We start from the raw sequence: 72,089 nt of genomic DNA on the forward strand, positions 1-72,089 counted from the left end.
TTACTCCTGCCACGGTGTGCCGCCAAAAAATAATATTTAAATGTGAATGTTTTTTTATTTACAACAATTTATTTTAAAACTTTAACCGATGGAATACTGAGGTCTGTTAAAGTTGTAATAGTTTTTATACACTCATTTAAATTTCAAAACGATTTTTACTAAAACTATTAGGCTATAGCACATATTAGAATGTACAAATATAACAATGTATTGCTATTTGAAGTAGGGATTAAATATTAAAAATTATATCTTATAACAATAAATAATATTTATAAATAGGTACTTCTCAATCGCGATAAAAGAAGTACGTTAAAAATGACTTAGTTTCCTGGTGCCTGAAGGCCGAGAAAAATATAATTTATATTGTAATTTTAAACATTATTTATGTACTAAAGAAAACATAGTAAATATTATTAAAAAAATTATACTTTGAATTATAGCAAAAAATGAATGCTTTAATAACAAAAGAAAAAATGAAAAGTGGTATCCAGAAGTATAGAGACTACTTATGCAAACGAAATAAAAAAATATATTTAATAATAATAAAAAAAATTACTAATACTATTAAATTGATAAATTTAGTGTATTAATAATTTAAATTAGTGGTTCTCAAACATTTTTTTTCGCGTACCATTTGAGTATATTATCAATCAGTCACATACCATTAATGATTAAAAATAAAGCCATATAAACTTTACATAGTTAAATATATTTATTTTAAACAAAAAGGCTGTGAAATACTGAAATAAAATTATTATTTATTTATTTACAAAAATTTATTAGTGTTTTTAAATTAATATATGAGTTAAATATTGAATTTTTAATTTCCGTTCTACCACCATACGGCCTTTCATGTACCACCATGTAGTTTTTCGCGTACCACAGTTAGAGAACCGCTGATTTAAATGCATATTGAATGCAAAAAATTGATTTAAGTAATGGAAAACTATTTACTTAACCGAGAATACTTAATTATTGTAAGTTTAAAAAAGGAACGAATTAAATATAAAAAAATAAAATAGTAACTAAAAAATATAAAATTAATTGATTTAATTATAATCACAGTTGTTATTCAAAAGAAAAACAACGTACCAGTGGGAGTAAGTAGGTATGTATTTGTTTATCGTAAGTTCGTTTCACTCTAGATCGGCTTCTAGATTTCGGGTGTTTACTATAATATAGAAATAAATACAATGTTTTAATAATTAATTACATTTTGAGAACTAAAAAAAATAAATAATTTTTTTATTTTATTACTATTAACATACACAATGGGCAGGAATTATAAAAAATATAATTTGTAAGAATGACAATATTTAACAAACGTGAATTGAACAAAATAAATAATATTGGACATAGACTATACCTCATAGATTATGTACATTATCAGGTTATGGAGTATGGATTATGTCTCATCGTTGCTCCTGTCGCCGTATGCCGCCAAAAAAATATTATTTAAATATGAATGTTTTTTATTTACAATAATTAATTTTTATTATGAAAAACATTAATCGATGAAATACTAAGATCTGTTTAAGTTGAAAAAGTTTTTATATACCCTCATTTAAGTTTCAGAACGATTTATACTAAAATTATTATTCTATAGCGCATGTTAGAATATAATTATCTACAAATACAACAATGTATTTTTATTTGAAATATGGATTAAATGTTGAAAATATATCATATTTTACAACGTAAAAATCATATTTTTAAATATTCTTCAGTCGCGATAAAATAAGCATGCCAAAACAAGTTTCCTTGTGCCTGGAGGACGGGGAGCGTATTACCAAACCAGCTAGAGCTCCAGTGCCGTATACAAATACGCTGTTTTAATTGGTTTATTTGAAAAAACCACGCAAATATATTTTTCTTTTATCAATTAGGTACAATTGATATCGTTAATATAATAATAACTCGTATAAATAAATAAACAGATACTAATTTCTTAAAAAAAAAATTTTAGTAAAAACGTTAGAAATAACGTTAGAGAGTAGGGAGTTTTGTAACTTAAAGAAATACGATTTTGTCCAGGTTGATATGTTACACACTCGTTATCATAATGTCATTTAAAATTAATACCTATAACAATATCACAAAAATGTACCTATACATTATAACCAAATTCTTAATGTAATTAATTAATATCTAATTTATAATTTGATGCTATATACCTAAGTTGATTTATTAATTTGTTATAAGTCAGATATATTAAAACCAATCAAGTAATATATTATTTAAATGCAAATTAAATAAGTTGTGAGATATATTTAAAAACAATACTTTTATACTGTGTAGGGTAATTTTTCACAAGAATATTATCAATCACTATAATTAAAAAAAAAAAAAAGTACTAACCAATTTACTGGTTGCTTATCTTCGATTGATATTTTATTAAAAAAAAAAAAAATACTAGGAAGAATGATGATTATTTAAAGTATTCTTCACCACTAAATGCTTTAATCAAAATTGTATGGACTCATAATCCTACCGTTGACTCATGTAATGCTTTAACATTTTTAAGAACAATAAGTGAAGTAAGAATGTTTTATAATTTATAAATGTCTTTTACTCAAAACAGAAATTGTTTTATTTATATCTTATTTTATTTTGTTTAAGAAAGTTGGCTAAACCCTATTTGATAAAAGAAAAATATATTTTCGCGGTTTTTTCAAATAAACCAATGAAAACAGCGTATTTGTATACGACGATGGGGCTCTAACCCAGAGGTTCCCAACCAGGGTGCCACGGCACCCTAAGGTACCGCGATATAAAATTTAGGATGCGGCAAAAATATTTGAAATATATATTTATTTTTAAGCGCCTTCATGAAAAATATAGTACTGTGAGTAATAAAACAGACTATACTCTATGTCTATAGTATAAAAACTATTGTGTATAGTTAATTATGTATATAAAATATAATTTAATGAATTAATTATTAAAACATATAATTTTTACATAGTAATACTGAGATGTTCAATTTATTTTAATTTTCATACTGGTTCGATTGCTATCGATTTGATGTGAACTGTTTTAGAGTTATTTACAGTCAAATACTTGTTACTTTGTCTTATCTTTATTATTTATTAATGCTAAATAAAACCGAAGTTACAAAATATAAATTTAAATATATGATATATTAGTATTGTGTATTCAGTATAAACTATAGAGTATAAAGCATTGGCTATAGGGTGCCTCCAAATTTTTAAAAAATACTAAAGGGTGTCGTGAGTCAAAAGAAGTTGGGAACCTCCGCTCTAGCCGGTTTGGTAATACGCGGCCGGGGAATATATAAATTATGTCATAATTTTAAACATTATTTATGTACTGAAAAAACATAAATAAATGTATTAACAACATTATATTTAAATTTTTAATAAAAACGAATACTTTAATAACAAATGAAAAAATGAAAAGGGATCTAGAGATTACTCATGCAGGTGAAACACAAAAATATATTTAATAATAAAAAATAAATATCATACCAATTCAAATAAATTGAAATTTAATTTATAAATTTAGAATATTAATAATTTAACTAAATAAAGAAAGGAGAAAAATGTATTTAAGTAATGGAAAAATATTATTTACATAACAAAGAATACTTAATTATTTTAAGTAAAATAAGGTTATTTAATGGATTAAATATGAAAAAATTAAGTCGAAGCTTAAAAACATAAATTTGATCAATTTTGTTATAATTAAAGTTGTTATTCAAAATAAAAACGACGTACCGTTATTCCTGGGAGTAAGTAGATAAGTAATTGTCACTAGTAAGTTTATTTCACTTTTAATCGGCTCCTAAATTTCGGCTGTTTACTCTAATAAAAAGAAAAAGAAATAATAATTAATTTTTTTATTTTATTAGTATTAATATATATAATGGGCAAGAGTTATAAAAAACATAATTTGTAAGAATGACAATTATTAACAAACGTGAATAGAATAAGACAAGTAATATTAGACATAGATTATCTGTCTCATCATTGCTCCCATCACAGTAGAGCGCCAAAAAATATTATTTAAATTTAAATGTTTTTTATTTATAAAAATTTATTTTAACACATTAACCGATGGAATACTATGATCTGTTAGGTTGTAATAGTTTATATACCCTCTCATTTAAGTTTAAAACGATTTTTCCTAAAACTATTAGGCTATAGCTCATATTAGGATATAACAATGCATTGTTATTTGAAATATGAATTAAATATTAAAAATTGTGTCTTATAACAATAAATGATATTTATAAATACTTGTCAATCGCCATAAAAGAAGTACGTTTAAAAGGGCTTAGTTTTTTAATTTATTTGTTATTAATATTAATACTCATATACTCTTGGCAGTAATCATAAAAAATGTAATTTGTACGAATGTAATGATTTAACAAACCGAAATAGAATATGACAAATAACATTGTACATAGATTAACTGTCTCATCATTGTTTCCATTACGGTTTGTTAATCCGTGTGCCGCGGAATATTATTTAAATGTAGAAGTTTTTTTTTTAGGTACAACAATTTATTTTAATTATAAAAAGACATTAACCAACTTAATACTAAGGTCTGTTGTAGGTTTAATAGTTTCTATTTACCCTTACTTGAATATCGTTTCGATTTATTTATTTTTAAATATTTCTAACTATTTTTCTTTAGCGTGTGCGAGAATAGAAGGATCAATATAGTGATTTATTTGTTATTCATAACATGGATGAAATATTTCTCAATCAAATTTTTTTGAAAATTCTGATGCTTCACGTTAATATATCCAAGCAAGTTGTTAGACTTTGTGTTACCAATGTCTTCATTTGAAGAGGTTTTCTTTTCTTTTTTTATTCTTTCCTCGACCCTGCTGTATATTAAGTTACCCAGAACGCCACTGCGCGTCTTTTTAATGTCGTGTCCTTATCGGTCCAATTAAAATTTTTGACGTATTTCTAATATGGATATAATTTATTATCAATAAGCTCATTGTTTTATTATTTTAATCATGAAGACTAGGTATATATATATATATATATAGATAAATATCTAGTTTTCATGATTTTATTATTAATCAATTATCAATCAAGTACTTTAATAATAAAGGATAAATTTCATCATCTAAATACTTTTTTCATTTGATTTATTATATTTTATAACATGAATACATATTATGTACAGTATTGTCAGTACTTATACGTACCTACCTGTAGTGATACAGTACCCTTTTTGTGAAATTACATAAATCAACAAAAACATGACAAGTAGTTAGACTAATTTTAAATATGTCCTTCAATTTTGAATATTAAAAACAAAATGAAACAGAGAACATAAACGCAAATAAATAATTTTGACATGTCTTTCAAGCATCATTTGATGATTCAACAGCAAATAAAATATCTATCCATGAACGATATGAACATAACGACCATGATGAAAAAATTTAACTGAATAAGGATGTTTTAAATTTTAATATACAGTCTGATGATTTGGATGACATTAATTTGAGTTCAAAGCAACCTAAATTTCAAATAAATAAAAAATACTTAAATAATAAATTAATTGTAATTAGAATAAAACAAGAAATAACTCGATTCTTGATTAATAAATAATATATTAGATAGTTTTAATATATTGTGTTACATTATATTTTAATCAATATTTTTATACTTTTATATTAATATTAATATTTTTTTCGTGTTCAAATTATAAATTTTAAAGAATTGTATTACTAAAATATAGTAGTATGGATGATTTTTATAACTTTGTTAATTATGTAGAAATGGTAGATGAATATTTCGATGAATTTGATGTTGAACAAATGCCAAGAAAGTATATTCCTATAGAAGACCCGTTTGAAAAATACAATAACTATACATTTTTGAAACGTTATCGTTTTCCAAAACTGATTGTCATGGATCAGTTAGTAGATTTATTAGGTATTCAAATCAATCATCGAGGATTGCCTATAACTCCCATTCAAGTTATTGATAACATTACGATTTTATACAATAGCAAACTTTTAACCTATCTAATTTTAATTTGTAAAAACTATTGTTAACATTTTTCCTCTTCAAAAATATTAGGAGTACGGACGCGTTTATTTTTCTGAATTTCTTGTCATTATATAAAATATTTTTATTAAATTAGAAATCAAAATTAAATATACAAATTTAAAAATATTAATATTATTCGTTATCCTATGCATTTTCGGTAATATGAACATAGTTACACTGATAACAATGGTTATTATCACATACACTTTACATAACTATTGAATACATAAATATCGTTTATGCAAAACCAACTTATGTGGTACATATAAATAGTTACGGGTTACATATAAATATTATGGATCACTTATATAATGGTCACTTAAGCAATTATATGTGACACATAACAACAGGACTATGCACACCAGCATAAGTCTGCAATCGGTGCGGTTCTGATTTCTTTTTTTTTCAAAATCTCTTTCGTTCCTCTGCGAACTGCAGTCAATGTAAATCGACCGGAAAATGTTATCGATGGCCGTGAGGCAAACGAAAATAAGTAAATTAAATACCTATTGGCGAACTTTTTTATCTTTCACTTTCGTTTTATTAAACGCATACATTATCACATAAAATAAAATAAAAAACAAATGGCTTGTAATAACCACTGTACACAATCTGTTTCGTGTGCGGTTACTATGCTTTACGGGAGGGATAATAAACAATCGCAGTCCAAGTTCACTAATGATTGATTGAATTTAAAACAAACGTAAATAATCGGAAATTTCTGCTTTTTTTAACGATATCTTCTTACAAGTCATGTTCACCGATACATCTTTTGGAAGATAATCGTCCTCAAATTTATAATGCGTTTCAACAATGCGGTACTCTGTTGTGGTTCACGGGATGTATTTAATGATAAATGTCTGAGTGAACTTGATTGTCATGCCGTATTCTGGACGCTATAGTTCGCAGGCCGATATAACCGTAAACACCGTTGGGTGCGGTCTAACGGTGTCCAATGAACGAACGGTAACTGTACATTAAACTATACTCCATCCACTTTATGAAACTTTCAATCAAATACATCCCGTACATTTCATGGTCAGGATGTCCATGTTGTGTAAATATGTATACAGACTGTTCGTTGAACATCTGTTGTAAAGCCATCGGATTTGGCTTGCCCATCAACGCATCAAAATATTTCGTACTGAATCCATTTCCGATCGATTCAACCTTTTCAGCGGCCGTCACGTTGGTCTTGCCCGAGTTGTTCATCATCCCCATATTTGTACAAAGTCGATTATGTTTGTGTTTGACAAGAAAGTTTTCGGTAAAGATGTGCGAAATAATAAACGTCTATCTTCAACGAATGCTAATCATCGAATGATCAAAAATGATCAATGATCAAAAACAATTTGTTGAAGACTTGTAAAATTTACGTCATCATAGATATACTGTATAATATGTATATTATGAAAACTGTACCTAAATATAATAAAATAAATTAAAATAATATGTAATAAAGTATATTTTATTTACTTTATTGAGATTGACAATAACAAAATAGAAACTCGAACATAAAATGTATGTTTAAATATACCAATTTAAAAGAAAATAAGTCAAATTGTACATAGCTGAGTTGGTGTGACGTGTATAGTTTTATTGAAGAATAATAGTTTTATTAAATTACAGTTAGAGCCGATATTTGCCTACGCATTTAGCATGTTTTGCACTTGGTAGGTAGAAAAGCTCCGTTGTACTATCGTTTTACGTTTTTACAGAATATTTGAAATACATTTAAAATTTAGTGCTAAAGTATCGGGTGGTCTTGTTAACCATTAATTCGTATTGATAAATTCGTAAAATAAGCAATGGTAATTCATTAACCTTAGACATAACTAGGGGGGGGGGGGGTAAGAGAAAACTTTTAGCACCCCGGTTTTTTTTTTTAGACGGTGAAACACCATCGATTTTCAGCGGTTTCAGCACCCCCGTTCGCGCCTTCCGCGATACGTGGAATCCCGAAGAAAAATTAAACGAAAATTAAGAAGCGGCATCATCAAATCACGCGCCCGTCACAATCATAGATAATAGAAGAAACAATTCCATATTGCACAGGACAAGAATCATTTTTAAATAAGCATATGCACAGAGATAATTTAATAAATTTAACAATCAATAAATATGTTGACATTCGTATTTTTCACGAAATTAGAAAAATAAATGATAACAATATTAAGGAAAAACGTACCCGAGCTAAGTTAACAAAGCTTATTCATTTTAGTCATGAGTAAATAATGTGTATTAAATATTGTCATTATACCGACTTATGGATCCAAATTATGATTTATATATTTATTTAAGATTCGACATAGGTAATATCATTTTAATTATAAATTATAAGTAAATATAAGTATGATTTTGTTATTCAATATTAATATTAAAAATTAACATTAAATATAAAATATGATGAATAACGAAAAGAACTGAATGTAAAAAACACCTATTATAGTTATTGATTATTTAAATTTACCATTTGACATTTTGATAATTGATAAGACCCCTTGTAACCTCAAAATAAATATTTATTCCCGTGTGATAAGTTGTAATGGCCTATCCATTCTTCTATTATCTATGGGTGCAACAACGTGACACACCGTTGTGTCGCACGAAAATGATAACACGAATAACACAATTATAGCCGTTTGCGGCGCAAACAATATTTAACACAACATTATACATCGGTCCTGCGACGCTGCATCATGGTCATGAAAGTGACATCTAAGACGTTTATACGCAAGACCAAGCGTGGTAATATTCTGAAGGTGAGTGTTTCCACTACTGATGTTCTGGCGCGCGGTTCGTTAACGAATTATTTGCCTAGATTGTTCGTGAACACTACTTAAGGGACGACATAGGTTGTGGTTCATTGGCGTGCAAGAAATGTAAACGCAATGGTGAAAAACCTCTTGAAAAGAATCCGTCTGTTGACAATGACGGTGTACCGGACAAACATTACTTGTTGCTGGACACAAATGTAGTGTTGCATCAGGTAATTATGATCATTACTATAGCATCTATTCATACACATATTAATTGTAAATCTAATATTGTTTTAAAAGTTTTATTTGTTTGAATTAATGTTTTTTTTTTTTTGGTTTTTTACCTGCAGACACTGAGTAGATTTTTGTTATGGACATAGATAAATGTAAGCCCTTATACTATTACAATTACATGGAGTACTACATAAGCATGTGGGAACCACAGATATATACTACAGATATATATCTATGGTGGGAACTTGGACTATAATAACAGATACTAATACGAGCCTGGGTATAAGACTATAGTTAAAAGATTTAAATTAAATTAAAGCTCTATGAATCAATCAATAGAAACAATAGTTAACAGGTGTGGGAATATACATCATATACTAAAATATTAGTGAATGAGCATACAATATGAAATAATTTCACATTTGGATATAATATATAATAAATAGTCCAGGGTTAGGTGCACAGTAATAATTAAGACACAAGTCACATTCTGGATTGTCAGAAAAGAACTCCATGTATGAGAATTATATATCATTAGCTAAATACTGTATTGGCAGTGATGAGAAAGAGAACGACAAGAAGTTCACACAAGATCGGGGTATTAAAGGGAGTCTCAAACAGACTCATATTCAGATGTGTTTTAGTATGATTGTAGCACTTTCACTGCAGTTTAAACTCATAAATTAATTAATTGGACTTAAAATTATTTAGATTCACGAATAAATGTTTTGAACATAGAATATAATCTAATAAACAGTAATTAATTTAATGTTGAATTATTTTTTAAACACCTTTCTACTCATCATCAACACAAAATCTATTGATTGTATGGCATGCAACATTATAGAATCATTGTATATATTATAATTTAATTATAAATGTAAGGTAATATTCTGAATAAATATTCAAATTATGTATTTATTTTTTATAGATTGATGCATTAGAAGATGATACCTTGAAGAATGTTATTATTCTGCAAACTGTTCTTGAAGAAGTAAAACATCTTAGTCATAGTGTTTATAAACGTTTAATGGACCTTATAGGGAATCATTCCCGGTGCTATTATGTATTTGTAAACGTTTATCATAAGTAAGTACAACAATTAAAATTTTCAATATTCATATTTATTGAATAAATAACAAAAAATTGGAAGAAATCTACTTCACTGATCACATTCTTTCTCTGTTGAGTTAATAGTACTTTTCACGTTTATTACAAACTTTTTTTTGTTTGCACTAAGTAATTTGAAAATTATATATTTTCAAAAGTTGTACAAAATATAAGGTATTACACATGACTAGTGTGAGATCTCAAGATAACATATTTTTCAGTTCATATAGTTATTGCAATATTACGCTGTAGCTAAAATTTCCAAAATAGTTAAATATTGTAAATGAGATTTAAGACATTTAAAATAATTAAAAACATTTCTCAATTTGTTGTGAAAAACTTTGTTGTGTGGATATTATTATTAACTATTCATATTTTAAAATATAAGTATAATATAAAATGATAAAAATATTTATAGTCCGAGTTCTGAGCAACACATATGCTTGTTATCAGTATAATACACAATTTTAAAATATCTAGTAACTTCAAACTAGTATGATACGCTAACATTTTTTTTTGCAGATTTATTATCAGTATGAAAAGTATTAATAAAATAAAAATTAGTTAATGGTTAACACTCGTAAATTAATATATAAATAAATAGTTTATATATAGAAATAAATAAATAAATAAATGCTTTGGCTGGAGTATTATGATATTTGTAATGTACAATTGTTTGCAAATTAAAAATTTAATAAAATGTATTATTTAGTAAAAAAAAAAAAAAAAAAGTGCGGTAAAGTTAATTTTTACCAAATATTAATTTTTTGATAATTAAACTTATTTAGTTAAACATACTTAGTGTAAACTTTATTATAATAATTATTTATTTAAATTTAATTTTAATAATTATTTATTCTTGTCTCATCTTTAAAAAGTAATAATACTGTATTTTGTTCATTTATTTTTATTTTTAGGGATACATATGTTGAACGTGTTCGTGGCGAAAGTCCAAATGATTATAATGACCGAATGATTAGAGTTTCAGCTCTTTGGTATAATAAACATTTTGATGGAAAGATAAAAGTATTATTAATATCTAGCGATGAAGCTAGTAAAGCTAAAGCAATTAATGAGGGAATACCTACAATGTCATGTGAGTATTGATAGTTTGGAAATAGAAAGTTAAAATATTACAAAATAAATACAATTTTATTTTTAGTGGAACAATATGTAAAAGGATTAAATAATGTAACATTAACTGATAAGTTGTCCAATCGTAATAGTGTAGTAGAAGAAATAAGTAAAGAGCCAATTTTCCCACCGCATTTAACACCAGCACAAATTCATATGGGCATAAAATCTGGAAAATTATTGCAAGGCACATTTTTTGCATCTAATGATAATTTCCTTGAAGGAAATGTTTTTGTGGAAGGTCAAGAAAAAAATGTATATTGATAAAAAGCAAGAAAATATAATTTCCTTTATTAATATTTTTAGTGTTATTTTAGATATTGTTGCAAGGAAGAGAACATCTCAATCGGGCTATTAATGGTGATATTGTTGCCGTTCAGATGCTTCCAGAAAGTGAATGGAGTGCACCTACTAATTTAGTTATTGCAGATTATGGTAAAAAAAAAAAATTTATTTATTAGTACTCATAATAAATGTATTAAAAACTTAATAGATGATTTGGAATTGGAAAATAATTTAAATAATACTGTACAGCCAAAAGATAAACACCCAACAGGTCGAGTGGTCGGAATAATACGAAAAAAGTGGAGACAATATTGTGGAATTATTCAACACAGTGTTGTTGAAAATGTAAGTTAACATTACTACTTGATGTATTGTTTATTTTGGCTAATACAGGGTCCGACAAAAAAACCTCCCGTATTTAGAGCTTACGCTGTGTGAGTTGTGGTGTTGGTACAACTATGAAGGGGGTATCGATCGATAGCGGTGTACGTGCCATTTTTAGTAGGTGCAATGGCGTGGACTGGTTAACATCATGCTTTTGTTGTAGAGGTTTTTTTTTCCGGACCCTGTTTAAATAATTTTAATAAAGATAAATAATTGTTTATTATATTAAGGGCTTCCACCCCTTATATTTGTTTTAAATAAAAATAAATAAAATACTATATGGAAGTTATATTTATACATATATTACTTATTATCAGGCAACTAGACATTTGTTTGTACCGGCAGAGAAAAAAATTCCAAAAATTAGAATAGAAACTAGACAGTATGATAAATTAAAAGATCAGCGTCTTATTATTGCTATTGATACATGGCCAAGAACTTCAAGATATCCATTGGTTTGTATTTTGTATACAATATTTGATTAATTTAAAATTTTTATTTTAATATAGTTTATAAAATAAATTTATTCTATAATTAATGGTATTAGTTACTTATTGCAGACACGTTATTAAATATTTTATTTTTAACATATTTTTTATTATTTTATTATATTATGTTTGTAGGGTCATTTTGTGAGGTCTCTTGGTAAAATTGGTGAAAGAGAAGCCGAAAATGAAGTTATATTATTGGAACATGATGTTCCTCACAGTAAATTTTCAGATCAAGTTTTGGCATGTTTACCAAAAGAAACATGGACTGTAACTGACTCGGTAAGTGCGAATGCTATTTAATTTTTTAGTACTAAAAATTTGTAAAAAATGCATTGTGAATGTAATATTTTTAAAAATTAAATACCATTACTCATTGTTTATTCAAATTTACAGTTTTACTAATAGACAGAACATACAGTATATTGATTATTGTTTATAATGATTGATGAAGTTATTGATCATGTTCTTGATGAAATTGTTAATGATTAGAGTTAGGATTTATATGCATTAAAAACCAACTATATATGCGCTAAAAAATCTTTAGTAGGCATAAATATATGCATTAAACCTTGGGCCTTACGAACAGTAACTCTGTAACTACTACTATGTTCTGTCTTTTACCATAAGATCTATGTTGTAAACTAAAAAAATATATATTTAGACATTATTGTAACAACAACATATAATTGTTAGCTTATTTACATTATTAACAAAAACAAGTTGTAATTTATATCAAATGTCAAATGGATTTAATATTAAATGCACATCTCCACTATTATTTTCTTCATTGTCTTTACTCAGATTGGAATTATTGTTGAAACTAGAAATTTCAATAAAGTCATCATCAGTACTACTTACTGTTAAATCATGACTGATCATGTCTTCATTATTTCTGTATCTAAAAAATGCAAGTATTAATCATCCATTAATATTATAAACTAAATGGGCTTTCAGTCTATTTTAAAATTTTAAAAACCTCATTAAAATAGGTTGTATTCGAGTTTTATTATCTTGAATATTTCTTCTAGATACATTTGAACAAAGTGTCCACGATGTATAATCTTTAGAAGTATTTGTTGGGTGTACTATTTGTTTGTCTAATATTTTAGATTGTTTTCTTTCTGGTGATAGCTTATTTATTTTACTTATAATTTCTCTTTTTATTTTAGATATGTATTTTAAATTTATCTGAAAAATTATATTTTTAACATGTCCTAAGATTTTTTAAAAAAATTAGTTTAATGTACTTTATTTGTTTTTATAAAGTCTTCTAGATCATTGACATGTTTTGACTCGTTGATGTTACACATTTTAAGAATCAACATATTTTGATAAATCTGAGCAATATTTATTGGTTCTAATTCTAGAATATAGTTTTAATTTCATACTTCATACTTATTGTTAAATATGACTTACTTTCTTTATCAATTTCACCTTCCATATCACTAATTATAGCATTAATATATTTTTGTTGTTCGTTCATAAGTTTTTCTTCAAATATTTTTTGATCTTGGCCATGATAATGTTTTAATATTTTTTCAGCCCTCTGTTTGAATTCTATTTCATTCTGCAATCTTAATTGTATTATTTGTTTAAAATTATAATTTATAATTGCTATTAGTATGATTAAGTTACTCTATTTTTGATTGTTTCAATATCGTTCGACAGTTTTCATTGTTTTTTAAATAGGAAACAAACTTCGTGATTTCCTTTATGATATCAATTGAATTAGTATCATTCATGATTTCACTTTCTATTTGGTTCAGTTCTATATTCTCTATATTCCCTATATTCTCCATATAAAACTGTAAAATTAGAAATTTTTTTGTAAAAGTAAGTAATTATTACTCTTAATAATCAAAAATATTATACTTAATTGCCATAGATACTATTTATTTGGTAAACTATAACTGTGGTTGTCAATACAATAAAATGCATGTGTGCTATTATGGTGTTGATCTAGGGTTCTTTGAAAACTAATGTATTTAAAATAGAAAAAGTGTTGCATAACTATATATATTAGATGACTTTCTTTGAATATAATTATTTTTAATTTAAAAACATATAAAAACATTGCATTTTATTAGATAGTTGTTTAAAAAGGTGATTAAAGAAATTTGCAACACCTTGAACTATCATTATTGTTCATAAAGTAATCAAAATCATTTTTTCATTATTTGATGTAATGTTTTTATAGGATTTTTTTGGTAGGGAAGATTTTCGTGACTTAGACATCTGTTCAGTTGACCCTCCAGGATGTACAGATATTGATGATGCATTACATTGTATGGCTTTGAAAAATGGAAATTTCCAAGTTGGTGTGCATATTGCTGATGTCACTCACTTTATTAAACCTGGTACACCCATAGATCTTGAAGCTAGTCAGCGTGCAACTACTGTTTATTTAACCGGAAGACGTATTGATATGGTACCAGGTAATATTTGATATTTGATTATACAACCAATTTGATATATTTAGTATCCAATGACAAATCGGTTTAATATATTTAATATATCTTAACCTTAAAATCCTAGTTTTATAAATGAACAATATATCTTAAGTATAAATATAAACTTATTTATTTATTCTGATTAGGATTATTGAGTTCAAACCTATGCTCTTTACGTGGAGGAGAAGAACGTTTGGCATTTTCTTGTGTATGGGAAATGACTCCAAATGCAGAAATAGTAAATAGTAGTTTTACAAAAAGTGTTATTAAGTCCAAAGCTGCTATGACTTATGAACAAGCACAATTGATAATAGACGATCAAAATCAAAACACTGCAATTGCAATAGGATTGAGACAACTTAATAAATTTGCTAAGATTCTTAAGAAACGTCGTTTGGACGCAGGGTATAACATTTATTCTGTAGTTAAATTAATTATTGTTGTTTTATTTTTTTTTTTTTATTGTATATTATTAAAAATATATTTTTAGAGCATTGGTTTTGGCATCACCAGAAATTCGTTTCCTAATGGATAGTGAAACACGAGATCCATTGGATGTGGAAGTAAAACAATTAAAAGAAACCAATTCAATGGTTGAAGAATTCATGTTATTAGCTAATATAGAAGTTGCTAAAAAGATATATTCAGATTTCCCTGAATTTGCTGTTTTAAGACGTCATCCCAAGCCACCTCCTTCAAACTTTGAATCGCTCATTAAAGCTGCTGCACATTTGGTATAGTAGTATAATATACTTGAGCACACATTTTTGTCACACATACTTAATTAAATTTATTTTAGGGTGTAGAATTAAATGTGGACACTAGCAAAGACTTAGCAAATTCTTTAGACAAAGCTGTTAAACTTGACAACCCATTTTTCAATACCATGCTTCGTATTTTAGCTACTAGATGTATGTTACAAGCAGTTTATTTTGCTAGTGGCACAAAAACTTATGATGAATTTATGCATTATGGTTTGGCAGCACCGATCTATACTCATTTTACATCTCCTATTAGAAGGTATTTCTTAAATAGATTAAAACAATTTTATTCAAATCGAAATTCAATAGATAAATATTAAAATTCATTTTTTATTTACAGGTATGCAGATGTGCTTGTTCATAGACTTTTAGCTGTATCCATTGCTGCAGAGAATACTACTCCTGAATTACTTGACAAACGAAAAATTGATGCGATATGCCAAAATTTAAATGTTCGAACTCGAATGTCTTCGTACGCTGAAAGAGCATCTGTTGCTTTGAATACTCATGTAAATAAATCATATTTAAGTTAAAATATTCAGATTATAATTAAATATAATATTTACTCTATTAGATATTTTTCCGTGGAAAAATCCGTGATGAAGAGGGTTACATATTATATGTTAAAAAGAATGCATTACAAATACTCATACCAAAATATGGTTTAGAAGGTACTCTTTTCTTATCACCACGTAAAGGGCAATTGCAAATGGTTACATTTACATATAACGAAGAGGTAATTAATTTATGACTTAACTTTTGGTTAAAATTTCTAACTAAAAAATAACATGGTTGATGTTTCTAACATAATTAATTTTTATGAATATAGGAACAGACTCAGAGATGTGGACAAGTAGTTTTTCGAACTTTTGATCCAGTGACTGTTCAACTAAGTCTCGACAGCAGTAATGTTCAACATGAGAGGATTGTGTTAAAGCTGGTCAAACCAGAGATACCAAATTTTAGTATACCATCATCGATTGCAAGTACAACTACTGTTCAGCAAACACAGAAAAATCCAAAACCATGTGATTCTTCATCTGAACCATTATGTAAAAAACCAAAAGTTTAAACTAATTACATTTAATCATTGACATCTTACATTGTTGTATGAGGCTGTATGCACAAGTCATTCTGTTTGGCCACTAACAACAATAGAACTGATTTGATTTTTTGGACCAATGAATAAATTATTTTTTATACAAACAATAGAAGATTCAATTATGCTTAAATGTAATGTGTTATTATGTTATTATTTATTTCTTAATATATGTTTATTAGATTTTTCTTACACTTGCTGTCCTAAAAAAAAAAAAAAAAAGAAATCTAAATCTGTGAAGTTGAATTTCTAGATAATATATAAGCAAAAATCAAATCAACTCATGAAAAACATTTAACAAATCTGATCTTACCATTATTTCTTTTAAGTCGATAAGACAATAATTTTTTTTTTTTAATCAATCCGATTTTAGAATTGGAATTATATTTGTATGGCAAATAATTGAATACGGTGCTGCAGTTGCGTTGCCAGGTCCGCTCCGACCTATTTGGCCGTCCTACATTTTTGGGCCAACTCGTTTTTTTAACACATCGCACATCTGGTTAGCGCCACTCTGGGCATCACCACCACAGTGTGTACTCGGCTATTATTTATCACCATCACGCAGAAACGTTAAACATCTAGATCTATATGTCGTACTGTAATGCTCATGGTAGGCGTGAATGTTTAAACCCCGAAAAACACATGTTTTCAAGAATAGAGTTTCAGCCGAGTGCGCGCCTATATGATATATGTTTTATAATAAATACTCCCACGTATTCGGATTTTAATTCGAAATAAACCTGTGCATTGCGACGGATTAGATTTGGTATTTGAGACTACACAACAAATAATGTCTAACGTGTAATATTATTATACAATATACCTACACTGTAATGAATGATAGTTTGTTCTGCGCAGGGCCGTATTTGAGGGGGGGGGGGCAAGTGTCCCTTGTTGCCCGGGGCGGCAAATTGTTTAGCTTATTAGGGGGGCGGAAATTTTATATTGAAATATGGCGTATCTAATAACAAAAAAAAAATGTTTTTATATTTATTTCAATACATTTATTGGAAAAACTATTTTGATAATTATTATTTAATATTAAACTAGCTTCTGTATGCATCGCTCCGGGTGAAATTCGCTTAATATTACTTTAGTAATTAATTATTAATATTAATAAAATTATATTAATAATATTCAAAACACTATTATGTAGATACAATGTATCATGCAATAATACCACGGTTACTACTCGTGATAATTATTACTATTGATAATATACGGTTGGAAAACTGATACGCCTTCGGTGTCAAAGGCGTTCGCTATCTAGGAGACACCCACCTAATTGTTTTCTTAAAAATATTACGGTACCATACTTATAGTACTATACTTACAATCGATACACGGTGTCAAAAACCAATATAATATATGTATAAAACATTATGTTTATAAAAAAATCAAATAGCAGAGAGCAAACTGCAGTGTATTTTAAAATAATCAAGAATAATAATAGTACCCGCAGAAAGTTATGTGTCTCCTCATCAACTGTTAAAGATTAAATATGTGTATTATTTTTATATTTAATAGACGGGCAAAGAATTTAAAAAAAAGTATAAATATGCATATAGATCTTGATATTTCAGTTACAGAATAAAATATATATTTATGTTTACAAAAACATTTTAAGTGTCTTCTCTAGTAACCTAACCTATAGTATAACGAAGGGGCACATTTATTAAAAGTATGTTATATACAACAATTTATAAGTCTCATAAACGCTAGATAACGACATTTTTCAAAATGTGGAATTATGAGAATAAAAACACGTTTAAGTACAATATAGTCGGTTAAAAGAAAGACCTAAAGCATAACGAATTATATCAATAATAATTAATGAATATTTATACAAAGTGAATCTGACCACAAACTATAAGAATGGGGATAGATCTTCCTAGATGTTGTCTAAAAAAAAAAAAAAAAATTGTACGATAAGTGAATACTTTTTAATAGGTGTGTATACATAAATGTTGGCGTTAGTTACGATTTACACTCTAAACGTTCTTAGTGAAAAACATATCCAAGAAAGACCACGTGGAGGTCGCTAATCCCTTTCTCACATTCAGAGAACTTAAAAGTACTCATCGTCAATAATTAAAAAATATACAGAATGAATATATAATAATATAAATAATTTATGAAAGACAAAGTGTGGAAATTTCTTGTAATCAGAACATATATGTGCTTTTAAGCCAAAAGAACATGTGAAGATAATGTATACAAATATGAAACATAACATAATCAAAGCAAATATATTTATTATTATATAACATTCCAGTAATATACTGTTTAAGTAAATAAACTATACTAAGACTATAATATTTTCTTACAATATTATTTGGAGAAAAGTGTATTAATACCCATAAATATGCATTATATTGTAAAATAAGGAAATTATTTTTTCTGATTATATTATTTTGTAACATTAAATTGAAAATTGTATATATAAATCTATATATAAAAATTTTTAGAGGCTAGAGTTTATTTTAAGTAGGTACTTGTACAAGTATTCCGTGTAAATTATATTTCATTACACAAAAAGATTCGCTATTTAAGTTAATACAACTGTTTAAGACATGGATGTAGTGAGTTTTTCAAGATTATATATAATATAGATTAGTAAGTATTTACTTTGTTTAATTTTAATATTTTTTTATAATTTACCTATATTTTATATGTGGGGGTATGATAATGAGACTTATATTAGTCTAAGAATGGGCTTCGCATATTATATAAGATGGTTGGCAACATTTTCTATGGACTAGAACAATGTTTACAACAAAGTGCCTTATATTTAAAGAAAATAACTTTTTTTGTGGGGGGGGGTTATGGAAGGGTGGCTAAAATATGTTTTCCCGTGGCGTAAAATGTCCAAATACGGCCCTGGTTCTGTGGTGTAGCATATCATCATAACTGCGGTAGAGCGAAACGATATAGATCGCCACTAATGCTCTTCAAAGTGAAAAAATAGCAAAAAACTTTTTTATTCCTCAAAATACTTGACTGTTAAAAAAAAAAAAAAAAATGACTTGTATTTTTATCAAGACCATCGTAATCTGATCTTCCAGGAGCTTACAGCAAAATTATTAACATTTAAAAACAATGTATTTGAATGATCGTTAATACACATCTGCATGCATACCTTAAAAATCATTTCTTTGAGTTCTCAAACTCGAAATATCTCCGATTTGAGGACAGCAAGTTGTGCATTTTGGCATGGTGCGTCAGATTAACCACTGCTATCATAATATACAAAGCAATAGTTATAATCAACAATTATTATTCATTATTGTTATATTAGTCTGGCATACATTAATATCCGACACGGTCTCCATCGTTATTTTATCTCTTACATAAAATAAAATTAATCTTGCGAATCATATTTAAAAATATCTGAAATTGTATTATAAATGAGGAATATACAAAAAAATTGCATTAATTTATTCTAAATTTTTTTAGATTTTAATGAATTTTTATTAGTAGATATATTAATTATTTTTAACAAACGAGTTTATAACCTACTTAGCAACAAATCCGAAAATTAGAAAAAAAGTTACAAATCCAACCAATTGCGAGGCCAAGTGATTATAATATTTTCTTGTTTTCTAATTCATACATTTTTTGTACCTGTTACGGAGTATCATGTGACAGTTATGAATTTTGTTTATCAAATGGGATAATAATTTTGTTTTCATACGCTAGTAATTTGGTTAATTTTTCTGGAATTTTAGATATTAATCGATCGTCAGGATCGAAAATTTCGAACAACGCATCTATGGTGTGATTCCTTTGCTCCGTGTCGAATAAAATTATTATCGATCCTTGATGGTAGGTAAATGCGTTTTCCACGAATCGGAACTCGAACTACCCAAGCACTAATAAAAGTGATTAAAATAAAAATCATTCTGTACAATTAATACGTGTACGTGTAACGCGGTAATTCTTTATTTTTATTCTCTGTCTTCGTTTAATCTTATTATTATTTTTTACTTTTTTTTACGCGCTTTTTCCTACGCGTGTCGCAAACGTCCCACGGACGTTGTGTCAACGTTGCGTTCGAACGGGACTTCGACCATCGATGACGGCGATACGTTTTCTGCGGACGGTTACGTTTTGACGGATACTTAAATTTTTTTTATTTTTAATTTTCACCTCCCGTTGTACACATCTTTCCTCACCTCCTGGAAATCGTAATCGCAATGTACCGTTTCGTCGCCCCGTTCGCTGGTCCGTCATCCGTGCGGTAGAGGTGTCTTGCAACATTACCGGACTGGTACGTCCCGCCGGTAAGTGGATAGCAACGTGGTAAGTAGACCAGTTGAGGGCGTCCCTGAGTTGGCTCGCCCCTGAACGTGTAGTTCTACCGGAACGGAAACGACGGATCGTCCGCGAGTTTTTCACTCGGATGAAGTCGATTAACCTAACCTAACCTATCCGAACACACGGGATACAACCGTTGAGTTTGACCACTTTCGGTCGTTCCGGTGCGTTCGTTGCTCTCGCTTTACCCGGGAACGTTCCGAGATCAAAGCTTGTCTAACGAGATCGCGTTTTTTTCATCCTTTTGCTAGAATCCAAACCCGTAGTAGTAGTGAGTTATAGAAACATATTTTTCCGCGTACAAATTAGTAGATTGGTGTGTGGGGGGGTGTAGACTTACCTGCAGGTCTACGTTATCTCCATAATTATAGCTCTCTCCCCTCAAAAAAAAAAAATGTTATCTCTAGTTGCGCCTGTGTATGTATGCAGATATATGCGGATATAAGGGGAGGGCTATGGGGGTTGAACCCCCTCTTGGACATTAGGTAGAACTATATCGGACTTGGGTACTTAAAATGTTTAAAGAATTAGACTAAGAAAGACTTCGTACAAATGCACAACGAACTATGGCGGTTTTAAATATTTGATAAACTTGATTTTCTGAAGTAGAACTTTTTCGACAACTCCTCCACGTTTCACCATTGATTACAGGCTGAACCGTAGAACATAGTTATATCGCATTGGACGAGCTAGTTCCCGCGCGATAAACAACATGAGTTTTCTATGGTCGTTGAAGAAATTGTTCAGCCCCAAGAAAAATGAAAGTCACACCGAAAGCCATCCGGTAAAAGACTTGGAGAAGTTCAGGCCTGTGACGAATCAGACCGTCCAGCAAATTGATGACATCAAGTTGACTATGACCGGGATGGCAGCTTCCACCCGTAGACCGCTGTATCACCAGAAGTTTTGTATCAAGCTACAATCGTTCGTGAAACACCTGAAGCAAAACGATGTTCTCCGAGAATACGTGCACTGCGCTTATCCCGAGTAAGTATAATCTATTATTTTAATTTTATTTTTAATTTACTTGTTGTTAAAAATAATTAAAAAAAACGGGCGCTTATATTGATGGCCGAAAATAAGCATTATTATGTTGTTAATGAAGTAGACTCCGTTATGTTTGGGGATATATCGGCTGTGTACTATTTTGTCCTACACAAAGTACATAAAATGACATAAAATTGTACATGTAAGCAGCGCCCGGGTAAAATTTTAAAAATTAATAGCTATATTAACTAATTTTTACAAAATCAAACAAAATTTCAATCTATAATTTTTAATTAATTCGTTACAGTCATGTAATATAATAATAATTAATAGAGCATAATGAAAAATTAAAAAAAATGTATAATATTAAGACAAATAATAAGATATTGTTAATACAAATTCATCAATTTGGAGTTTGACCTTTATTATATTTATTAATTTAATTTTGTGACTTTTTACGTTTTTTTTTTCTTTTGGTTCTAGAATGTTGGTATTTAAAGGGTTCATTCATACTATTTAATTAAATATACGTTTTTATTTAAATTAATTAAAATTTTTCACAAACATGAAAATATTTGGATGACTTTTATAAAAGCTAGAATCAGAACTTAATTTTTGATTATTTTAATGATTAACGATTTATGATTATGGTTTAAATTTTGTTCAGTAATTCTGTCGTTATCATCAACTATTTTTAAAAATACTGTGCAAGTTTTGATTATACTAAACGTTACCCGAACTTGCAGGCCGAACCATTTTATGAAATTTAAAATTTGAAATAATTTTCAAGCACTTTTTGCGTTGCGACACGAATTGTTCGGCCAACGTGATTTCACTGATTACACCGAGTACCAGTGGGGCGTGGCGAACTCAACAATTTTCAGAGGCAAGTACATTTTGTCGACATCCACCCACATGGCCGTTATCAGGGGGGGTCCATGGTATCTGGACCCCCCCCGGAAATTTCTTCAATATTTTACGAATGTTTAAAATACTTATTTATTTCAATACCAACATAAATATTTTCAGTCAAAAATTACTTAAGCTCCAATTAATCATTGACAGCTTTAAATTTTATATCATAATATTATATGAAAATATGATATTAATTTTAATAAAAGAAGATTAAATCCTTTTCTGTCTTACTTTTAACCAAATATCAAAAGTTAAAATCTTAATTCAATAAAATTACAATATACATGTTTTGGACCCCTTCCGAAAAAATTTTTTATATACGGCCTTGCCCACCCGCCCTCAAAAAACTGCGAGGCGGCCGCCTCTCGATTACCTATATCGCCACGCCACTGCCGAGTACTACTGGTACTACCAGACTTATGCTGGATATAATGATAACCTACAATAGTCGTATTACCGCAGTAGATATTCGATAACGTATTTTTACGAATACCGTGATTTTGGAAAAAATAAAATTTCTGTCTTGTAATTAAAAAAATTCACGACCATAGTGACTTTATTAAGTCAAACATTTTGTATATTTTAAAAATGGGACATGGCTCAAGTTATCCCTTTTTAACATGAATAAGAAATTGGGCGCAGTTTACTTTATACCTTTTCAACATTGGTAAAAATTTGAGCGCAGTTTACGTATGCCCAATAAATGTTAATAAATAGAAATACTACACGTATAACTATTGGCTTTGGTAAGGGTTTAAACACTGAATAGAATAAATATCGGTGTTTTAAATACAAATTAAAATTTTTTGTTTAATCATAGTCTTTAGGCCATTTATAAATTATAATACAAGTAGTTTACCTTGAAAAAAAAAACCGACATTCTATGTTACTTCTCAAAATATTTGAAGAGATCGAATACTTTGCAGTTGGTTCGACGTTTTTCACAGTTCTACTAACTACAGATGATGCGTATTACACGAGAAACGAACGCAGAACTCTGTATTTTCATCACGAATACGCTGAAAGGTCGCGTATTTTCCATCAGATCTATTCGAAACGCACACGTGTCCGATTTATTCGTTGAAACAGTACGAATGTCGTTTAAAATTTTCTTTCGCCAACGTTCCCGTACGCATTGCAACGTTATATTTTCAAACCATTTCATTAACGGTATATTTATTTTATTTAAATTATATTTATTGCGGCGCGCGACAGTTGTTGGCACGCGCCCATACAGTTTTTATTGCACGTGCAGTATAGTTGGCGACGAGCGTTGGACGATATTTTATTCCTTGCCCGTCGTGCGGTTTACGAGATCAACGTGCAAGTGCAATACGTGTTCAAATTATGACTTCGTTCTGTAGCTTCACGATGCTCCATGCACTGTATACTGTGCTTTTTTTTTTATACAGGAACCAGCAGCACAGTTATTATGAGATCGTCGAAGAACTGTCGCGGACTTGCGACGAATTGGATTCCACGTTGAAGAACATGGAGTTCTTTAACAATCGCAACGCGCGTGTAGCCGAAATGATGATCGAGGTCGATCAAATAAACTCACGTCACCGACAGAAAAGTAATTGTTCCCGTAGTAGATTATCGGTGTAGCTGAAACGTAAGCTGCACGTCGTTGTGCATTGTAGATACGTGTTCATTAGATTTCAGACATTATGTTTTTTGGTTTTTTTTTTTTCGCATTTTTCGTTAAAAATTATTACCAGAAACGTTTGTTAAAAACGAATGTGTACAACGGAATTGACTATGAAGTTTTGATTCAATTTTTCCATCCAAATCGACTACGATACAACTACTCGTCAGTTGCGTTATGATCAGTCCCATATATTTGCAGGGCTTTAAGTGTGAGGGGGGGGGAGGCGTAAGGGGACTCGGTTCCTATATCTCTCATGGCACTTATAAAGCGTCCATTTTAACGATTCTTTTAACCACAACGGAAAACCCGAACGTTCTGTTCGTGCGTAGAAAAAATACTTCAAACTGTTTGCATAGACATGAATGCGTTTACAGTGTATTCGAGTGCGCATATGGAACACGCAAGTCCGACGACATAAATGCAACACACGGTTCACCGAAAAAACCGTGGTTCGCACAGTAGACACCGTTTTACCCCGTGAATTCCAACTACGACGTCGCTCGTATTTGACCCGTTTAACGTCCGTCCAACGGATTTCTCTGTACATCTTTATTTTCTCGTCAGATACTGAACGATACGCTCGCACGTACGCGATACGAAATCGACGGACATTTACATGTTATACTTATTAGAATATAAGGTGTTTGAAATCTGATAGGAAACGTTCACGATTTCAACGAAATGAAAACACCGATTTCGCTCAACACATTTTGCACATACGATACACATTTATAGCTCAACGGTGCATACTTTTGTTCTGATCACCTAGCGCGATTAGGTAAACCGATTAACAGGAATCGGACAAAAATATTTTTTATTTTCTTTCCGTTTAATATGGGAGAGAATATTTTGTGGACCGCCGACTCGGACCGATATTATTGTTGGTTATAAAATCAAAAATGCTATCGGTGAAAGTGACTAAATATCGTAACAACTATAAACAATCAAGAAGTGTTCATGCATCTTTTACCTACAAATATTGTCTGATGCAATTCATTTTTTTCTCGTCGATTAGTGTCATGTTAAAAATATGTGTATACTTCGAAGGGGTTTGTGTGCGCGCGCGTGTAAACGCGTTCCGTACAGTAAATACGTATCAGATCGTAAAATCGTTAAAAAAAAAAAAAAAAAAAAACGTCAGACGTTCCACCGAAACGTACTCGTTGCTCTGATATTCAAATGCGTGCCGCCCCGCGTCCGGACGGCAATGTCGTAATTATAAGTGTTGAGAAAACAGTGCACGACGCGGATGACCAGACGATATTGTGTACCGTCGCCGAAAGGGCCCGAAAGTGGCTGGAATTCGATTTTATGTAAACATAACGGGTCGTTCATTAACATTATTCAATACGGACGTCGTGTACTGTTTGTACACGTCATGCGACCGGATGACGAGCGTTTCCCATCGCGTTCACTGTCCGTAAAACGTTACGTCCATCACATGCCGCGTCCAGACGGTTCGGCAACGTGTGATGAGTAACAACAATAATACGGTGTTCGGAACAGAGGCAGCTCCAGAGCCTTGTTCAGGGGGAGGGGGGGGGCAAGTTATAGTTTTACTAAATCTTATAACGAAAAGAAAACAACAATTTTCACAAATTCAAGTCATCTGTTTTTAAAATCGGCAAAAATATCATAAATATGATCTATTTGATTTAGAATCTCTACTTTATGATATATATTAATCAGACATAATGCTGATAGTCTATCTTCAGTCATCCTTGAACGAAGCCAGGTTTTTAGTCTTCGAAGTGTGGAGAAACTCCTTTCAACCGTCATACCCTTGGCTCTATTTACATACTTGTGCGTGTCGTATGATAGTCCATATTATAATATGCATTTTTTGTTAACAATATACATTTTTTTATAAATACGGTACGAGCTTCGGCGGGACCTTAAATATATTTTAAATACCACTTTTCAGCTAAACAAATATTTAAATTCCAAATTTAATATATTTTGATAGCAATACCAACATCATATATGTTACAATAGAAAATTAAAATAAAATAATAATTAACATCTGTAATTGTAGACGATCAGGCAGTCTCATGAATCGAATGATATAATCATATATTTGGTTTTTGTTTTTATCTATTTTTACTCTTTAGTGCGGGCCACGGCCTTAGAAGATTAGTCTAAGGTTGTGGTGAGAGTATTTATTTTTTTCCAAAATGACAATATCGTCGATCGCCAATATCAATAACAAACCGTACAATATAAAGTATAATACACCAAATTCACAGACATTACTATTTATATTTTTCCAGAAATGACGACGTTGTCCCTTATCATAACCACCATATAATCTTTAATTATAAAAATAGTTTTGATATTATAAATAGTAAAATTCATTTTCCAATTGACGTAAACTGAAATTTACATAAAAATTATTTTGGACATCAATTAGGATGAACGTGGCGTTTCCCCGTTCTGGTGAAAAAATATAGATGAGGTACGCAAAAAAAAAAAATAGTAGAGGAGCTCCGTCCCCCTGCGCACTCTCCCTCCCACAATTCGAGCACTGTGTACATGGCAATACTACGGGTGAACTCTGCGCTGCCAAGTAGAATCGTCTTCACGAACACAATTTTTTTTTTTCACGCGGCTTTCGGATTCAAAATAATATTCTTTTAGTTTATCGCTCTTTGGATTATACCCTATGACCTACAGGTATCTGTGTAGTAATCTTTACAATGTCCTGTACTTTTCTTAAACTTTTTGTTGATAAAATAATTAAAAAAAAGCTTGTAGCGCGTAGGTAAAGATTTGACGTTCAAACCCCCACCCCTCACTTACACTTTGTGTAAATTACATGATACGACTCACGTATTCTTAAATATTTATTTCGTTTTATCGCGTGTTTTTATACAGGAGATCAAGTAAATACGGAATTAGAAACGTTACTTAAACAACGAAAGAAACATAAGTTGTCAAAATTGGAAAGTTCGAACGACAAGCAATTACTCGAAAAATTCCTAAGCGAAATACAAGTAATTTTTTGGATTTGATATATTTGATATAATTGTCTTCTTTTAAAATGGGTTAGGTATATACTGTTTATATAGTATATACCTAACCCATTTTAAATTAGTACTATATCTATGTATTACATACACATATAAACACATGCGCGCCCGCACACACACGAGACCAGCATTTATTACATGAACTGGCCATAGACGTGCTCAGATCTGTATTTCAGGGGGTGCCTAAAATGATTTTGAGACTTATTTTAATAAAACGTGTTAGTATATTTAATTGGTTATAAATTTTAAATAATTAAATAAACATAACATTAATTTTTTATTTAATATTGTGGTATATTAGTCCAAAAAAATATGATTTCATTGAATCTCGTATATTTTTCCCAGGTAACTTAAATTGTTTATGATTTCTACTTTTTTAATCAATTGTAGCTGTTTTATTATTATAATAATTTTTTGCACGAAAATTTAGATAGTTTGGTTTTATTTTTTCAATTAAAAAATGATTATACATACTATTGTTTTTTATCAAATATTTTAGAATAAATAACATTTAATTAGAGCAACATTAGTTGAAACACGGGCCCTTTAACCTTATAATTAAATTGTAAGCTACTATTTTCAACATACCCGTGTGCACGCCTATGGTACTGGCGATTTAAAATATTTTAATACTGTACTTGTGGTAGGGCCAGCAAGATGCGATTGAATTCTGGCAAAAAGAGGCGGGGGAAATTTTACGGGCTGTTTCGACGAGTAATACATTTCCTATCAGTGATTTTACGGCTAAAATCATGAACGAACGCCTGAAAAAATTGATTTACAATGATGGCAATTATGAGGTTGCTAATGGCGTTCGCTGCAACGACAAAGTGGACGATTATTTACCGTTGGCTAAAGATTCGCCTTCGAGTGTGATCATCGTGAGCGAATGGGACTCGACAGAAGAGGAGGAGGAGGAAGATGACTATCCCTAACATTAAGTCCACAAATCATGTTTTTGAACAAAATTTATGCCGTTGTTCACTTCTATAGTACATTTTTGTAACCGAGTTTTTTATAACGTATGAGAGTCAAATAAGACGGCGCAAACGTCGATTATTTATGTTTTTTACCTTACTCTTGATATTATTGATACCACACTGTATTGAACTTGAAAAATATACATCTCAAATAATACGCAATATAGCTCATCGACTTAAGTTATAGTTTTTTTTTTTTCATTCAATGACGATACCCACAATATTGACTACGGGGTTTAATAACAATAGCCATCAATCACTGCGACTGCACCTAAACGTTTATTAATCAAATTTTACCGTCATTAATAAAAATAAAAATGCGAAGAATATATTCTATAGTTAAAAAAATAATCTTTAGGGAAAATTTAAAAAATCTTGGCTAGCTCCGTTGTCAAAGGACCAACATACAGATTTTAGAAATTAATATTTATAGAAAAATAAAACTAAAATTTATAGAAAAATGTACTAAAATAGCATAAACAATCAATGCAGACACTCGCATGGCTTCGTGCGAATTGAGTTTTGTAGCCATATAAGTTTGTGAGAAAATGTTTAACCGTACAAAAGGGGGCGGGAGTCCTTATATACACCGCAAAGGTGACAAAACAGTCAAAAATTATGTACGTATATAATCACGTCATGATAACGGATCGCTCAATTAGAGGCGTTGCGGTTACTTGTTAAGATCGAAACACCTATTTAGCTATTCGTACACGAATTACGGGTTTTTATGACGCGCCCACGCTCTGTGCATTTCGGTATGAAACGCCGTGAGAAAGTCAAACACCCGATCGTCGTCGTGAGTTTGACAGATACTATCCCTTACGATGCTGGCCACAGCACCCACGGTCTCCGCGGACACGTTTGAAAAAGTGATATGATGGACACGTGAACCGAGTAGCTACACGCATATATATATATACTATATGTCTAGGATAATGTGTATAATAACCAGTGGTTTTTGTTCTTATTGGACATTTTCCCCACGGTATTCTTTTACACATTTGTTGTACTCGAAACACTTTCGTCTCCTTCGCGCACTGTTCATAATAAACATATAACCGTCGGTTTTTTGATTTCATCCAGTGACCAATGGTTGTACAAACATGTACGCAACACAGCGATTTGTTCCAAATGTCCCGAATGAATCTAAATGTATGCGGAACATGCGCGACCGACGTTTGTCCGTATAACAACGCATTACGCGTACGGTGTGTGGCCGTGTAATATGTTACGGGTAACGTTAACATTCGACGACATAAACCGGATAATTTTAACATTAGTCGTACATTTTGGCTAATAATACGTAATTATTCGCTTGTAGACGCACAATTTAGCGGTCAATGGCTTATGTTGTCGAGGCTTTTATTAAGAAAAAAATATCCCCGGAAAATGTTGTCAATAGCCAGCTAATAGCCGGTAATGTTATAAGTTATACTTCAAGAATTATGTAAAAGTTTTGTTATTATTCTGTATAATAGATCACATCTCGTTCAGGGGCGGGTTTTATCACTAATCGAGGGAGGGGGTAATGGAGGTTTAAGAATTTAGTCAGTTGGTTTTTTAAATCTATATAAAATTTTAAATTACAGAATATGTTTTTGAGACCCTCATAACTAATTTTTTTCACAATAATGACAAAGTTTAAATAGTTACATTATTGGTATCAATTTTAATCTAAAACCATTTTAAAATATAGGTAAATATATATAATTAACAACAAAAGTGAGCCATTTATTTATAAAAAAAAAAAAATATATATAAAATAGGTATCATATTCATCAATGACCATTGACGATATTTTATTATAATTATTAATATATAATAATACTTTGCTTTGTAAAATAGATTGCTGAGTCCCAAGGGAGTCCCAAGAGCCCCTTTAGCCACCCCCTTAAAACCGCCCGTGATCTCGTTTGAGATCATTTCGTCAGTCTGGTTTCATTTTTAATACGGTAGCGTGTGATTTTTTTACTAAAATGTTTTAGTTTACATTTCTATCAACAAATATAATCTTCGTATTTGTCCGATGAAAAATACTAAAACAAAAATTGAAGCGATAAATCTTTTCGTTTAAATAAATTAGAAATAGATAAGCAATATCGAATAATAATAATTGACTAACTGCACCCGTCGAAAGAGGTAGGTAAAAATGTACTACAAACTACGTAAAATTAACGTTTTATGTGATACACTAAATGAGACAGTTAATAGCTTATTGGTATTAAACATATTAATGGTAAGCGTTGAGAGATCTTACGGCTTCGATCGGTATTTATGACTCGTCACACTCGCCACACGTGCGTACCCACTAAGGGGCCAATTCTTGAAATCGTGATAAACTTTGTCGCATGCGATAAAAATTTTATCGTATGAAAATAAATAATTGGTATTCTTGAATTATGGTATGACTAGTCGAACGAAAATCATTCGACTATTAGTCGAATGGGTAAAAAGTCGGTGACTAGTCTATATCGCATAATAATTTATGATAATGAGTGTCATGTACTCATATTAAAACCTTATCAATTATAATTTTGAGTTTTATAAATTGTAATTGTGTTTGTGTCATTACTCATTAGTGTAATAGCGCATTATTAGTTATTACTTGTTTTTAATTATTCTGCTGTAGTGCTATATACTATTAGAATGGCTAATTTTGAAGATATTACAATGTTGTTTGCCATTAATAACGTCGAGGAACACGAAAATCATAATATATATTATGAAAGGCAGATTCGCAATCCAGACAATGTGACATCCTTTTACATTGTCATGTTTGCATATTTTTAAAAAACTTTAGGCTTACAAAATACGTTGTTAAGGAATTGATTGACCTATTAATATGTTACTAGTAATTTAGTACCATTAGTAACTTAGTACGTTGTTACTTGTTTGTAATGAATGAATGGTTTGTTGTAATGACTTGAACTAATCTAATAGGAAGTATGAACCGTGAAACGTGATTTTAGAATAATAGGCCAATTGGGACTATTTACTTATATCAGCGTTTCTTAAACTGTGTTCCGCGGAACCCTGGTATTCCGCAAAGATTACTTCAGGGTTCCGTGAAGCTTAAGTAATTTTTTAAAAAATTTTAAGAAAATAACTTTAAAATTTTCAACTAAAGATTAGTAATGGTGAAAAACTGTTTACATTATAGAAAAAAAAATCTTTGTATATTTAAATAACAATGTATAAGCCATATGGAATACTCTAAATCAGCGGTTCTCAAACTGTGATACGCGTACCACTAATGGTAAGCGAAAGACTACATGGTGGTAGAACGGAAATTAAAAATTCAATATTTATCTCATATATTAATTTAAAAACACTAATGAATTTGTAATAATAAATAAATAATAATTATATTTTAGTATTTTACTGCCTTTTTATTTAAAATATATTTAATTATGTGAAGTTTATATGGTTATATTTTTAAACATTAATGGTACGTTATTGATTGATAATATACTCATGTGGTACGCGAAAAAAAGTTTGAAAACCGCTGGTCTAAATTTATATTTGGTCTAATTAAAGTAATTATTATTAAATTATTATAATATATATGTATACAATTATTATTATTTTTATTTTCATTTTAACATATTTTTCGAACGAAATACCATTAACATAATATTATTATATGGTTATAATTTATTTACAAATAATCTTAAAAAAGCTAAAAAGCTAAATAAAAAAATAGAGGTTCCACAATAAATGTGGACATCAAAAAGGGTTCCACGGATAAAAAAGTTTAAGAAACGTTGACTTATATGATACGTTTATCGTTGATAACATTCGTTGATAAAGGAATTAAATAATAATTTATATAATTTTCCAGTTTATTTGAGATTAAAATCTAGATTTGTGTTGTTACCATAGTGGTTCATCCGATAAACTTTATCGCATTCGACAAGTGATAAAATCTTATCGATTTCAATTCAAAAATACCAATTGTATGTCGTATGCGATAAAAATTTGTCACAGTCGATAATATGTATGACTTTATCGCATGCGAGATTTAGTCGTATGATTTCAAGAATTGACCACCAGGGTGTAAAACGCGTAAAGGTGGTGGCGGCGGTGTGAAACCGCTTCCGGAGTACGTCCGAACAACAGTTCAACGGGACGACATGTCCATGGAGAAAAAAAATATACAACTAAAAACATCTCGTGGTAATCACGACGCCGCGGTGCTTTAGTGTTCGTCCATAAAAGTTGTTTGAAAAGCATTTTTTTAATTTTTTTTATTGTTCTAGTGCGAGGAAAATATTGATGGCATTTATGTGCCCGGCTTTGTCCGGGTTCCTATTTTCGATATTAATTCGAGTACCGTTGAAACGTTCAATTTTGCACGTAACACGATCTCCGACGACGATGGATCTAACTACGTTTCGACGTCCACGTATCTTATCGCCGAGGATCTTTCTAAAACTCCGTTTGAAACGTCACGCCGGATATCAAACACCGCGGCCATCGTCGTCGACCAAATCGTTGTTTGGAAAACGAATAGTTTTACTCGTTTGTGTTGTGCGTATGACATAATATGCGTACATGCCAATGTATCCATGTATGCTGCTTTGTAAACTTTTAAAACATTTGATCGATGACGATCAATAATGAAAGAGAAAATATTATGGAACAACTTCGTCACATAGAAGTTAATCGTATGTGGAATAAAATATTCAACATCTTAAAATCAAAAATTGACAATTTCATAGAAATATAAAACATTAACTTCCCGTGAATAACTTATGAAAAAATTATACTACGATTATAATTATAATACACTTAGAAGAAAAAATGAAAATAAAATTCAAATCAGAAATTGTAAAGTACATGGAATTCAATTAAGGCATAATTTTTCTTGTTGTGATGAAATTTCATCCGTTATTCATCGATTAATGGTCTGTTTTCAAATTTACAATAGGTCGTGAATTGAGAGAGTTGAATTATATTAAATAGATGGATAATAAGAGAGACAATCAATGAGAACGCTTGTGTGAGATAATAGTTAGAGACACTTTCGTCCACGCGGAGCGTACAATAAGAAAAACGCGTGATTGATTGAGGTAGATGACGGTTAATACGCAATCGGTGTCAAAATCGAAGAACTGTTATGGTTAAATGGTTGGACCAAATTGTCTTTTCGGATTTGAATGTACCGGTTGTTGAGAATATCGCAAAGTAAAGGGGCTAGAAAAAGACTCGGGTGAACCGTATTTATTACGATGCTTCTACGAGAAACTGCTCCTCCGCCCCAACGGAAACGCGTTTAATTTCGTTGCACATCACTCGGGTTACGATTACGCGCCGGAATGGTACCTCGAAACGCCAACACATTAGTGCATAACGTAATGTATCGGAATTGTAATACACACGGCCCACCGCAAAATGTGTACGTCATGCTGTACGATTGTCGTTTTGAAATTGTACTCTTTTTATTTCACGTTCTTTTTATTTTTATTTTTAAATATATGCGCGTCATTTACGCGATTCCGATGCATTTCTAATCGCTGGCCTTTAACCGGACGTAGTTGCAAGCATGCCGTACACCTTGTACGAGAGTACCTACGTAAAACGCGCTGTACAAATTCGTACGCACGCGACTTAATTGAGAATCATTCATTTCGTCCCACGCACGTTGTATTACATTGTCCGAGCGAGCCGTAGCACTGCGGCGGTGAAAATAAAATGCAATAATAACATGTGCGCAACGGTCCGCGCGCGTGTTGTTTCGTTCGACCGAACCGTTCTCGATCGTTTATCCGATCGACGACGTGATTAATACTGCTGAAAACACGAATGTCCGCTGTACGTGCAATACGGATAATGCACTAGGCGTTACAAAGAGTTTTGTACATATAACGCAACGCGAGATTTAATAGTACTACTACCACGTCCGGCCGCACTATACGGTTCCGATCGTTTACCAGTCGTATCGAACCAATAAGTTTTCATTAGACGACGTGTGTCCGGGTTTCCGTGTTCCAACAAGAATCGTATTATTATCATTTTATTTGTTACGTTACTTTTACATTTGTTGTACGGTACATCAAATGTGGCGCACGGTCGATAAAATCCTATCCGTCCGGAGCATGGGAACACGCATTTTGATGTAGATCATATTTATACTTAACATTGTATTCAGCCGGACAACAGTGCCACAGTATTTCACGTTCGATACGATACACGAGCACACGCGTTTCGTACGCGCACCATTTTTTAATAGAATTCATACATCGCGTAATGATTTATGCTGTGATTTTCCCCGGCCCCTTCTGCTGATCCGGAACATGTGCCCGGTTGTGTGTACGTGCACATATTTACCTACACGGACGCGCGCGCCAGTACCGGTGAATCGAAAAACCGCTGTAGATCGTGGTCGCGTACCCGTATAAATACCCTATATCGTTTTACATAATGCACGTTTATTGTTTACGATTTCATTTGTGTAATCCGATACGCGCGGCCGAGCGAAAATATTCAAATGAAAAATCAACAAGTCAATAGCGCATGATATTGTCACGGGTACACGGTTTCCGATCGTACAAACACTATAACACGATCATAATTTACGTTAAATGTTGCCGCGTAATTATCGTTGTTGACTGGTTGCGAGGGCAAGTGTAATTCGAAGTAAACTCGTGGCGCGATATCTGCATCGTATTTGTGTGCATAAATCTGTTTTAAAAAAATTGTTTCGAACAGTATTGTACGGTTCGAGGAAGGTTCCGGACACCAAGGGCGTATTTGAGTTATGGCCATGAGGTGGGGGGAGGGGGCGAAACTAATTTTTCTTCAATACAAACTTAAAAATAACCTACAGCTCATGTTCCTGTTGTAATGATAACATATTATAACGAACGATAGACTAGTAATTTATATTCTTAATTATTTATAGATTTTTTAAATAAATCAATGTATTATATTCGAAAAAAAAAATACGAGCCATAGAAGGGCGAATGCCCTCTTCGCCACCTCCTCTTCAAATACGCCCTTGTCGGACACGTGTCATATGGTAAACGCGTTCGTTTCATATACGTATTTACACACATCCGCGTTTTCTATTATTCCGCGCATTACGTCTGACTTTGTCGAATCTAATGAGACTGTTGTTGTACCTACTTCTATTGTGTAGACGACGTCCACGGGGTATGTACGGTGCACGCTGCCGCGGTACTGTGTCAAGTGTGTATAAAAAGTGTTCATAAATATTAATACATCCGATGTGCGCAACAATAATACAATGACGGTCGGATTGCTTGATCGTGGGTTGCATCCGGTTCTTAATGCTTTTACGATCGGGTCCGATGCAATTTTGCATTTTTAACTCGGTTTCAAATCGTCTTCTTCCATATTATATTGTTCCGATGTGCTGTTCCAAACGAACACGTGCAGTGTAACGCGAATGCATGGTTACGGAAACGATGTTTGATTGAAAATATTTATCGTTATTGCGTTGCATTAGTAAAATGAGATTATACCGCGGAGAAATCGCGAACCGTGATGAATATAATTATTTGCGGAATTTTTTATTATTATTTTTTCATTAATACAACGTGTCTGCTAAAATTATTATTATACGCACTTGAACAGCTCGGAAAAATTAGTGACACCGTCAAAAGGACGTGTACGTTACCCCAGAGAAAGAGAGATAGAGTGAGAGAGATATTATTATATTATATTATATTATATTATTATCATCGGGTGTCCTTGTCGGTCGAAATTCAACACGTTTTTTCCTCCGAGTTTTACAACCGTACCTACGCACTTTAAAGCATTAAAATCGCCGATACTGGCACGCACTCCACGAAGCGGTTGAACAATAAATAAAATTAGTGACGAACGCAAAAATCACACGAGATTATGTATATCATCAATTGATTTCACGCGATTACAATAAAGTCGAGCGTAATTTCTTTAAAGTCATCGATGACCGTCGGAATTGTTTCTGTGCATTTGTAATGTTCCTAGTAATAAACGTAACGGACCGCTGATATCCTGCCAAAACGTCTGGGCCATAAAAATTCAAAAAATGTACGCATAAACCGCGCATTATGAAAAATACTTAAACGAACGCATATTCATTTTTATGGTGGACATTATATTATATACGTGATGCGAAGAATATATTTTAATATAATCTATTGATATTAAGAAATATGATGATACGTGCTCATCGTATACAGGGTGAGTATTTTCCACGTCCGACGCACATCACAATATTCGAACTCACGATTTCGTATGTTGTTATTCTCGCAAATGATTTTAGTCTGTTTACTTTTTTCTCGTCATGTCAAATGGCGATCAAGCTTATTTTAGCCCAGAAAGTGTATCTAGACGTATCTAAATTGATTATATTGTATCGGCGTTCCGGTTTATTAATTATTTTAACTGTTTTCAGTTGAAATTATATGAGTTGTTCACCACGACGTTTTAAGTGCTTATATATATACTGTTGCTACTCCGGTCGTCTAAAATTTAAACATCTATATGGTTTATTTTCCCAAGTTATATATGAGAACTATAGATGTTCTACTACGAGTTCCAACAGTACAGTAGCACGTTCTTCCCTCTTACGAAACATTATTAATAGAACAATAAAAACTGATTTAAATCCACCCTGTATATACAATACCTCCAGTATCCACGTATCGTGAAGACAGTGCACGACATTCTGCGAATCCCATCGTCGTCGTTGTCGTTGACCTTAAAAAAACCGTTTGCATTTTAATAATAATAATAATGTTATTATCATAATTATTTAGAGAGTCGTGTCAAACGCGCGTCCATAAAACAGCGTCCCAAATGGTATATTTTACAATAATAGGTTAGACGACGCGTCGGTGCTATTGTGTTATCGCGTGAAATAATACTACAAAAATATAAATATTCCACGAAAAAGTCATTGCAACAATGCGACGACAGCGATGACGACGACGACGACGACGCGTGTGATCTTAGGACCGTATTCAATACGGTTTAATGTATGATTTATCGTGTTTTTTAGTTCTCAAACCGATCACGGAGACTCGAGCGTATATTATGCAAAACGCATTCGGATTTATAAGTGACTATTCATACGCATACATGTACGCACGCACGACGCACACGAGTGCATCACAATGGCCGCACGCCGATGTTTATTCGTAGCCAATGGAACACACACGTCCCTCTTCGCGAACCCTTCGTCCTGATAGATGATGCCTTAATTTTTTTTTTTTTTTTTAATGTAAGACTGATGCTTTCAAAGTTGCTCTGTAACGCACGAGCACAGCAAAGTTTGCAATCATTTCAGTACAATCTCAATGATGCGCATTGAGTTAAGAGTTAAAGTACATCCAGGGCCGGCCCAAGCAAAAATAATGCACTAGGTAAAATCAAATTTTGCCGCCTCTAAAAAAAAAAATTGAGCACTTATTTTAACTTAGCCCCTCTTCCTATTTTTTATGTGACATGTATACATGACAACATTTTTATATAAACATTTTTTAATTTTTATGTATAAAATTTTATGTAAAAAGACCTCAAAATGATTTTTATAATTATTACTCAAAACCCATCACTATCGCGACTATCGGAAATCGTGGAAGAGATCATATGGTTATTTACCTATATGTTTGGAATAATTGAAAATGCCCAGCGTAGGCCGTAGTTTAAAGTAATATAATAACTTTAGACCAGGGACGGCCAAACTTTTTTTGGTCACGATCTACTAAAAATATACTTCACCTTTGAGGATCGACTTTTATAGAAAATGTTTTTATTATTGAATAAGTCCATATAAACATACAATAAGTATTATTAACTAATTACTAATTACTAAAAATAATATAATAATAAATAATAATTTCTAAAATCTAATTAGATAAGTTTAATTAACATATTATTTTGTTGATCTGGCCATTGATGAAGTGTGACATTGCATGTCGTTGACCAATTGGTCGAAATCTGGCGAATAGTTGCTAACTGCTAATCGAAGACACTGCTCCACAGTGGCGGCTCGTGATATGTATATAAGTGCACGTGCACTACCCACCCAAACTCAAAAAAAATTGAAACCATAATAATACAACTAAATACCTGTAGTGTTGTTAAGATTATTTTTCAAAATATAAAAATATAAATTCAGAATATTATGAAACTAATATAGTATTTAGATGGGGTTTCCGAATGCCAAACGGGCAGGTGGTTGTACGCGACGGAACGGTATCAGTGTGTGTGTTATAATGGTACAGTAGTGCACACTAGTGTGCACATTTGTACAATGTAAAAATTAAAACAAGTCGAAACACGCAACGCGCGTTTTAATGGAATTTATGTGCACATTCGTTTCTGTGCACATAACCAATTAAATTGTTTTCGGTGAATTATTTTCTATGTCGCGCCGCCGTTACGCATTGGCATCGGCATTAAGATTTATTTTTACTCACATTTGTTTATTATACTCCGATTATCAGCTGATAATGTTAGTCATTATCTTAAATTCAAAGCAACAATCGTTTTTCTGTTTATTATCGACCACCGACGTTAACGTATATTATTATTCGTGTAACTAACAAACAGCAATTAATTTATATATATAAATATATAGATAATTATGTTATTTGTACTTATACCTATGATAAAATTAATATTTTTTATTTTCCCACCTACATATCTTAAAAATTATTTGTACACCACCTTATGTGAACCTCACGAGCCGCCACTGCTGCTCCAAATGGTCATCAGAGTGCGTAGATCGAAATTCTGTTTTTATCATTTTCATGTGAGAAAATGATGTTTCGCACGAATATGTAGATCCAAAATAAGTATGTAACTGCAAAGCTACATTCCTCAAACCCGGATATTTTTCTTCACTCAGTAAATTCCAAAAATTTGTTTCATAAACTCGAGCTTTGAGGAATATATCTGATTTAATTTTTATAATTTCAGATTCAAATTTTGTAGAATCCATATCAAACAAATTGCTTATTTGTGTAGAAATATTTTCAATACTGTTTGTTTCGGAGAAAGGAAAGGACATAAATGTAATAATCGGCTCTAATTTTTGAATATCTTTAAATCGTCTTTCAAATTCATTGTACACTTTTTCAACCTCAGAGCAATATATTTCCACTGCCACTGTACATTTTTGCTTTTCAAAAATATCTTTTAAGTTTGGAAAATTATTCAAATTAGATTCATTTAATTGTGACTTGAGTAATATCAATTTTGATTTAAACCCATTTATAGAACTCAATAACTCAATTATTGTCCCATCTTTTCCTTGAAGTTCAACATTTAAAGTGTTTAAATGAGCCGTTATATCTGTTAAAAAAGCTAAGTTCTGAAGCCATGTATTGTTTGTTAAACAATTATAATTATCGCCTCTGGATTTTAAAAACTCAATTATTTCATGAAGTAAACATTGAAACCTTTCTAGAAATTTACCACGGCTCAACCATCTAACATTCGTATGCAGTAATAAATCACAATGCTGAGAATCGTTTTCTTCTAATTGTAATTTAAAAAGTCGCCTTTGCAAGCTTCGTGAACGTATAGAATTGGCTATTTTAAAAGCAATGTCCATTATACTACTTGTATTTAATATTTTTTCCACACAATGCTTGTTGATGTATCACACAATGGAACGTCATAAAATTTGGAAAATTATTATCATTCTTACACAAAGCAATAAAACCATTATTTTTACCTATCATAGCTGGAGCCCCATCAGTCGTAATACAAACTAATTTATACAAAGGTAAATTTGATTTATTGACAAAATTAATAAAAGCTTGATAAATATCCACACCTCGTGTCGTACTTTTCATAGGGATTATAGTTAATAATTCTTCTTTTGAATTAAAATTTGAAAAACCTAGTCGTATAAATATACATAGTTGAGCGGTATCTGTTATGTCTGTTAATTCATCGAATTGAAGTGAAAAATAAACACATTCTTTGATGTCTTATTTTAATATTTCAACTAAATTTTGTCTTATAGATTCTACTCTTCTAGTCACAGTTTTACGAGATAACTATAAATCGTTTATTTTTAAAGTTTTCAAATAAAGCATCTGTGTCTTCTAAAAAAGCTTGTTTTACTATTTCACCGATTTGAAATGATTTTTTATTCTTAGCTAAAACATGACTAATTCGAAATGAAGCAATTAATGCTGCTTTGGATTTTAAAACTGGTTTAGTAAAAATCAATTGTTGTTTATCAATTTCAAGTTTTAATTTTTCCAATTGCTTTTTACGTACTTCAGTTTTAGGAGGGAAATCTATATCAAATTTCGAATGCGTAGTTCTAAAATGTCTTTCTAGATTACCTTTTTTTGTAGTGGATATTGTTATTTGACATATCAAACATATACACTTGTCTTTCAACATTGTAAAAAAAAAAATCCATTTCCCATTCTTGATGAAAATGATAAGTTTTTTGTTTTTTATGTGCACTCATAATTATAAATTTTAAACACAACAGACACCAACAGAACACAGAACAACAGAACACAGTGAAATGAACATTCGTGATCGATAAACATTTGACACACGAAACCAGATTAAAATTAAACAGATAAAACTTATCGACAATTCGATAACAATTCGTGCGCGTGTCCCTAAAAATAAATTCTAACATGATCGACTTTGAAATTGTCCGCGATCGACCGTTTGGCCACCTGCTTTAGACAATATTATTTTATTATGTAGGTAAGCGGTTTTCATGTACGAATTAATTTAAATACTTTTTTTATAAAACATCGATAGAACTAAAAAAAAAAATGTACGAATCAATTTTTAAAATGCCACCCCTACTAATGTGCCGCTCTAGGCAAGTGCCTAGCTCACCTATACCTTGAGCCGGCCCTGGGTTCACGTGGATTGTAGAAAAATAAACAAGGGATTATTTTTAGGCTATGGGAAGATGAAAAATCAATAAAGTAACAGTTCAGTTTGAAAAAATCTGGACCACGGCAGTCGACAAACGTACACTGAAATGTGAGAATGTACGATTTTCAGAAAACGCCCTTGGTAAAGCCCATAACATTTGTCATAAAACGCCACGCGAACTAGGAAAAACGAGTAAAAACAAAGTAAGTAATTCATGTAATTCATGCATGTCAAAAGTTAAAAGTCCGATGTGTGCAGTCAGTGAATATAAGCATAATATTATACTTGTTCGGAAATAAATATAGAACACTATGTATAATCGTTTGGCGTGCGGGGAAATGATAAAAGCCCAACGAAAAATAATTACATGCCACATTACGGTGCTGACATTTCTGCCACGGGACTTCGGAGTTTTGGTCAGGGGAAAATTAAATTAATATGGCAGGATCGAGTTTTGTCTCGGTGGTGTACGGTCATCTTGTGTAGGTATAATGTACGCCGTTACCTTTTCGTCGTGGCCATGTTAAAGTTTCGAGTAAAGAAAAAAAATCTGTGCTTGTTGTGCGAGTTTGATGATTAGTGCGTAAATAATATCGGACCACTACAGGACGCGCTTCGAGCTTTCACGACCTACAAGAGAAGGGTTTTCGATGAGGTTTACTTGTAATCAGCGTGGATTATTGAGATTCTGGGTCAAACACGAACCTACACCGAAATTAGCGGGTTCTCCGGCGAGGGCGTTGTTCATAACCGCACACTTTCAAAAACAGGTCGTCGTTCAAATCCGCACACTTTTATATCTTAATCGCACATATTTCCGCCAAATTAAACTGTTTAATACCGCACACATTGATATATATATATCAATAACGTATACATTTATCTAAAATAACATGAGTGCTCCCGCGAGACCGGGTGGGGTCACTCGCTCGCTGCGCTCGCTCGGACAGTCAAAAACGAAAATACCCCCCGATTTGCTATGCAACACCACCCCAAATAGGTCACAGGATAAACCGTACATGCAAAGTATGCAGGGAGAAAGAACTGTTAATTAAATGTGTTCGGTTTTGAACTATCAACCATTCAAATTTTCCTTTTTAACAATAGAATAAATGTCTGCGGTATTGAACGATGTAAAATGTGCGGTTATGAACGGTGTGTGGTTTTGATGACCACCGACCGGGGATGTTATAATAACTGCGAGAACGGCAAAAAGTGATCAAGTCCAAGTGATCAATAACAATCACATGAAAATCGTCCGAGTTTTTGGAAAATTACTTCTTATTGTTCGTCTGGAGTACAAGAGTAGTGTATCTTATACAAATTTCAAGTTCAGGCGTTTTATCGTTTTTGATACGAAGCGATCACCGAGTGAGTGAATGATGTTTGAATTGTTATTGAGTATATGTACACAACGATGTTGCATATAGTACGCGATAAAAACACATATATGCAATGGATTTTATAGGAATTTTCACTGCACGACAAACAATTTTTTTCTAAAAATAGTCAATGTGCAATATATTTTAATGGTAATATTTTACGTTCAGTACGCATAATTATTAAAAATAAATCTTAATGTCAGTAGAAAAAGTAAACATCCATAATATGACAGTATGTTTTATTGCTTGTATACAAATGTATCGACCGTGCATTACCTAATTATATTATATTTTACATAATTTAAAAAAAAAATTCTTCTTTTGACAACTCAATATGTTTCGTCTAATCTTTCAAAATACTATAGACTAGGTCAGGGGTCACCAATTAATATTTCCGGCGGGCCACATTAAGAATTCGGAAAATTCTCGCGGGCCATAAAAATTCAAAAGTACATAATATTTATTATAATATGCCGGTTGGTCAAAAATACTTTATTTCTAAAAAAAAAATATATACACTTATTAATTATTATGTAACTAAAACTAATGAAAATATAATTAAATTAAATAAATATATGAAACAATTATTAATTAATATTTTTAATGAGAAAAATGGCAGATCTTGCTTTCAACTAGCTGCTTTAAGTCGGGGTTATGGTTTGTGGTAGCTATCTTCATCATCATTTCAAGGTGTTCGTTGGTGAGTCGGGATCGAAATTTGTTTTTGATATAATTCATTTTTAAAAAAGCAGACTCACAGACGTATGTGGAGCCAAACATTGTACACATTTTCACTGTCAATAATTTCAACGTCGGGTATTTCTTTTCAGATACATATTTCAACCAAAATTCATCATATGTAGAATCAATTTCAGTTTTTGAATACTTTTCATTATACAAATTTTTTAGGACATCATCTGATTGAAATTCAATTATTTCCATTTGAAGATGTGCTCTGTTGCATTTGAAAACGTTTTCTGCTTCGTTAATCCATTCACCATCAGGCTGCAAAGTAAAACTACTGTTCAATAATTGTACAACGTTTTTAATTTTTCTGAAATCAGCATAGCGTCTTTCGAATTCAGTTTTTAAACTTTCCAAAAACTTCGTAAAATTTGTGATATCAATCTCGTGATTTTCATCAACAACTTTTTTCAAGTTAGGAAAATTTTTAGATTTTCAATTTTTGTTTTACGAAGGCCAGTACCCAATGGGAATTTTTCGGCAAATGACTTGTGTGTCTCATAATGACGTTTGATATTAAATACTTTCATAACAGCCACTGTTTGATTACAAATCAAACAAACAGGTAAGGCACCTACTCTATCTGGTAAAATAAAACAATATAAGTCCATCCATTCAGGACAAAACTGTCTATTTTCATTTTCTATTTTTCTTCTTTTTCTATCCATAGTCAAGTTAAAACAAAGAATAATATATTATTTAATTACGAAAATTAATAAATAAAACGGAACGGACGAACAAAAATTACGTCGCAGCGGACACCACCGTCTCACCGATAACTGACGGACTGACGTGTTGTACGTATATTAATATATGTGACTTAACGAGTTGTCGACTTGTCGTAATAAAATTTCAAATAAATAATAAAACAGATAAGATATTTTTCACAGCTAGTATAATATTTGTTGCATCCGAAAAAACCTAATAATGCAGTAATAATGTACAAAGATAAGAAATTACCTGCAACATTTCGACTGCAACAGTCTCGCTTGATAATAAATACGTATTAAATTATTGGATTTTCTCTCAGTCTGCGGGCCGGTTAAAATGCATTCGCGGGCCGGATGCGGCCCGCGGGCCGCCATTTGGTGACCCCTGGACTAGGTGAATAAATATTTTCGTTAGACGACATTCGTGTAGCCTAGTTAACTAGTTAAAAAAAATGCACTGCGTTCGTGTATTTTAATTACTAAGGAAATGCTGTAGAATACTACGCAGCAATGTCAAGACGTTGTACAGGTGTGACAGGGATATTAATAATAATATTAAAAATAATAATCGTTATAATAATAATATTGTCTTTAGATTATCCGCGCGCGGCCAACATTACCTACACATTTTTAAGAGTATAACGTGATAAACGGTTCCGACATGTTTTTTTTATATTTACATTTTGAGCTGAGCGCTCACTATAACACTATACGCCATATTGTATACACGCACAGTCTATTTATCATAAAAGTTAAATTTTTATTTATTTTTTTCACACCAACAACACTGAAATCGATTCGGGACGTGACGCTCGTGCCTGGCCAACGGCCACCAATATTGCACTTGTGCTAGAACTGTTATACGGTAAAATATAATCACAATACTGTATATACAACAACTACTACTACTACTACTACTACTACTACTACTTATAATAATAATAATAATAATAATATTAATATTATTATTATTATCGTCGTCGTCATGCAAGTAGGCGAGAGGAGGTCTTAGGTGCTTAGTATGATAATCAGACGTCATCGGCTGTAAATAAATACAGGACGACGTCCGTCGTTATATATTATTATTATCGTTATTATGTGTACGTACTGCGAGTGTTATTATAATATTATGGACGTGCGTATAACAACGAATCCTCTTTGTATCTCGTCCGTCGTCTCGGAGGTGTAAAACCGTAAAGGTTATTACTATTATTATTATATACCGATGTTGTTGAATTATTATTACCCAATAGTTGCTATTTCGAATCACCCGTCACCTCGGAGTTTCGTGATTTATGCTCGAAAACTACTATTTCGTTTCTTTTCTTCTCGTATTATTATTATTATTATCATTTTAGAACGGTCTCTCTCTTTCTCTCTCTCATTCCGTCTTCGTTGCGTGCCATATCATCGTTTATACACGCATACCGGTACTAATATTGTTCGCGGGGATTTTGAAACATCGAACGCCCGACCGAACTCGCCGAGGGGCATGAACACTGTATAAATAATCGGTTTTCACCCAAGTGTGGAGTACAAAATTTGTTTTAGCCATCAGCCACGAAACGTCGTCGTCGGAAGGAGTCGATCACGTCGTCCATCTCATGTGACGACGTCGTCGGCTGCCATATACTATATACCATATATTATTTACTATATAACACTGTACACTGTGTAGTATAATATCTCACCTCGCGTACCTGTACCATAACGTACAATATTGCAGTCGCGGTGTTAATATTATAATAAAAGGTACGATTTTTTTTTTTTTTTTTTACTTTTCGATATCGCCTCAAACCAAACAAGCGTAACGCGTGATTTGTGTATGATTTACGCTGCACGAAAATGCGAGATCTCGCTGTATACCTGCGCGATATACTCGTGTCTCACCCGTCGTATGATTGTCTCGGACATTTCAGGTTTCTAAGCTTCCAATACCTTGTACCACCGTTTTTATGTTCGATCGTTCGCGGATTACCAATATTGGTACCAAATCTTATACATTTAAATGGAGCGTAATTTGATTATTTACACCCATCTATTTATCTTCCATCCGTACATAGACCATTTTATCGCAAAAACCATCAATATCTAAATTCATAAATCATATAATGATGTACAATTATATAATTCAAGTTTCTATACTTAGTCAACTTAACTTAATATTTATGCAATCGAATCTTTTTTTTATTTATATTTTTAGGCATTTAAGCCTTTGCTCCAATATGTGCATATGCATTCGGTGTCACTAGTCATATCAGTACGCAATTGCGATTCCAGATAAGATATTTAACAATATTCATGTATTAAAATACGATTGTTTAATATAAATTTATACCGGCTAATATTAAAAAACACTTATCAAATTATGAATACTTTGTTTAAAAATTGAGATATTTAATTTATTTAGGTTCCCACATACATCTATATTTATCAAGTTACCAATTTTTTTTTTAAATCTTACATTGGATAATAGTTTTTTGCTTAAAATACGTTAAGAAACTTGTAATTCGGCACGTTGGCGGAGTGGGATTTTTTAACTTGTTTTATTTCTGTTTTTTTTTTTGTTGCACATCTCACGAATTCGCAAATTTATTGGACGCAAGCACGACACAATAGTGTGACATTTGCTGCAAAATGATTGCGCCCGTTTTAGAATTGTAATTTTTTTGATACGTATATATCGTGTTAAATCGATCATAGATGAATAAAAAAAATATGTGTTATTAGTAAAAATACAAGTTGAATGACTTCGTAGATTAGTTTGGTTATATTTGAAATTATTTCCATGACAAAAATATTTCCTTATACTGATTTTAAGAGTAATTTAAATAATTTAAAATAAATAATTTTTCCAATAATTTTTTTCATGTTTTATTTTATCAATCCATGTAAAGTATGTAAATTATATAAATATAAATATTAATATAAATTATCATATCATGTATGTATTACATACATTTATATATAATCTTTATTGATTTACCGGAACACTAGATCCTGCACCGTGCTATATAACTGTGCGATAGAAGAATCCGTAGAATTTTTCAGGAAATCTCATCATAAAACATCAGGCGAATATTTTCAAACTGTTTTAAAGATATCCATGGTCACGATATGTATACCGTGCAAATTAACGATGATGTTTGATGATTGTTTATTACAAAAAATAAATGAGGGGAAGAAAACCGTAACAAATCAATAGAAATCGACAATTAAATTACTATCGTGTACGTAATAGCGTCAAATAATGGATTGCTTTTGACGTGGTGTACCTAACATTTAAAACATCGTAGTGGTAAAGTAATTCGTGTAACCGGGTCGTTCGGAATTTTTTCTATACGGTATTATTATTATAAGCGAGCTGTACTATGTCCGACGTCCCCCGGCAAATTATAACTTAGTAGATATTAAACTTAGCCCTCAAGTATATTACGAAAATAATTAAGATACCTGTACCACAGAAGTTAATAACGTTAGTCAAATTTATTGCACTATATCCGTCCGCTATTTATGTAATACGTTTTCGGAATATAGCGCCCGTGGACTGCTGCGACGGAAGCCCAGTTAGTGAACTAAAAACCAATCGCAACTAAAACTACGTTTTTGATTTATAACTCCGGTTTGTGCAATTGAAAACTCATAACTATTATGCCCACATCTCTAAGAAAAATATTTATCTAGCATAAAGTATAATAACCGTAAGGTTTTTATGTTTTTTTCTATTAGCCATTAATCTTGAAGACAAACCGTTTTTATTTTCAATACTGTTATAAATAGCCCATCGAATCATTCCAACTCTCTTAACTTTAGTGTGCGGCTGGTCGAAACTTATAATATCGATTTTGTTCTAAGTTTTGAATTGTTCAAATCAAGCTTTAAATTGTACGCCATTAGTGTTCAATGGTTCTGTGGCAGATTTGTTTTTTACAGCAATTTAACGACGTGCTATATTAGCCTTTGCGCGTTGGACGTTCCTCGTACTAATGATAATAAAAACACTAACGTTCACAAGTATATTGTTGTATGTGATTAATTAAAAACAAATAAAGTCATCGAAATAGGGAAAAATATTCTCTTCCCGCGTACGGTTAAATTTGAAAAAAATGTTGTATTTACTTTCAATATAGGTGCTCGTACCACTCTTATTGATAAACTATAGGTATCCGGATCATTTGAGGTTAATGTGCTCACTCTCTACTCGCAGAATACATGTAATATTTTTTCGAATAGCTTACGGATTTACCGGCAACAAATCATCCGCAATCATATTCACGTCGATCGACCAATTTAGATTTTAATCTACAATGTAAAGCGCCCGCCCGTCCGTTTGCCCCCGGGTACTCGAAAACATGTACGTGGAAGAACAAAAAAAAAAAACCTAATAATAATCATAATTTTTAATACACAGGGTTAAAATGAAGATAACATGTTTTTACACGTGTAACGATATTAAACGGTTCGGTAATAAATAAACACATCGCCGTGGTAATATGTTGTTGTTATTATTAATTATTATGCACGGAATTACAGTTGTATTGTAAAAGTTACACCCAAAATGTGTTCAAGTTACATATCATACATATCATACATACATATAAATATATTATCGACCCGAAACCGATGATAAAAAAGCGACGTAAATCGACGTAAAATGACAGGACGACATCCCGTCCCGTCCGTATAAACAAGTACACGTGTTTCCGTGCTCGTTCATAATACACGTAAATCATTATTTACACTTGTTCCGTCGGCCGGTAAACATTTTACCACGATATTACGTAATGTGTACACAGGTCGTGTAGATCGATGCGTTTTTGATGATAAGCGATGATAACGCGCGTCCATCGACAGCGGTCGCCGAGTGCATCGCGCATACATTATGTAAATGGTAAATCCGGTGCACTTTGCGCGTGTTGCCTGCACGTGCGGTCGACGGACGGATGTTCGGGAGAACACTAAAAGCCAATTATTCGGCGCGACGCGCGCAATGTTGCTTCACGTTACGCGCGTTCGGGTCCGAATTATTTCGAATGACTTTAGGATTTTTTATGTAAATATTTCCGGCCGAACGGATAACCGCTCTACGGGCAGCTCTGCGCGCACGTGCACGCACGCGTTTATCCGGTTAATATTAAACGGAGAAAAAAAAGCCAATTAGGACGTTGTAAACGCATTCGAGTGGACGGATATTGCAACGCACCGGCCGCACCGGGAGTGAGTTATGGCAGAACAATTGCCGATGAACAACGTTTTCGACCGAACATTCGTTTTCACATTACGCTTCGGAATCGGGCACAGCGCGGCACACGATCTTGTACGAACGCGAGACGTTATAAATGCGTAATGCGTGAAAACACAATTTTAACGCTTCTTAAAAATGCTTAAGAGTTCATCGAGGACGCTGCGTCGATTGTCATGACATTATTTGTAACTGTCGGCCGTGTGTCCGGTCGGGAAAATCAGATTATTTTAATTGCATTTTTAAAAGTCATTCCAACGACAAGTTTATGAAAACATTTCACATTTCTTTCTACTTTTCCGTGTAGGTTAATTATTTGTTATAATTATTAATTAGTAGTATTAGGCAAGGCTGGGCAAGTTAATAATATTTTTTAACTCAGTTAATTGTATATATAATATACTATACATCAACAATATAATTCCGTACGTTGCAGCACCCTTCGCGGTTGATAATGTCCTCGATAAATGTTCAGCGTTTAATTTCCAGACTCCGCCGGCCGCTGACGCACACCCGATAAAACTCCAGGCCATTAGTAACTAAACTAACCATTATGTAGGTGTGTGTACGTCTAACACTATCGTGGCCGACCCCGAACGGTCGGGTGGAAGGATGAATGAGAAGAAGAAAGTATACCTAACACTAACTACTACGATGTTATACACACTGTACGCGAATGCCTACGCTCGTGCGACAGCGGCGCTTATATTCGCTCACACCCATACGCGGTGTCGATAAGAGCCGCGGAGTACTGCGAGGGACGCACATCCAAAGCTTTCAATTTATTTCCAAGATTGTAAAATGGTAGTTGCGCCGATATGATTCCAATTTGAACGGTGAGCTTTGAACGAATCCACCGTTCGATTTGAATATTTTCCGTTCAATATTGAAAACAAGTTTTATAATATTAACTGGGTTAATTAATTGTATCTAACCATTCCCGAAATGAACATGCGTTTAGACACAATATACATCTCGTTGTATCTGTCGATCCATTACTTACCAGTATATATTGTTAATAATTGTAATTATAAAAATATTAATTTCACATTTTTACACTCGTACCGGGCATAGTATTAAAAATAATAATATAAGTAATGAATATAAGTTTATACTGATCAAAATAACTATACTTTTGTACCAAAATTTAATTAATTTATTTATAAACGACGGCGGCGGCGTTTAAGGGTTGATAATGGGTGGCATGCGGGGGTGGATGACACAATGCGCGTGACGTTACCGGCGGCTGCCGATTAGGTCCTAGTCACTAGGATATAAACAAACACAACCCTGAATGACGTGTACGGGTACGTCGAACGAAGATTTATCATTGAGCCGCTGCCGTAACGGTTGACAGGGGCGACTGCCACCACTACTGTGCAGAACATGTCCCGAAAGTGAACAAGCGGCTACCATCTACCGGTGAACGTGGCGTGTCCCGTGTATCGGGTGTACCTCGTGCGCACGGACACTTTCTGGCACTCGGTTGGTTGATTTTTTCGTCTACTTTTCCGCCGACGTTTCAGTCGGTTAGATTAGTTGGATTAATTGCACTAACAAAACTGATTAATTGCACCAAAATCGTTTGGTGAACGCTGCTGAAAAAAAGAGAACAGCGGTTTTTACTCTCACGATATTCGAAAATAGCTGTCTCCGCACTTGTCGTTGAAATGTAACGATATCAAAAAACTTACGATGTATCATTATTTTCCAAATAGAACGATACATATTTTTAATTGATGTTTCCGCGAGACGATGGTTTCCAGTTCCCTACGACCGATGCACCACACTCGATCTCGGAAGTTCAATTATAGTATATACATCAATACTAGTCGATTAATAACATTTAGTGAATAAAAGTTAGTCGAATAGAAATTAGTCGAATAACAACTAATTATACCATGAAAGGTAACTAAATTCATACTATTGGTAGGAATTAGTCCCTACTGCCCGTTAGGTGCAGATTTTTTAAACTATAATAATATAATATATTATATATTATAATCCCGGCGGAAAAATATAAAAATTGAAATAAAAACGTATCACAGTGGTGCAATTATTGCTTAGCAAGTCTAGTACCGGAGTCTTTCGGAACATGCAAGCGAAATGTCCCGAAGATGAAAATCAAGGGGGGGGGGTGAATAATATGAAAAATACCGACTACAATTTTTTTACTCAATGTATATTAACTAATAAAACTATATGTAGTTGTGTTTTTTTACTTTTTAACATGTATATATGTGTCAGTGTCACACGTTCTTAAAATTGAAAATTTAATTATATATATATATATATATATATACTCGTATATAATAATATTTTATATTGTATGAGTAGTTCTATACATTTTATTCTTGTATACACTGTATTACGTGATATGTAATATTTGTTTTCCGTAAGTAAAATTAGGTCCTTCTAGGCTATAATGAAACAAGTCCGACCGCCGACTGGTGTTTTCGTATAGCCATAAATGTAGCCTATGAATTTCAAACGAATAAATTATTTAAAATAAAATTTAAATACGAGTGTACCCGTTTTTCAATTACACGGGTATAAATACGTTTAAGATACGGATACGCGGGGTCCGTGTACACGTGTCCGTTAATACACGGTCAAAACCGCGAGCTCTAATTTCGATACTTAAAAGTATTGAAATCAAATCAATAATATTAATTGAATTCAACTATCAAAGCTTATTCGGTATAATATTCGTGGTGTAGTTTGCGACGATACAAATACCTCGCTAAAAATTGTAGGCCATTGGATTTTGGAAGTCCATATTTATGGACCATCGCACGTTGCTGATATTCGTTTGCCGATATCCGTGCATATGATCTATATCCATGGATTCCACGATAAAATCCATGTCCGTGTCTATGTCTATTAGATCGTCAACAACCTCTAATCCATATGCATTGAATCGTCGACCTCCATTTCGTCGACTTCCATATAGTCGTCTTCAACATAGTCGACTTCAATATGGTCGACTTCCATGAAGTCGCAACTTCAATGGGCCTTTCTTCCATAGACATTTTCGCAAAATTTATGCTCATGGAGCAACCGTGACAAATCACGTTGTACAAATCGGCACCCATGGCGTACATTTTATGCTTATATGATACTCGAGTTGTATAATTCAATTATAAATTTAACGAAAATTTGGAGTTACAACTTGACCGAGATAATTATTAAAAGTTATAAAATAAATGTGACGATTTTCCGATTTTCAAACACTTTAACGCTAAAATCCGTAGTTAATGGTTACCACATATTGCAACGCCTACCTACCATATTATATAAATAAATAAAAAACGAAATTAATAATATAAATAATATTAATAATTTCTCGGTAGCCAACGTATTTATCATTTCTTAGTGGATATTTGACGCGGTCCCGCTGTGGTGCGGGTACAATAAGTACACCACTATCGCGGAGCCGCGCCCGCTCTCTACCCAGCCTCAACCAGGGCAACGACAGCACCGTTTCCGATATTACCCACCTACCTTGGAAAACCGGGCAAAGGTGGGAAAAGTTATCGGAACTGGTGGCAACGTACCGACCGGTCGCCTCAAGTGACCAACCTTTTGCTCGTGACTGTCGTTGAAGCACATCGTCTTCGTACGTTTTTTTGTTTTGTTTTCTCACAACCGTCACCAAAAGACTATTAACGCCATTCACCACATTCTTATACAAATATTTAAACAAATACAAATTGATCGTCGTATCTTTTTTTTTTTGGTTTGTTTAAACCACCAATTCAACTGTGACCGGCCACCTCACCGAGGGAAAACCTACCGACGACTTGAGGCCGTGTCACATTTCACAGCCGATTCAATCTGAAAATCAATGAAAAACTGATTTTTTTAATAAGTGTTTGTACATCATGGTAAGTTCAAAGCAATCATGTCTAATATATTAAAAGTTAAATTTAATATGGACTCTAGGTGATGTGGTGAATTTTTTAATTTTCTATACTCGAATGACATATACCACTGTCTTCTGTTCACTTGGCCGTACATCTGAAAAATGTTTAAAGGGTGTACTTTACACATTACAACGAGTTGACAGACCATCATCGACAACATTGACTTCTTTGAAATGTGATAGAATGATGACTTTTCCAGAACACTGATTTATTCCAAAATACCAAGATATTATACTTGGAATCAATCACCAAAGAAATTCGAACGACGGAAACAAGGACGTCAGTTCGAGTTACCTAAAAATAAAGAAACTTCATTGTTATATTAATATATTATATTACATTTATCTTCTTCTTAAGAGATAAAAATATCAATGAAAAACATATAAACTGACCGAAAGATCAAGAGAACTTAAAAAATTAGATTACCGAGTTTATCCAAGATAAAGTTTTATTATTTGTTTTTAGCAAGGCTGGCCAAGTCAATGAAATTTTATAATTCAGTTAAGTTAATTGACTTCATATACAATTAAGTTAATCCACATGAGAATTACATCAATCAAGCTAATTTTTAACTTAATTTTAATTGTTAAAAAATATCGTCAACTTAACTTAAATTAATAAGTTAGGTTAATTACAAGAACAAGAATATTTAAATTAAACGCTGATATAAGTAATATATATATATATATATATATATTATTAAAAATGTACAACAGATCTTATTTAATATTAACGATAATGAAAAAGCAGAAAAATCTTATTTGAGTCTAATTAGAGTAGAAAAATATTCATTTCTTTATTGGGATTGTTTTTAAGCACTCAAATGTCAAATTTATGACTACCCATTTCAACAATAAATCAAAGACACTCAGGTTTATTCTGAATATTATTACGGCAAATGTAGTTGGAGTACATTATCAATCGGTGTACTAAATTATGTACTTAAATTAATTAGATAATTATAAATGGTTATTGTTTTATATTGTAACACAAATGTTTAATTACTTGGGTTGTCAGTGATTATTAAAAGAAAAAAGTATCGGGAAAACTTTTTCGTGAATATAATAAGAATATCATAGTTTTTAAACTCTTTCACTGGCACTTACATATTGCATAAATCACTGAGATAATTAACGATTTCTCTTGCAAGTTTTGTTATTGTCTTATTGTAGCAGTTAAAGTTAAATATAATAATTTATAGCAGCTCATATTTCGAAATTTAATAGTAGGGTGGGGTCATCACTCTTATATCCCACAGGCTCTTGTATTTGCACGCCTGTTTTCAACCAAATAAAATAATAACGGTAATTGAATATTTAAAAATGATTCCTACATATTTTACCATAACATTTAATATTAATTATTAATTAAATAAATAAAATATATAAAATAAAAAAAATACACAAATTATTGATTGTCATACATTTCTACTATGGTCTTTTGAATTTTCGTAAGATTTAAGTTAACATTAACATTTGAGTACAATATCTTAACAAACACATCACACTAGAATGCACCAAGTTTAACAGCTCCAGTCAAGTTCTTGGAAACCTATTAACGATGCAACAAATACTCGGAGAGAAAAAATCAAAAAAGATTTTTAAATTTTTTACTTACATAGACTTAGCAAAATTATTGTAACAATAATAAATCCCAAAAACTCCACAATTATTCAACATAATGTATCTCTATAGTATGAAGACCAATAATAAATTTTACATGCTAAGGACCTTAGATGTTGAAGCCTTATTAACCTAATAAGAAAAAAAAAATCTTATTAATAATTAAGATTAGCTGGATCGAATTGTAATAATAATAAATAATAAAATAGTCTATACAATGTAATACAATTTAATGACGGTCTTACTGGAAAGTTAATTATTATTTTTTCTTCAGGAATGTTAACTGTAGTTATAAAAACATATAAATCGGTTAAAATGATAACTGAGAAAAACTTTTACATCGTTGTAAGAAGAAAAGGTGTTAAGAAAAAATCTTTGATATTTGACATGATAAATTAGATTAGGTTACTGTTAGTCGAGTTCAACATGGATATATTTTAAGATAAATCGAATTTATTACATTTCACTTAATGGAAACACATTTTTGTAGAAACGTAATGAATTTTGCTCTTTTGTTATTGATAGTTTTGTTATAAAATTTGATAGATTTGATGAATTTAGTACATCTGATGTCCACGCGTAGGTATTATTGTCATTGAAATTTCTAGTTCCTTTTTTTGCAATCGCTAGATTCGTTTAAGACTAACAAATCAATAGAGTAAAAGAATAATCTTAACTCGTGACTTGGTAATGACGAACAAGAAGTGCAATGATAAATGCAATAAATAGAAATGCTCGTATAAATGGTGTCCTCTTAAGTTGTAAATGATACAATCGAGCCCGCTGTGCTTCAAAGTCAACGTTGGCCAACGTATATGAAACTGAAAGCTTTCGATGACGCACACAAAGCACCAAAAGAGTATAATAGTAGTAATAATATGTTGATGAAACTATTGGAATATTGTACTACTGTGTCGATAACAGCGTGTTTTTAGGTTTTCGATGAATTGTATTTGGAAATGCGACCCAAATCAGCCGTATACAACCGAACCGGAATCCCTATGTGTTCGACGTTGTTTATCAGAAGCATTGACCAGCACATGATTCTCACGGATAATACTGGTACTCGCGGGAAAATCGTCTACGGTCGGATCTTAAAATACGACCAAGTATAGTAGGTGTACTATCGATTTCGTGTCGAACATTATTGCCGTAATATATTAGTTATTCACACCGAAATTGTGGAATATGTAGTACGTACACGAGGCGGCACGCGTGCATATAAATAACGTAAATAGTCATTTGTTCGGACGTAATATCAGGTAGACCCGATGCAGTCTGGGGGACTGCGAACACACCGTGGTACCGTGGCAAATGTGTGAAATATAATAATTATGTAATGTATGATAATATGCTTATAATCGCACGCGGTTAGAAACTCTCCTCGTGGCAGTAAAGCAGACGCTTTTTACGACTCAGTGGTTCTCAATACAATTACATATGAAACTGCAGCCCCTCTGCAACAGCAGAATACTTTTCAACGTCCTCATTCTACCCTTATGAATGCATACGGAGTTGAAAAGTGTTTTTCACTGCATTTATAAATTCAGAATAAGTATACGATTAGGTTTTGTCATTATTAGTATGATGATTTTACCATATTTTTACTTTCACACTTTAGGTTTAAATATATAATACAGTAACTGTTATCCTACCATCTAAGACTTGCTTTCTTGCCGCCCTGAAACGTCAACCATCCCTACACCGTCCATAGGTGGTCGTTATCGTTCCCGTTGAGAACCACTACGTGTAGGTGAAATATTACCCGTACGTTACCGCCGTGTTCGGCACACCGGTACAATAATGACATAGTACTTGACATCATAATAAATTATATTCGGACGGTGCGCATCTCATTCGAATTCGTTCATACCACGACGGGACGAGACCGGAACAATAAACAAGGAAAAATAATAATAAATAAATAAATAAATAGTGTACATAAATATCATGGCCGTATCCGAATTTCCTCGGCGGCACCGAGGGGCGAATCGCGCGGCCAAGAGTTATGGGTCAATCGTAGATTCTAATTACGGAGCGCTCGCCACACCTCGGTCCGTCCAGAGAAATGATCGTTTCCGATGCGTAAATTAATGAGTCGTATATTAGAATATTTTATTATTATTATTAAACGCGTAAAGAAAGAGAGAAGATGGAAAAACAAAAAGCGGCGGTGGCGGTGATGGTACCGATAACTTGTCCGGGGGACCGGTGTACAATGATTGGAACAACGTAACACCAGTTTATTTATTGTTTTTTACTCCGAGACGACACCCAAAATGATCGTCAAATGGGTATTTGTACGCGCGCCGGTGTAAAACAGTCCGTATTACGATCGTTTCGGTTTCGATCGACGTGCGCTTTTACGGATTATTGGAACGTAATATTGATCGTAAGATTTACGTAAAGGATTTTTTTCTACGCCATCCAATTTTCGGATCACTTTAAATGCACCCTAAAAGTCTTGGTTGTACATGAGAAATACTAATATTTCAGGGACGTATTAAACCGGTTGATCTTTTCATTTTCTCCGAAGCTTTCCAATGAAATCGACAAATATTGTCACTGAATTTGTACTTTTTCAACAATTTTTAATGTTTGAAATAAATTAACATTTTTTCCCGACGTACAGTAGTAACGTATTTGAACATTCATAATAAGCTTAGCGTATAACTATTGTTTTCAGCAAAAGGGTATTATTTAATTTGGGTTGCGCCCAGACATAAATCCAAGGCTGTACGTGAGTTGCAGTTCGAGTAATTATCATTACCTATATATCTATTGGCTATATACCTATTTTTAGAAACGCAAAACAATTTTATTAATATAAGAAAATATTATTATTACATTATATAATATTCTTGAAATTAAAAATATTAATGTACGACAATACTAGAAAATACGTAATATTAATAATTTATAATGTAATGTTTATATACTATACTTGTATATATGTAATATACACATCGTTGTATGGCCGAAATTCCTACGTACCTCTCATAAACCCGGGCCACAACTCGTACGTTATTTAGGGATTGGGCCACAATACACCAACACCGAGCGTTTAATTAATAGTTTTTGATGTGTGCACAAAAAAAAAAAGACGGTTAGACTTGTTTCGATATGATGTCCATGGTTCGTACGTATTATATTTCATAAATACATTAAGCAGTTTATCATACCTATGGTGAAAAAATAATTAATTTTCGAAAACATGAAAATCGTGATATAACCTAACTCAATCTGGGTAGAAATGTTAAGGTTGAAGTCGTATCTTCATTCAGGACGCAATAGTTTTGTTGTGGATACAACCATATTAATGTTTAAGTTACAATTGCGCTGCATGTTTTACCATTTTAGGCTTTTTATTGTGCTATTGAGACTTAAGTCGGTAGGTCAAAGATGATTTTTTTTTTGCCAAAATATTACTGTAATAAATAGGTTGAAATGATTAATTGAATCGTTTATTACAGAAACCTCATAAGAGACAGAAATTTCGAAATATGTTTATTTTTTTTTCGTTTTCTTTTACTTTATTAGTAGACGCATCGATCTGTGCCGAAACCTCCTACGTGCGTCTTGTTTACATTGTCAATTTACATCCTTGAAATGTTTTTTTATAGCAAACGTTTCACATGTGACATCACTTAGAGAATTTTTTATTAATTCCATGAAAGTTTAACGTTCTGGAGTTAATATGATTTCTGTAATAATGGATTAAATTATTGGTTCATTAGCAGCATAATTTGGTCATAAAATTTTTTTATTTTACAGAAAAATAGTATTACAATTTATGTCTAGTTATTGGATAAGCAATTGTCACCGAGGTTATTTCGCCATATACAAAAAAACTGTACTAAATTCAAAATCAAAACAACTTTGAAATTAAAAAGTTGAGCCATCAAAATATTCGAATTTTATACTAAGAAATTTAAAAATAAATATATATTATTTCTACTGTTTTTTTATCAAGTGTGGGTTGTTAAAAAAATTAATATATAAGATATTATATAAGATTTTAAATTACTATTTAGGTATATGTTCCGAAATGTTAACATCAAAATAATAGAAAATTATAATTCATCATAATTTACCTAAATCTAAACTATAAGCTCGTTAAAAGTATGAAATAGACAAAATGTACGTAAACTGTTTTACAGATTGTTAAAGAATCATACGATTGCGAAGTTTAAAAGCGTAATATAAACGTATTATAAACGTATTATAAAATACTATATCATGTTCATATCACTAAAATTATATACAATTTACAGAATTTTTAAAATTCAAATCAGGATCGTCGTAAATTGATAAAATAAGTGACAAGAATATTAGTGTTCCTTATTTGTACACCCTAAGACTTTAATTGGAAAATATTTCATGGACAACTGGACAGCACTAATTTTTTTTCGATATTTATTTTCGACGAGAACACTTCTGAAGTGAAGCACTTCGTTTATTCGATTTCCAATTTAGATCCAACTTAAAATAATAATTATATCCAAACGCACGTATACGTCGACGATTCTCAACTGCCGTAAATAGAGGTGTACGCGTATTGTTTGATAGATAATCGAGTTATTACCATACAAGTCGGTATAGTTTTTAAACGATAAGTTTACACGCGTGTGTATGTATGTATAAAAAATCATAATTTGATATAACATAATAACTGGACTGCTCTTTGGTAAAACAAAATCCAATCGTGTTGTTTTCGATCTCGTATAAACATTACGTATACACGATACACATAATAGTCATTACAGCCGAACCCCGGGGGCTCCGGGTGCCGTGCACTGCTGGTACACGCGTATAGTGTCGGAGGGAGGCCGAGCGTAAGAGATATTTTTAATCGACCGCGCGCGCGGTCCTGGGCATGCACCGTGCAGCACAGCCTGCAGGAGCTAATCGTTTGGAATTCAAGGCGATCGGTCGATAATCACTATCGTAGGATATTATAGTACAGCGGCGGCGTGTATTTGATAACGGCTCGTAATTTACGACGTGTTCATACGGATTGACTGACCGAGCGGTAGCTGTTGATTCGTGGCCGTCATCGGTGCACGGCTGCACGTCTTCGCAGCACATAATATTACGTTCGTTGGGCGGTTAAACTAGAGAGAGAGAGAGAGAGAGAAAAGGTGCGGCGGCATCGGTGGTGGCGTGTAATCATGTGTAAACGATGTAATTAATTTCACGCGCCGAGGACGTGAACAAAACGTATATTTGCATATAAAACAAGTCTCGGGGAAACGTGGAAAAAAAAATCCATCACGTCTAGTTGGAAAAAATTTAATAGAAATAGGCGAGGGACAAGGCGGACGTGCGATGGGTATTTTATTATTATTATTATTAATACTGTATTGAGACGGACGCCGTCGGACGTGCGAGCACGTATTTCGATTATAGACCCCAAAAGGGGAACCGGTCATAAGAGAAGGAGGAAGTTCTGGTCAGAAAAGTGGCCGTCGCGTCTTTACGTCCGAAAACGGCACCTCCATAGGTATTCGTATAATATAGGTATCGCGCGTGTATTAGTTATTATTATGCATGTGCGCGGTGTTAATAAACACTTGTCAACGTGACGCACTCCGGACGGGTAGTGGTTATTAATGTTTATTGATTAATTAAATTGTTTTTCATAATTTTTTTTAAATTTTTTTTATCCCGTCGTGCATCAGAGAAAGTTTTTCACATTCTGCTCACCTACTCTGCCTACACGGCGCTCGGAGGTCAACCTAATCGAAAAATGTTCGTTTAGCGGATACCACCGTAGCATTAGCGTTGGACTACTCCGCTCCGCCATTATAATAATACACAAAATATGTTGTATAACGTTAATATACGTTACACGTCTGCCGACCGAACGGTAGCCGCTACTGGAGTGCGTGACTCATATATGACCGTGACGTTTGTGGTTATAACAACTTTACAGGCAGGGGCCTATTTAAGGGAGGGGGCGAAGGAGGCAATCGCCTTCCCTGAATCCGTATTTAAGGAATCGATTATACGAGTATGTGAGATACACATTACGAATTTTCTTAATGTGGATCATTTTATAACGAAATCAAATTACGCAAGGCTGTGAATACTGAATTAAGCTTTTTGTCGTGTCCATATTCAGTGAAAAATCAATTAAAATACAAGTGTAACTTTCAAAACATAGACAGGTATTAAAAAAAAATGACACAAAATCGATTCTAAGTGGCATTAGATTAAAAAAAAAACCACAAATATCAAGGATTCACCTGATTTAAATATTACCAAACATTTGACTTGTAAATTTTGAGCTTAAATTAAAGAAATCATTTTAGTCACCCCCTCCCCCCTAGAAGTAAGTCTAAATATGCCCTTGGTTACAGGTACACGTGGTTATAACTGGGTCGCAGAAGCCGTTGCACATTTGCTGTACACCGGAACATCTAACCTATTATAAGACGGACACTGCACGTAACTACTGCAGGAATCACGAGTTTTTCTTTGGACTGAGAACGAATAAGGAGTTTTAGGTTTTTCCATCATTTCGTTTGCCGATTCCGAAAACCTCATCACGACGTTGTTTTTGGCGAGTGTGTCTAACAGTGTCCACGAATGGGATCTGTCAAAATATTATTTTTTTTATCCGACTCGTATCGAAACATGGGTATATTAGGATATCAGTAAAAACCCCAGTTTATTTATTTATTTATTAAAGTCCGTTGGCGGATTGAGCCCAATATTTACGGTTGTTATGCGCAATATATTACGAATAACTAACTGTATGTAAAACAGTAGAGAACTCTAAGGTTATTAACAGAGATCTAAATCGGGTCAATTATAATTCTCATGAGCCAAACGTATCGTACGGTAAATAGGTCTAGATTATGACCATGGTGTGCGTTACGAGATGGTACTATAAAAGGAGCTCGGGAACTCGTGAATCGATGTGGATATTATATTATCACGATTGAAGTACGTAATGTATATAGAAAAATAAAGTCCGTATTTATCTACTAAATCAAATGAAATATCGTATAAGCTAAAAATAAAATCGCACACCGTAAAAAAATAATAATAATAAAACAAATATAACCGTTAGACAATACTCATTGAGCCGATTCCTAATGTGTCGCAAATAAATGTTGTGATACGTAGAAACAAAGTATTGGTGCGTGTACTTGAAATGTGCGCTTATCGTAATCATATGCGAAATGAGTTGTTGTACATTTGAAAAACCTCTTCGATTCGGGACTGCGGTTGTCCTGGAGAAATACGTGAAATTATAAATATTCGTAGTCTAATATAATCATAATTATAACCGTTGCCAATTTTATGAAAACATAATTGATAGTGTGAGGTTTAACTTAAAAAAAAAAAAAAATACACCGCAAATCGTGTTTTCCCTCCCTCAAAAAATGGATAAGGCGTTTGGACATTGTAACGTCACGTCGCCTAAGGTACTATATGTGTATTTTATGTTAAATTTACATGCAAACGTATAAAAAAATGGAAAAATACGTTTTTACGTCGATAAATAATTTCTTATCAGAACGATACGAATTTCTGGAGGAGAGTAGAATTGACAGATTTACCCAGATTAAAAGCAATGATCTCTGCCGGCAATCCATGTCAAGTGTTCGCAGGTTTCTCCGACGACGTCGCAAGGTTGATGTAAATATGGCTCCAAAACGTGTGCGCGATTCATTGTTTCATCGGTAACAATATAAATATTTGATATCCTAGAACGGAAAACCCTCTGTCGCTTTCCCAAGTCTGCCCCGGCAACGTGATTTCGATGTTCGTATCGCTTTGCGATCGTCCTAATATCGCTTGCGTTGCCTACGAACAGTGGACGGAATGGTTTCACGATTTTTACGAGTACGGTTTATTTTGCAATAATATTTGATAACCGAAAAAACGCATGTGGCAATTCACCCGTGATCGGTGATTGCCGATTCCCGTCTTTGATTCGACCAAATCATTATATTACGTTTTGGTATTTAATCTGCTTAGTCTTGTTGACGTCCAGGCACACAACACGCTGTTTGTTCACGCGTTGCTGTTCCAACGTGTCGAGAGTTTGGTTTGTTTACGTGCGATGTTCGAAACGATTTACATTCAAATGCCCGAAATCAACCACGTAATACTTATCATAATGCCCGGAATGGAATTCGGTAAGCTTTAGTTATTGGTGTTAAAACATTCGTCGACGTGATAAAATATTATATTAAAAAAAAAAAAAAAAAAAAACCACTGTACATAAATATGTTAAATTCACTCTGCAATTAACGCCCAGATCAAACGGCTAGATCTAGAAACTTAACATTTCGGTGGTATATATCCTCTAATGGTGTAGGGACGACGTGAGAAAGTATTTTACCGCAATCATTCCCATGAATGATGATGAAAAGGGGTAAAAAGGCTTTTACGTTTTTATCGACATCTTTGGAATTTTATTTTTACTTTCAAAGGTTACCAAAAAACACTTAAATATCGACTTATAAAATGTACCCTAATCCATTCCTGAGAGGTCAAGAGTGGTAACAAACTGAAAGCAGTAAAGTAACTATACACTGAGTTGGACCGACTCGTAGAATTTAAAAACACGATAATGACCGCTAAATTTTTCACCGAAAACCGTTGACGTATGCATTGAGAATCAAGAAATGCGCACATTAAAATATTAAAATTACGGGAAAAAAAATGTGTATAGGCATCTTACATTTCGGATCACAATATGGTAACAATGAATACTAGCAATAGTAAAACACCGATGGTTCAGCCGGTAATGTAGAAATATGACTGCGTAATATTTTATAGCATTGTCGTGTGCGTTACAGCTGCGGAAATACGTTCATCGTTTCATTCGTTACCCGCCAAAAATGTCATCGAAGACCCGGTGTACGGACGTCCCGAGATCCTGTACCACACTAGACCGGTCATCACGAACGCAGTCCGTTTCCGAGCTACCATGTACACAATAATGCACCGTTGTAGAGTATACGTTTTACTATTCGCGCGAACATAATCGTCGGTTATTATAAGGGCTGTGAATTTAATGAACTAAAGAACTTTAAAAAATTCATTAAAAATGTCAAAAAATGTAATATATATGCAGTTTAAATACAAGAAATTCAATAAAATATGCACTTAGAATGCAGAAAAATTCAATATAAAATGCCAAAAATTATAGTATAAAATTCATTGAAAATGGTTTTGAATTTAATTTTTATATCCATAATAATATTAGATACAGGATATTAAATATCAGTACATCGCATGCATAAATAAATGTTTATTTCATAAAAAAAAAATTAATAAAAATGTTGATTGAATTTGAATTTTCTATACTTAATGCTATTCACCTGAAACATTTTTATAATTTTTTTTTTTTAGTATTTATTTGGTTAAAATAATAAAATAAACTTAAATATATTTATTTTTGGGTACCTTATTCATCTTTAATTTTTAGAATTTGATTAAAAATATAAAAAAATAAATAAAAAAAGGAAAATATGACCTAAAAAATTAAAAACGTCAAAAATTCAAAAAAATTTAAAACAAAAATTGCATAACTGGATTTGTAGTTACATTATTCAAATTATGTATTTACAAAGCTGCGTTTCACAACCACCAAAAAAAAAAAAATTCACTTCCTAAAAATTCACAGCCCTAGTTATTACGAACACTGTGTTCCGTTTTACAGAATAGACGACTTCATCGAATTGAGAGTAAACTTGGGCGATCGGTTAGATTTTCTAGACGCGATCTACGGCGAATACAGTTTGGCGAAAATACTAATGTGCCCCGGTAACGGACGCTTCAACTATGTCACGGCCGTAAGAATCATCTTGTCCATATTTCAACATCGCGCTTACGTCTCATCAACAGCCCATCCTTTTTCGAATTTCGATAATTTCTGTTCCGTTGTAACCCAAACTACGACATTTTAAAGAACAAAACCACCATTCATATGGCATTTGACATCGTGTTTTAGCAAACATATAAGGGATGGACTGGCAAGACGTCACTCCAGCCCATTCAACATCTTAAAAAACAAAATTTTCCATTATCATTTATTTGCACGTCACCCGTACGGATTTGTATGCTACGTTTCAACTCATAAATGTTCTAACTACTGAGTGGGCCGGCGAGACGTTAGCTCACCCACCACTCATTATATTTAAATTTTAAACTCGCGCCCCCAACAATCATAACAAAGTATTTATTAACTGTTAGACCGCGAAGGTGAACGGATTGATTACTATTAATACGTCTGTAAGCTATTCGTCGTTGAACAGTTCGTACGACCTACACGAATTCGACGGGTTAATCGTGGCAAAAGACCGCAGTACGAAGCCCAACAAAATGCCATTGCCGGAAGACCGCGAGACAATGGAAAATATGAATATCCCAATCAGTTCCAGAGTGATTACTAAGAACGTCAATAAGTAAACTATTCACTTTGTTATTTATCACACGATCCCATAAAAATGTGTTAAGTTTAGCGACAGTTTAAAAATATTTTCAACGAACCGCGTTATTTCAAGATCCCTATTTCCATCTATGGCTCATAATATGCATGATTTCTCGGTCATCAGTTTTAAATAAAGTGTATAGAAATGACGATTGTAGTGTCGACACAAATGTTATAATACTGAAGATATACTATACGCGTATTATAGTTTCTCTGATTATTATATTATGATAGATAATAATTAGGGCTCGAAACTTAATGCACTTAAAATGTACAAAATATGCATGCACTTATGCGCTTAAAAAAGTAAAAATATGCACTTATATTTTATTTTTGTATACAAAATTTTCATTTACACAAATATAATTTATAAAATCATAAATATAGAAAAAGCAAAGTAATAAAAATAATTCTGATTTGTAATTTTAAATCATAATTAAAAAAAAAAATAATAATAATAATAATAATAGATTAGGATTAAAAATGTTTTTTTAATAAAAAAAAAATTCCCTGGAAGAATGTTCAATAATTATTGAGTTATTTTCCTAGAAAAGTATTTATAGAAAATCAACGTATTTCGATAACAGCTGTTCCTTTTTGATACTTGTATAATATTTTATTTTAGACAAATCTAACTGTAGTTATAATTTATAAATACATATATATTATTTAATCGATAGGGGAAAACATTGTTTATAATGTCAAATGGAAATTTGAAAAATACGATACAAGAATATCAAGAAAGTTCTTTTAATATTAATGTATTTTATTTTTTTATTTTTCGAATTTTCATACTGAATCTTCAAAAATTATAAAATATGTTCTAAAAAATTGTAAAATTAAGAATTATGCTCTAAAATCTAAAAATCATTAAATATGAAAAAATATGCACTATAAACTTTTGATATGTTTTTCGTAATGTCTTGGAATGAATTTCTAGCTCACTTAGCAATAAATTCAATGGTGCAAAAAAAAATATGCTAGAGCAATAACTTCCGAGCCCTAATAATAATTATTAATATTTATTTTAATTTTTTTTTTTATCAACCGGTAATAGGTTGGTTTACAACGTTTAACTTTTTCCTCGATTTTATCATGATCTTCAGCAAGACTTTTTAATCTAGCGTAGTGTTAATTTCTGCATCTTTTTTTCAATTGAAATATGTACGAGTTTCTTAGTCTTTTAATATTATTATTATAATTAATATTATAATTTATCAAATTCTTTGATTTACCACCACAGCGAGTTGATTTTAACGTATCCATACAAGCGACTTCTCGACAGAATGGAGAGTATGAAACCTACTTGGCTGGTTCAAGACGATAGTTTTATCGACGAATCAAAGTCCACAGTGATGCGCGCAAATGAAAATGATTCCAAAGGAATATGTAAAAAAAAACCCGATAGTGAGTGTTTTTAAAATTAAATTTTTCATATAAATATTATAAATTTATACTACCAGTTATACAAACAATCCATTGAATGGTATTGCTACTTTTTGGTTTTTTTTTTTTTTATTTCGAATCAGTGGACGATTGTAAAACTGTAGGAAATTAATTTTTATAATACCCCAGATATTCAATCAATGTTTGTTTCATTTTCATATCAGTTCTGGTTACGAATTTCTTGAAGTTTCAAGATGAAACCTCTAATAGTGAATCATCATACTTGCACGACTCGTCGTCCAGTATATCTGAAGAGAAAATTGAAAACATAAAAATTAATTACGAAAAAACATGTTTTATGATAGAAATAATGTTGATTGACGAAAATGAAGAAAAAAAGTTATTATAATTTTTTTTTTTATGATAATTTTCTTCATATTAATTATTATTATGTTACCCACAGAGCTACGCGAGACTTTTTAATATCTTATTTCCACGAGTTTCCTCAATACGATTATTGTTTAGTAAATCTAAGTACGATGGTGACTCCTCCCGAGTTCAAGAAGACTTTTTGTGTGCGTATATTCATCATAATTATGTTTTTTTTTTTTTTTTTTTACTTATTGAAATATGCATTCTAGAAAGTCTTTTTGAAACCAAATCAATACAAGTCCATTGGACAACTGTACGCATTACATCGGTTGAGCCTGTTCGGGTGAGTATTATGTCCCACTATCTCTTGTTTTGCACTTGTTGATTGTTAAATATTGTTATTTTAGAAACATTACTTCTGCTGTGGTTACAAAAGAAAATTTGGAAATCGCGGAAGATCTGATCATAAACCATCCATTTGAAAAAATCTTATTAGATAATATTTCTAAATCCGTTTTCGAAGATACGAGATATAAAACTTACATTTTACAATGTGATGACCAACCAATTGGTTATTGCGTTATTCGGTAAACACTATTATCTGAGTTATAGTCTATTGAGTAATGATATATATTTTGGACTAAAAACTATAGTCCAGGGCACCGGAAGCAACAAAAACACGTTAAACGATTTTAATTTGAAACAGTCTTGTTTTTTAATAAAAAAAAATTAGACATTTAAATTATAATATTTTCAGTTTAGGTGATTTTTTGTAGTATATATAACAATATGATTATTATGCAATTTGTACGTGAGTAAAATGTAAATATGATCTATTGTAATATTTATCATTAATCGGCCATAGATAACAAGTCAAAAGCCTATGACTATTAATAATTATTATTAATAGTATTATTTTTATTGCTTTACATTGTTTCACTAAACGTTATTAAAGACTTAATTGGTTTATTTTGTTTTTTGATATCTATGCTCAACTACAATACAACTAATGCAACGAGTATAATATGTACGAGTAAGTCAAATCCTTGCGGCATACAAAATGTTCTCTGTTATTTAACTTTTATGATGATACGGTTATGCTGTGTTTATAATGTTGTGAAATAGTGTATGCTTATGAATGGTTATAAATATTTACACGGTATCATGTGTTGGCTCTTGTCTCAGCGTACGTATAATAGCGCTTTTAGATTTGCACGAAAATGTTAAGAATACCCGAGGTCGTACGCCACTTGCACGATAACAAAATATTATTTGAAAATAACTGTTGCGTTTGTGATATCCATAACATTTTACAATTGTTTATAGATTGTGTGACGAGATCACATTTTTAAATAGTCACTTCGACGTGGCTCGTTACGTATACCCCGAGTTGGCTCGTAATCATTCAGGGGTGTTGTTGAACATGGACATCCAAGCGAAATTTTTAAACAAGACACGTTGTTTGTTAAAGTCTATAATGGACGATAATGACATCAATTGTTTGTTTTATAAACTTTATTCGGATTCGATTATCATGGAACAAGTATGGTGACAATACTTATTACCAATACAATTACATTCTAGTTAGAAAATAGCATGTGAATATGGTAATTATTATTCGTAGAACGAATCGTCTTACATTTCTGGGATAAACGAACTGATACCAGTCAAACCTCGTACTCGTATCCAGTACGACGATGACGATTTGTCTGGTAATAACTTGGAAAAATTTGCTCTGTTCCATATGAACACGCGATTGTGTACAACTCAAAAATTGTCATTGGACGTTAAAATCGTCGTGGTCGGTGCATCTACAGTGGCCTTATCATTTTTAGAACGTCTTTTATTCAAGTAAGTACAACAAAATATCGTTGCAAAAGTTATAGAATATAAAATTTCAAAAGATTACTGTTACAATCGTAGGTGCGTACTTGACCCAACTACCGAGGCTTTCGTTACATTTTACTGTAACATGTTTTCTTCGCGTTAAAATCAAAATAAGTTTCAATTATATTTCGACCGTATATTCGTTTTTTTGAAGTATAATTTTCAGCGTAAAACAAAGTAATAAAAATAAAATATGTTGAACGCTGGAAACCGTGAGTTACGAATATTCCGAAAACTTTATACGATTGATTATGAAAGTATAAAAATTAAGGAGTGCAATTAAAGTCGTATGGGTTGTTCAAGTACACAATGTGTAAATATAGTGCTTTATGTTCCCTAGTGAAAAATGCTTCTATTATGAAGGTTGTACGTAGAATTTTTTTAAACGCACGTGTTACACCGACTACCATCATGTTGTACTATCATGTCGTAAACACAATACATTGTATTAATTAAATTAATAAAAACACAAAATTATATTGTATATTCAGCATTAATATTATTATTATTTTTACCTAGTCCTCTTAACCATTACCTGAGCTTCGAAAATATAGTACTCGTATCTGAGCATGGCATGCCATATCGAGTTGGTCTGACCGACTTGGAAGATTGCATGGTTCCGAAAGTTACGCATTACAACCACGAGTATATGAAAACTATAGCGCTTAATTCTTTCGTGAACGTCGTCACTGGCACAGTAACTGAAATCAGTAGGTTTGTGCGAAGTATTTGAGTATGTATATTGTTTTTATAATTTTAAAACTAGCCGAATACAGTTGACGAAAACGATACAACTACGATTTATAGTGTTTTTTCACTTCGTTATGATTTACGCGCACTGTTTGTACTTAAATCGAACTGTGAAATGGATATTCTAATTATAATCTGTGATATGTTTATAATTACTATCAATCGAACACGTTGGAATAACAGAATATTGATGATTTTTCAGATCCGAGAAACACGTAACGGTAAAAGAACACGGCACAAATATTTACTACGATTATTTGTTTCTGTTCAACGGTGAACAATTTACGCACAACATTGAGAACATCAAAACATTACCCGAAAAACGGAAGAAAAACAATCCTTCGCATAACTCCTCAATGTTTCGCAGGTAATTCGTTTACCGAGGCTTGTTTAATGATATTTCATTGCGTGTGTACGGACGGATGACAATAATTTCGTACAGATTGAACGACGAAAACGTTTCGCCGGAAAATCTGTTTTTATTAAACTCTGATCATGACGTCGTGTACGCCTGCAACTACATCAAATCGATGAAATCAAAAAATAATAATAAAGGTAATTTTGGATAGTTGGATAATAGAAATATAAGCACCGAGATGTCACGAGTGGACGGGTAGGACAACGTTTTCGATTCACTCACATTGACCCAGTGACGGTGCTAAAGTTAGGGGGAAAATAAATGTTGGGTCTTATAATTTATATTAATAAAATATTTTAAGTTCAGTTAAATCAGAACCGCGGTGCCTTAATTGTAATTCAAGGCGCGGAGCTCTGGGCAACCGCCCCTATTGGCAATTCCCTCGCGCCGTCCCTGCATTGACCATATATTTTGTACTTCATATTATTCTGTACGAAGTAAGGAATGGATTTGTGGTTTTATTTTAATTCCATTGTTTTGATTACATCATGATATGATAATACTATTTGAAACTTAAATCGATACGATTATGTTGATATCACGTACATTTTTAAACGCGTAGAATTTATTTATTTTTTTTTTTTCATTATACTGACCTCTGTTGAAGTGCACATTTTTCGTCAATTACTCTAGCCATCATCGTGTACGGAAAATATCTGGGATCACTGTCAGTGATTAATGTACTACTTGAGAGCAATATCGATGGACGTCGAATCGTTTACGTAGAACCCGGCGACAGAGTAAATCTTCCGTTTATTGACAATGCAACTGTAAGTGTAATTGGTAGTACATATCTGCGGAATCTTTAAAAAAAAAAAATGTATGTCATAACAATGTGTAATTTATCGTTGATAAAAGATAAAAAGAGCCGTTTACGATGAGCTGTACAGTCGAGGAGTGTCCGTACACGAAGGATTGCAATTTGAAACGTTGACACTGACCGACGATCAAATGAAAATACAGAATGTGTCGTTTAGCTCGAACGTAAAATCAATTACGATTGATTGTGCTGGTTTATTTTGGTTCGATCAGAAGAGTGTTAATAAAAACAACTGGAACCGTAAATTATTTTGCTATTAATAATTGTGGCGTTATTAAAATTTAATAATTTTTTTTTTCTATTGTCTTGTGGCGTTATGTGCCTGTAAACGGTGGTTTTATATTTTCATGTGAAAAAACGCTACAAGATTGCACATCATGAAATGTAAGTGTTATTATTTTAACTATTTTTAAACAACTCAATAACATTTGTATTAAAATTAATTACGAATGGTATGAAATGAAAAATTAAATATCCATACAAGAGTAATTGAAATTAACGAGACTGCAATTTTGTGTCAATTAATAAGTAGGTTATTTATACGATTACCAGTTTTATCGAATTATTTTATTTGTATTAGAAAAAATTATTAAAAAAAAAAAAAAAAATTACTCGTAGTTTTTTATCTGGAACATTTCCAACTATACGGAATTAATAAAAAACTATTGAAACAACGTACCTATATTTCATGGAGTGCAATAGTGTTGCGTTTTATTCATGAAAAAAGTATATAATCATGTAACGGCCATTGAGAGCCGAAGTTATAAAGACGTATAATAACAATATATAAGGGGCACCTATTACATTATGATGGTTGAATAAGGTAGATAAAAAATGAAAACGCGTTAATGAGATGTCT

General features: G+C 32.0%; 5 protein-coding genes and 1 long non-coding RNA gene across 7 annotated transcripts in view; 2 read left to right on the top strand and 4 right to left on the bottom strand.

Annotated features, from left to right (window-relative positions):
• Positions 1–1,145: 1,145 nt before the first annotated feature.
• LOC112689924 lies at positions 1,146–8,315 on the bottom strand. 2 transcript variants are annotated; one of them, XR_003149159.1, is made up of 4 exons: positions 8,230–8,315; positions 3,738–3,824; positions 1,367–1,424; positions 1,147–1,171 (listed from the first exon to the last, which is right to left on the bottom strand). It is a non-coding gene; the product is annotated as an uncharacterized LOC112689924 (long non-coding RNA). The 2 variants fall into 2 exon arrangements; XR_003149160.1 differs by lacking the exon at positions 1,367–1,424 and having other exon boundaries at positions 1,146–1,171.
• A 289-nt stretch (positions 8,316–8,604) lies between these two features.
• On the top strand, positions 8,605–16,881 carry LOC112689923 (exosome complex exonuclease RRP44). The gene is made up of 16 exons (XM_025563804.1): positions 8,605–8,803; positions 8,863–9,030; positions 9,966–10,123; positions 11,062–11,240; positions 11,307–11,533; positions 11,596–11,713; positions 11,772–11,908; positions 12,265–12,402; positions 12,571–12,717; positions 14,636–14,873; positions 15,035–15,293; positions 15,379–15,622; positions 15,688–15,908; positions 15,990–16,158; positions 16,224–16,385; positions 16,479–16,881. Exons 1-16 carry the CDS (start codon positions 8,741–8,743, stop codon positions 16,719–16,721), a joined length of 2,871 nt encoding a protein of 956 aa, XP_025419589.1. The 5' UTR covers positions 8,605–8,740; the 3' UTR covers positions 16,722–16,881.
• A 21,641-nt stretch (positions 16,882–38,522) lies between these two features.
• Positions 38,523–40,218, bottom strand: LOC112689925 (general transcription factor II-I repeat domain-containing protein 2B-like). The gene is made up of 2 exons (XM_025563805.1): positions 39,336–40,218; positions 38,523–38,621 (listed from the first exon to the last, which is right to left on the bottom strand). The coding sequence occupies exons 1-2, from the start codon at positions 40,206–40,208 to the stop codon at positions 38,523–38,525; spliced, it is 972 nt and encodes a 323-aa protein (XP_025419590.1). The 5' UTR covers positions 40,209–40,218.
• A 430-nt stretch (positions 40,219–40,648) lies between these two features.
• Positions 40,649–41,014, bottom strand: LOC112689918. Its single transcript, XM_025563799.1, has one exon. It carries the CDS (start codon positions 41,012–41,014, stop codon positions 40,649–40,651), a length of 366 nt encoding a protein of 121 aa, XP_025419584.1.
• A 2,483-nt stretch (positions 41,015–43,497) lies between these two features.
• Positions 43,498–44,309, bottom strand: LOC112689919 (general transcription factor II-I repeat domain-containing protein 2A-like). The gene is made up of 2 exons (XM_025563800.1): positions 44,105–44,309; positions 43,498–44,045 (listed from the first exon to the last, which is right to left on the bottom strand). Exons 1-2 carry the CDS (start codon positions 44,307–44,309, stop codon positions 43,498–43,500), a joined length of 753 nt encoding a protein of 250 aa, XP_025419585.1.
• Positions 44,310–66,883: 22,574 nt separating this feature from the next.
• LOC112689920 (cilia- and flagella-associated protein 61-like) overlaps positions 66,884–72,089 on the top strand; it is a 9,237-nt gene continuing 4,031 nt past the window's right edge. The window contains exons 1-11 of the mRNA XM_025563802.1: positions 66,884–66,986; positions 67,208–67,382; positions 67,447–67,558; positions 67,625–67,698; positions 67,763–67,942; positions 68,682–68,898; positions 68,980–69,206; positions 69,762–69,956; positions 70,195–70,359; positions 71,018–71,180; positions 71,269–71,470. Of these exons, the coding sequence (XP_025419587.1) occupies positions 66,884–66,986; positions 67,208–67,382; positions 67,447–67,558; positions 67,625–67,698; positions 67,763–67,942; positions 68,682–68,898; positions 68,980–69,206; positions 69,762–69,956; positions 70,195–70,359; positions 71,018–71,180; positions 71,269–71,470 (1,813 nt within the window). The remainder of the gene's footprint in view (positions 66,987–67,207; positions 67,383–67,446; positions 67,559–67,624; positions 67,699–67,762; positions 67,943–68,681; positions 68,899–68,979; positions 69,207–69,761; positions 69,957–70,194; positions 70,360–71,017; positions 71,181–71,268; positions 71,471–72,089) is intronic.

The sequence above is a fragment of the Sipha flava genome, unplaced genomic scaffold (assembly GCF_003268045.1).
Source record: "Sipha flava isolate LNK unplaced genomic scaffold, YSA_version1 482_pilon_pilon, whole genome shotgun sequence".
In the NCBI taxonomy this organism is placed as follows: Eukaryota; Metazoa; Arthropoda; class Insecta; order Hemiptera; family Aphididae; genus Sipha; species Sipha flava.

Excerpts from the sequence above, each read along its gene's own strand:
- LOC112689923 (XM_025563804.1), top strand. The coding sequence starts at position 8,741 with ATGGTCATGAAAGTGACATCTAAGACGTTTATACGCAAGACCAAGCGT. Across the intron at positions 12,718-14,635 it reads CATGGACTGTAACTGACTCG|GATTTTTTTGGTAGGGAAGA; the intron begins GTAAGTGCGAAT and ends ATGTTTTTATAG. Across the intron at positions 15,623-15,687 it reads TTAAAGCTGCTGCACATTTG|GGTGTAGAATTAAATGTGGA; the intron begins GTATAGTAGTAT and ends AATTTATTTTAG.
- LOC112689925 (XM_025563805.1), bottom strand. The coding sequence starts at position 40,208 with ATGGACATTGCTTTTAAAATAGCCAATTCTATACGTTCACGAAGCTTG. Across the intron at positions 38,622-39,335 it reads TGGAGCAGCAGTGGCGGCTC|TGTCTTCGATTAGCAGTTAG; the intron begins GTGAGGTTCACA and ends ACTGTGGAGCAG.
- LOC112689919 (XM_025563800.1), bottom strand. The coding sequence starts at position 44,309 with ATGGATAGAAAAAGAAGAAAAATAGAAAATGAAAATAGACAGTTTTGT. Across the intron at positions 44,046-44,104 it reads TGCCGAAAAATTCCCATTGG|TTGTTGATGAAAATCACGAG; the intron begins GTACTGGCCTTC and ends ACTTGAAAAAAG.
- LOC112689918 (XM_025563799.1), bottom strand. The coding sequence starts at position 41,014 with ATGTTGAAAGACAAGTGTATATGTTTGATATGTCAAATAACAATATCC.